The sequence below is a fragment of the Vigna umbellata genome, chromosome 2 (assembly GCF_029865625.1).
Source record: "Vigna umbellata cultivar VRB3 chromosome 2, Vumbellata_1.0, whole genome shotgun sequence".
NCBI classification, from domain to species: Eukaryota; Viridiplantae; Streptophyta; class Magnoliopsida; order Fabales; family Fabaceae; genus Vigna; species Vigna umbellata.
Genome location: NC_142166.1, coordinates 37,431,992 through 37,503,735, shown reverse-complemented (window position 1 = coordinate 37,503,735; position 71,744 = coordinate 37,431,992). Strand labels below are relative to the sequence as shown.

General features: G+C 34.1%; 6 protein-coding genes across 8 annotated transcripts; 2 read left to right on the top strand and 4 right to left on the bottom strand.

Annotated features, from left to right (window-relative positions):
• Positions 1-9,534: 9,534 nt before the first annotated feature.
• Positions 9,535-15,114, bottom strand: LOC148203928 (RNA-binding KH domain-containing protein RCF3-like). Its single transcript, XM_088106694.1, has 8 exons — positions 14,225-15,114; positions 12,946-13,419; positions 12,523-12,771; positions 11,832-12,047; positions 10,781-10,860; positions 10,586-10,694; positions 10,084-10,210; positions 9,535-9,948 (listed from the first exon to the last, which is right to left on the bottom strand). The coding sequence occupies exons 1-8, from the start codon at positions 14,879-14,881 to the stop codon at positions 9,929-9,931; spliced, it is 1,932 nt and encodes a 643-aa protein (XP_087962820.1). The 5' UTR covers positions 14,882-15,114; the 3' UTR covers positions 9,535-9,928.
• A 1,876-nt stretch (positions 15,115-16,990) lies between these two features.
• On the top strand, positions 16,991-19,308 carry LOC124822921 (protein PLASTID TRANSCRIPTIONALLY ACTIVE 7). Its single transcript, XM_047295025.2, has 4 exons — positions 16,991-17,103; positions 17,190-17,237; positions 17,314-17,373; positions 18,560-19,308. Exons 1-4 carry the CDS (start codon positions 17,059-17,061, stop codon positions 18,893-18,895), a joined length of 489 nt encoding a protein of 162 aa, XP_047150981.1. The 5' UTR covers positions 16,991-17,058; the 3' UTR covers positions 18,896-19,308.
• Positions 19,309-20,122: 814 nt separating this feature from the next.
• LOC148203927 (protein phosphatase 2C 57-like) lies at positions 20,123-24,335 on the top strand. Of its 2 annotated transcripts, none has more exons than XM_088106693.1 (11): positions 20,123-20,512; positions 21,156-21,284; positions 21,373-21,475; positions 21,692-21,802; positions 22,286-22,365; positions 22,460-22,513; positions 23,073-23,189; positions 23,571-23,625; positions 23,724-23,756; positions 23,850-23,896; positions 24,049-24,335. In XM_088106693.1, exons 1-11 carry the CDS (start codon positions 20,205-20,207, stop codon positions 24,170-24,172), a joined length of 1,161 nt encoding a protein of 386 aa, XP_087962819.1. In that variant the 5' UTR covers positions 20,123-20,204; the 3' UTR covers positions 24,173-24,335. The 2 variants fall into 2 exon arrangements, with proteins under 2 accessions (XP_087962819.1, XP_087962818.1); XM_088106692.1 differs by having other exon boundaries at positions 21,144-21,284.
• A 15,432-nt stretch (positions 24,336-39,767) lies between these two features.
• Positions 39,768-40,541, bottom strand: LOC148203926 (uncharacterized). The gene is made up of 3 exons (XM_088108088.1): positions 40,408-40,541; positions 40,264-40,319; positions 39,768-40,110 (listed from the first exon to the last, which is right to left on the bottom strand). The coding sequence occupies exons 1-3, from the start codon at positions 40,469-40,471 to the stop codon at positions 40,012-40,014; spliced, it is 219 nt and encodes a 72-aa protein (XP_087964214.1). The 5' UTR covers positions 40,472-40,541; the 3' UTR covers positions 39,768-40,011.
• Positions 40,542-50,469: 9,928 nt separating this feature from the next.
• On the bottom strand, positions 50,470-55,228 carry LOC148203925 (importin subunit beta-1-like). 2 transcript variants are annotated; one of them, XM_088106690.1, is made up of 3 exons: positions 55,071-55,228; positions 51,935-54,358; positions 50,470-51,850 (listed from the first exon to the last, which is right to left on the bottom strand). In XM_088106690.1, the coding sequence occupies exons 2-3, from the start codon at positions 54,349-54,351 to the stop codon at positions 51,652-51,654; spliced, it is 2,616 nt and encodes an 871-aa protein (XP_087962816.1). In that variant the 5' UTR covers positions 54,352-54,358; positions 55,071-55,228; the 3' UTR covers positions 50,470-51,651. The 2 variants fall into 2 exon arrangements, with proteins under 2 accessions (XP_087962816.1, XP_087962817.1); XM_088106691.1 differs by having other exon boundaries at positions 51,935-54,354; positions 55,071-55,203.
• Positions 55,229-65,909: 10,681 nt separating this feature from the next.
• On the bottom strand, positions 65,910-71,559 carry ACBP1 (acyl-CoA binding protein 1). The gene is made up of 6 exons (XM_047292753.2): positions 70,626-71,559; positions 70,125-70,230; positions 69,858-69,961; positions 68,949-69,040; positions 66,749-66,846; positions 65,910-66,496 (listed from the first exon to the last, which is right to left on the bottom strand). The coding sequence occupies exons 1-6, from the start codon at positions 71,111-71,113 to the stop codon at positions 66,320-66,322; spliced, it is 1,065 nt and encodes a 354-aa protein (XP_047148709.1). The 5' UTR covers positions 71,114-71,559; the 3' UTR covers positions 65,910-66,319.
• Positions 71,560-71,744: the final 185 nt, after the last annotated feature.

The following is a 71,744-nucleotide window of genomic DNA, read 5'->3' as shown; positions in this document are numbered from 1 at the left end:
GAGTTAATCCATCCATCATCCCAGGTCTCTTTTACTCTTTTTAAACGCATGTCAAGTGAACACAAACAAACGGAGATGAATACCCGTTTAAGTAAAATCCTTATTTAAAAGAAGTAAAAACTAATTTTTTTAACATTTATTTTTTGATGAAGGTTATACCTGGATGATTCCTGCTAACTCTTTCTTTGCTTTTTTTTCCAACCCTATCTTACACACCAAAAATTTCACTTTTGTAATACTTACTGTATCCAAGAAAATAGGGAATAGTGTATGTTCTTAAAATTGATAAAAAATTGTTGAGTGTCAGATAACTACTTGAGAAAGATTAAAAAAGTTTTCTTTGAAAATAAAAGTTGTTTGATTAAAGATTTAGATGACAAATATATTATCAAAGTAAAATTGGAAGGGAAAAAACTTATTTTAAAACGCATTGCGAAGCAAGGAGCAAAAATTTGAAGATCAAACTAATTTCAGAATAAGTCCCAAAGTTGGCAGTGGCGTTACTAAACAAAAAACTAAAACTATTGAGCAAAAACGCACAAACAAGCTGATATAGTTGAGTGAAAATGCTCTAAAAGAAAACGCAGCCACCAGTAGACCAAACTAAACAATAGGCACACCCAGGAATGAAGCACTACCAAAACACCACCAACGAACCACCAATGCACCACCACCGCACAACCAAGAGACCAAAATATAGAAAAAAAATTAAAGAAATAGTAATGGATATGAAGAATGAGTTAAGAAGAAACGAATCTGGAGTTGAGAGAAAGAGAGAAAGTGAGAGTTAGGGGTGTGTAGTGCTCTGCAGATGTGAGAGTGAAAATGAGAGGTATAAATTTAGGTTTTCATAAAAAAAAAAAAGTAAAAAAGAAAAATTTTAAGTAAAAAGAATAGTTTTTGAAATAAAAGAAATAGTAGAGAGGGGTAGGATTTGAGGGTAATGGAGAGAGCAACACCAGAAATATCATATAAGGTAAATTCATTGAACACATTGGTATAAGAGGTGGGAGATTTCTTCCTACACCCTCAAAGTGGAATGACTTAGTTACCCTTTATTAAATTTTCATTCTACAAATTGTATAATATGTAATGTAAATTTTAAGTATGGATTCTGTAATCTAAAATTTTAAATTTGTATTATTAATTGTTTAATCTGAAATTTATTTTTATATTTTGGATTGTTTTTCAAAATTTTATTTCAGATTACACAATTCTAAATATATTTTATATTTTGAATGGTCTTCCAAATTTGTATTATAGATTAAAATTCAGAAGAAAAAAAATTGTATTATAGTTACAATCCATGATGTAATTTAAATTACAGGTTCTCTTCCATCTTTGCATCGAAAATCTAGAATATAAATTTACGTTATCGATTACACAACCCAAAATGTAAATTGCATTACAAATTGTATAATTTAGAAAGTAATTTATATTCCAGATTGTCATTCAAATTTGCATTATAAATTGTATTATCTAGAACTAGTTTTAAACTCGTAACTATGCACGAGTTGATATTTGATTATGTGTGTTTTATGTTATAAAATATACATTATATAAAAAGACATTTAGAGGTTGAGGGAAAAAATAATAATATTAAGTTTATAACTAAAATTTGAATAGGGATAACATGAAAAATTATTTATAATTTTAGAAAATTAATATGTATTTCAAAATGTAAAGAGTAGACTTTGTAAAATTACAAACATGTAAAAAAACTGCAGAATAAACTCTCTAAACATATAAATAATAGATTATGCAAAAGTACATAAAGTATGTTATGATAAATACAAATCAATTTATGGACTTATTGGTCTAATGTGCATTGTTAAACTTGTTTAATCAGTACATCGACAAATTTGTCTAATATCTAATGTTAAACTCGTCTAATTAGTGTATGGATACATGTATCTAATGTGTATTGCTACACTCTTCTAATGTGTATGGACAAACTCATCAATTGTGTATTACAAGACACGTCTAATCAAATAATGGATAGAGTTGTCTAATGTATACATAGACTCGTATAATATCACTACAGTAATGAAGGGCATTACCGATGGCCAAAATCCTTCGGAAAACGCCAAAAGCCTTCGGTAACGGCCCATTATCGACGGCCTGCCGACGGTCAAAAAGCCCTCGGTAAACCCCCTGTCGGTAACCATTGTCAAAACAACAACACTCCATGCGACATAAGTAATAAACCTATTACTATTCAAGTCGAACATGGAAGGCAATTTGAACACTTCGGTTACTTTAGGTGAATTCCCAATTTCTCACCTATTAGTACACTTTTTTAGGTTTTACTTTAGAATAGTTTAAGACTAATTCTACTTAGTGTAGTTTAGTGTAGTTAGTGGAGTTTAGCCTAACTCATTATTCAAAGTTTGTTTATGCTATTTTAGTTTAAATCAATTGGTGTGAAGTGATTTTCTTTAGTTCACTTTGGTGGAAGTTGATTGGTTAAAGTGATTTTCCTTTCAGCTATAAAATGGTCCCTATGTGGGCACATTCCTACACCTCTTACAAAGAGTGTGATGGGTGTGAGGGTTTTGGGTTTCTCTTCTTCGAAGTGGAAGAGAAGGTGGAATGAGTGAGGGTTGTGGGTTTTGTCTTATTTGGTTTGATCACATTTAGGGTAAAAAAAGTCAACCTGAGCAATCAAGCATGATCAATTTGAAAAATATTCTAACTCTAAAACAATGATATCATTAGCTTGGGAACTTAGAATGTCAATAATTGATACAAGTAAGAAATAACAGTTATGAAACACATAGGGAGTCAAAAGGAACGTAAGATATGTGCTAGAATAGATTTCAAAATGCAAGAACTGGTTATCACTGAATTTTCACATTAAAATTGGCGTAGTGCAATGCCTTTGATGCAGCAATCAAAATAAGCTTTCTATATCACAAATCTGCAACTATACCACAAAAAATGCTGAAATATTGGTGGTTTGAATGCTCATTTTGCACAAAAGTGTTTATAATCATAATTTTATGGTTTTAGCAACTTTTCTTTATGAAATATGACTTGTACAAGCTGCCAGCACATGCTAAATATGATTAAATCAAAATATCACTGTTTCAATTGCTCTTTAACACCAACTTTAACCATTTTCACCAACCAAATTCAAGCATAAGAATCAAATTGGATTGTAATCATGTAATCTGACTCTAGGACAACAATTGAGATGTGAATAACACTCTAGGAGTGAATTCAAAGATGTCCAGAGGTGAGTTCTAAGCTGGATACATGAGAAAGAGACAAGATTGGCAAAATTACTTTTAAGCACGAGAATTGGTGTCAAATTTGCTTCAAATATGGTCACACTGCCACAGTAAGAGCTTAATCTTTATAAAGAAAGCTGAAGTATAAGCACAAAACAGTTCTGCTTAGTCTCTATCTTGACACTTTGATTTTGATAACAAATAAATACTCATTATGGAGGAAAGTTCCGACAGGTTGAAGAGATGGGGTAGTCTCTATCTTGGAGGAAGCCAGAAATAACATTCCTGCTCCATTTGACAACATCACCACCCTGCAAACATTGTTTGCCAACCAAGGACTTGATTTGAAGGACTTGATTCTGCATCTGCAGTCACTGTACTCTATTATTATTTTAATAGACATCCATGTACTTAGAAACTTGAATTAGTTTGACTTATAAATAGATTGTTGTTGGGTACTGTGGAAGACAAGAGGATGAAGTGTTTCTATGGTGTTGAACAACTATAAGCTACTGCTAATAGGGCAACTTGGTTTAGAAAATTTAAACAAGGAAACTGATGAAATCTACTTGAGATTCCAGGTCAGTGTTTGACTATACCAACCCTCCAAGTGGTGAAATCTACTTGAGATTCCAGGTCAGTGGCAGTGCAGGGATTTATTGGGTTCAGTCCAGGAATGCTATCTCTAGTGATTGGACAGCCAGAGCAACATATGACACTATGGTGCAGCTTAATTAGGAACAAAAAACCACTTCAAGATTCCAGGAACATATTCAAATTCATCTGGCATTCTAGTACGAGGAACATATTCAAAGGAAAGTGGATTTGAGTAGAAAATTTTATGCTTTGAAACAACTCATCCCAAACCCCTCCAAGGTAATACTAATATATTGTAAAGATCGAATATTAGATTTAGAAAAAGAAGGTTCAAAAACAGATTTAAAAATTTAAGATGCTTGAAGATTTTCTTTTTATCGTGCAAATATCATCTCCACAGCAGTTTTACTGTTTCATGAATATGATATGCAAAACATTTTAGCATTTAATGTATCATATTACATTTGAAGATAAAGAGTACTGTTTATGGGGCTTAAAATGTCAAATATTTTTATCGTATTTAAGGCATATTATTACTGCTTTTGTTAATTCTTCAAATATTATAATATAGTTATCTCCTTCTGTAGTGGTTGCTTTATGTCCAAACAATAATGAAGTGCACATCTATAGGTTGGTTGAAGAAAAATGGGAAAAGGTGCATGTTCTTCAAAAGGTATTGTGTTAATATTCCTTGCAGATCTCAATATGTCAGAGTTGTTCACACAGGACATCCTACCCCTCATTCCACTATACTCACTAAGCTTAGCTTTTCTAGACATTTCTTCCTCCAACTCTAATTGTAGTATTAGATCCTCTAGGGTTGGTGAGTTTTGCTTTGTGAAGGGGGAGCTTGAGCTTACCTTGCTTGTGAAGTCACCTTGGCTGCTTTGCTGGTTGAGAGTGGAGGTTGAGCCATTGTTGTTACAGAAGGTTTTGATGCCTTTCTTCATCATGGCTCCCAAGGAGTTCTTGAGGAGAAAGAAGGGCATGTCCTTCATGAATGTGTGGCTGGTGCCGATGAGAAGAAAAAGAGAAGAGGTGCTTGTGCTTGTGCATGTGCATGTGCATGTGCATGAATATGAGAATGGGGTTTCGAGTTTTCTTTAGTATAGAAGACAAACGCATGGAAACGTGAATGGAGTGAATGGGAGCGGTGTGGTATGGCAGTGAATGAAGCATTTTAGTCAAGTGAAATTAGATGAGACTTAATAGCTGTCACGTGATGGATGAGGAAGGGTTTCACAAGGATTTCATTTCCTTCTGCAAAGTTGTTTGAATGTTTATGGAAGAGTCAGTAAAAGCACACCTAATGACCTTCAACTCAGCATTTTCACTTTAAATTAGTTGGGAGAAATCAAGATCATTTATTGAACTCGCGGTGGTAGTGGTGGAATGCATCAACATGTTTTAGCATCTTTAAGTCTTTGGTATGCTAAAGTTGGTATATTAGGTATATTAGGAATGCATCAACCCTTGCTTCAGGATTTGATCACAGTAGAAGATATGTAAAACTGGTCTTTTTAATTTTTGATACTTAATGATTAAAATGGTTAAGTTCGATTGTCAGAAAGGATTGGAAGTGTTGTAAGAATGTTATACAAACTGGATCAGAAACTCAAAAAAAGAAAGAAAGAAAGGAAACTCAAACAAAGGAATTGAGAACTGCGTGAAGAAGTTTCAGAAATTCCTTTACAGACACACACTTTGAGGGTCCAGGAACGTCCCACTAATCAACTAATTTTCTCCCTCCCTCCCAATCTTGAAAACACACCTATGTTTATACAAGTTTCCCAACACAACAACTTAAATAACAAATTTCAGAGCTATTTGAATTAAAACAAATAGCTGCATTTTTCATTTCCCTTGTTTCTTCTTTTATGGACCTTCATAATAGGAGGTTGTGTCCTAACAGTACCCAGCCCAGAAAGATTCACCTTGTTCTCAAGGTGGAATTGAGAAAAGTTTAGCCATTATAGAAACTTCCTTCATTTTCGTGCAATCCTTTGTCTTGCCCTTCAGTTAACAACATGTCATTGGCTTTTTAGGTGTACCAGTACCTTTTTACTCTCAGTGAGTAACTCTTTTCAGTTTTCATAATCTACTCATATTAGCTTGCTTTAGTTTTAAAATGCCTAATTCTAAAAAATGCATTACCAATCAAAATGCCAACTATGAACAATTTTTCTATACCAAATCATATTGCACAAAATAATTCAGACCATACATTTAACAAAGTCAGAAGAAATGCTTCTTAGCTTTCATAGTTCATCAATGCAAATAACAACTTACCTCGACGGTAGCCCCTTCGATAGCCTCTGAAGCAGTAGTGGAAGACCTTGTCACCCAGCGACACTGCCCTGGTTACGCCGCCTCGTCCATGCCGCGTCGTCCGATATCCTCCGTCGACAATGGTAGCCTTCAACTCAGCCACCCACCACCTTCCTCAGCTCATAACACTGCAAAACGCTACAAGGAAAAAGGTTACACCATTGACGCGTAATCCAAAACAGTAACAGGAACACAAAATGAGATGGGAGAATGGGACACTTCACCTATAAGTTCGGAGTGGAGAAGAACCGTACCAAGATTGTGCTTAGGGTGGGAAGCAGTCTGCACAAGCCACCCACTGAGTTCGTCGATGAAGTTAGGGCAGAGAATGTGAAGATTGGAGGGAAAACGGAGTTTTCGCGAAATGCTTCCCAAATATCTGACTTACTAATTTGATGAACGTTACCCACTTACCGACGGTCGTTTGCACTCGATAATCACTCATGCCCATTACAGACGGCCAAAAGCCCTCGGTAAAGTGATGTAACACAAGCCCTCGGAAAAGCCTTCGGTAAATTACATTTACCGAAGGCCATAAGGTCTTCGGTAATTAACCGTCGGTATTAATTGATTTTCCTGTAGTGTATGTGTATAAACAAACTCGTCTAATGTGTGTTGTAAGACTCGTTTAATCAATGTATGAACAAACTCACCTAATGTGTATTCTTAGACTCTAATAATTAATGTATGGAATGAGGTGTTTAATGTTTTTGTTGTAGTTGTTTAATCAGTGCATGGATAAAATCGTCTAATGTGTATTGCTAAACTTGTTTTATTAGTGTAATAAACTCATCTTATGTATATTGCAAGATTCATTTAAATAGTAAATGAATAGACTTGTTTAATGTGTATTAATAGACTCGTTTAATCTGTGTGTGAAAAAACATGTTTATTGTCAAACATGTCTAATCTGTATTGCTAGACTGGTATGATCAATTCATTGACAACTCATCTAATCAAAGTATTCCTAAACTTGTCTAATCAACGTATGAAATGACTTGTCAAATATCTTTTTTTTATACTTGTCTAATTAGTGTATCTACAATCTCATATAATGTGTATTATTAAACTTGTGTAATATTTTTTGCTACATTCGTCTAATAAGTGTATGAAAAGACTTGTCTGATGTGTATTCCTAACTCGTTTAATCAGTGCATCGAAAGACTCTTCTAATATATATTGTTAGACTTATTTCATCAATATATGGACACACTCGTATAATGTGTACCACTAGACTCATCTAATCAGTGAGTGGATAAACTCATTTAATGTGTATTAATAAATTTGTGTAATTTATGTATGGAAAGACTTGTCTAATGTATTTTATTAAATTCAACTTATTGTTTGTTGATAATCAGGACATACTTATCTAATAAGTATTCTTAGACTTACTGAATTAATGTATGAAATGAATTGTCTAATAATTTTTTATAAACTGGTTTAATTAGGATATATGGAAAGTTGTTTAATCTTTGTCTAAAGTGTATTATAAGAATTGTCTTATTAGTCAATGAACGTACTACTATAATGTGTATTAATAGACTCTTAAAGTTTTGTATATATAAACTTGTCTAATGTATATTAATAAGGTCATCTTCTTATTGTATGTTGTTGGTAGACTCGTCTAATCAATGTTTAGACACTCTTCTAATGAGTATTCCTGAACTCATGTAATCAATGTATGGAATATCCCATTTAATATTTTTTGTTATACTTGTCTAATGATTGTATAGACAAACTCCTTTAATGTGTATTCTTAGACTTGTTTAATAGTGTATTGATAGACTTATTTAATGTTTTTTTGTTATATTTGTTTAATCAATGAATGAAATGACTATCTAATGTTTTTTATTTTATTTTCATAATTAGTATATGAACAGACTCGTCTATAAATATTGTTATACTTCTTTAATAATTTTTTATTCTAATATAATCAGTGTGTAGGTAGATTTGTCCAATTTGTACACTAGACCTGGTTAATTTTTTTGTTATATTCATTAAATTACTGAATAGAATGACTCGTCTAATGCTTTTTGCTATACTTGTCTAATTATTATATGGATAGACTCGTCTAATGAATATTTTAGATTCATTTAATTTTTTTTATACTCATTTAATTAGTTTATGGACATAGTATTGTTAAATTCGTCTAATTTTTTCTATACTCATCTAAAATATATTTGTAAACTCATATAATTAATATATATTTAATGTATATTTTTAGACTCAATATAAATAAATTAGTGATATATTTTAAGACAATTAGTTTGTTAACTTTTACCTTTTTATTGCAGTCTTACTAAAATGATAAGTCCTTATATTTTGATGTTGAAAATAATAAAAAATAAATTAAAAGAATGTAAAGTAAAACTTATAATATCAATAAGTATGTTTTTTTTACCATGAATATATTTTTTAAACCTTTGAAGTAAATTATTAAAAAAGAATAATAATAATAATATTAAGTTGTGTAACTTTTTTATTACAATATATATTTTAAACTTTTGAAATAAATTATTAAATAAAATATTTTAATTTATTATGTTATAAATATAATTTAATACGGAATTATATCTACGTGTCATTAATTCTAATTTTTATTATATAATATCAATTTAACTTTTGCATTTGATTCTGTGAACAAAACTCAAATTAGACAATTTATTATAAATAATCGAATCTACTACCATTCAAACTAGTGTTTTTTTTAGTATTTTTGTACATCTTATAATATAATAATTTTTTAATATTCATAAAAAAAATTGTAAAGTTTGTTGTTTAATTTTTTTTTTCTTTACATTACTGTACTACAAACATCTCCAATTTCCTTGACTCTAATTTCCTCACCCTATCTCTTACTTACCCTTTTTCTTTCAATCTTTGTTGAAGGTCAAAAATAAGTTTTCATTCCCAATTTGCACACTCTCTTAGCTCGTCACAATCTTTGTTTAAGGCGAAAAATATGTATTCATTCTTATCCTGAAGATGAAAAACAGGTATTCATTTTTTCATTCTCAACATTACCATTCTCTCTTGTCGTACCTTCATTCTTTATTGAAAACCTGAAGTCCAACAGCACCCAAACTCAAAGTAGCTTTTACCATCCCACTGTCACTTGCATCTGCAACTAGCTGCAAGGCACATCGTTAATGTTCATCCTCAACCAAAATTGAAATACCCATAATTCCTACTTACATTACTCGTAACGACATTATTGTTCACTGAATTATTTTCTCATCATTCAAATTATTTCACCCTTCTAAGTTGTTTTAAAACAGTAGATCTTAATTTGTGTTTCAACAAAAAATACATAATCCATGTGCTGATTATAGAAGGCATATTCAGAAATATTTAACATCAACTCAGCAATACACCATTGTTCAAACTTGTGATTTTGATTTGTTAAATGAGGTAGCATCGTGTAATAGAAACCCGTATTCAGAGGTAGAAGCCCCCTCCCAAATTTCGGGCTTGATTAATAAAAACCTTGTGATTTACTAACTCAAATTAATAGATGAGATCAACTAGGAAAACAGCATCTAGGGGTAGCCAACAATTGCTCCCATGCACTAGCTAAAAAGACTAACAAAACTAAAGAAGCTCTCTTAGTACAACATTTACACGGAGATGCTTCTCTCGTTGAAAATTTCAATCCTTGGCCACAACAATCTTGTAAACACATGGAAATCCAATCAGTGCATGGAACAAAATGCTTCAGGCACTAAATCATTCTTCCCTTTAGTCTAACCAGCTTTCGGAATTTCAGTAGTTTAAGGGCCGTCTTCTTGTGCTGTTAAAACAAAAAGAAAATATCGATTTAATTTTTTTTTCATTTACAAATCATGGGTGTTTTCTCTTAAAAAATCATGACAAAAGCAATTGCATTCACGAGAATAAAAATCACGTCTGACACATAAGGACTTACTGCTCAAAATGAACCCTTGCAGCAAGCTCTGGGCTCTCTCTGCCTGCTCTGGAGTTCCAGATATCTGAATAATCTTCTGCGTCACGTCTGGTCTATCCTCTACTAGGGTTACATTGGCTCCTGATAACTGTTACCACAAAAACATTAGTGAATATAAATTATTTATTTCTAGAATAAAATTATAACAATTTCTATAATCTAAATCAAAGAAATATCGGGTCATTTGTTTTTCATTCTTGAAGCTAAATAATAAAATAAATCTAGCATGATCAAGATACAATCTACAAGTCAAGCGAAAAAAATCCTTTCATTGTTGTTCTATGAGTAATTAATTAAATTGCTAGTTCTTTTGTTTTTAATTTGGTTTGGGAGAGTGGAGAGCTACTCAATTATAAAAAGTAAACATGGACACAAAAGTAAACAACTTGGAATAGGTATGCTTTCTCTAGCACTTCACAATCCAAATATCAAAGTAAGGTACTAAAAGATCAAATCAACACACCTCACTTATTTGGGAAAGCTTGCTTTTGGATTTTGCTATAAGCTTTGGTACTGCGTACTCTGGTATAACAACTTCAAGTGTACTCCTTGTGACGAGAGGCACAGCAATCCTAACCAGAAGGTGGGAACATAAAACATTAGAGAGGCACAAGACACAGTACCACGTCCTATTGTAAAATTAGGAAAAACCAGTTACCTATTTAAACCACTAAGCACATCATCGCGGCGATCACTTTCTTTCTGCTTTCCTATCTCAGTGCTAGATCCTCCAGTTTCCTTTCGTCAAAAAATAGAAAAAACATTAAAACTTCCTTTTTTTTCTTCAAATAGAAAACAACATTCTTTATACAGTAGCTATTGAAGCCATAACTTTAATTATATGGTTTGGCCACCGAAAATTGAGAACACCTGAGATACAAGACTATACTTAAATAGCCATTCAAAAATAAAAATAAAAATAAAAAATTGCTTGATCGATGGATAACATATGTTCCAAAAATAACTTGCTCTATATCAACAGTATCAGACAAATTCCATTTTTATGATACAACATAACTCCTTATGATAGGAACGTAGGTATTATGGAGTGGTTAAGTCCAACATTTAGTAAGGAATACTCAGTGGAATATTAAGTTTTTGGTTCACACCCCTTAATAGCTAGCTTTTGAAGGTAGAGTCTCCAAGTCCTTGAGTGCTTATCAATTGGTATCATAACTGATTTCAGTTTCTAACTACCTTAGGAAGATTATGATCAATGGGAGAGTATAGTGAAGTGTCATTGAATAAAGTGTCCTCAAGTAAAAGTAGCTGAGAAGTCAACTCTTAGAAAGAGTTCATTAATAGGGAATTTAGTATTATACGAAGCCTAACTCTCACATCAAGTAGTATTGTTGCTTAGAAAAGTGTTTAAGTATACGGTTCTTCCCCTTAATATTTAGCTTTTGAGGGTGGGTTTTCAAGGTCGTAACAGTAAAAAAATATACAGTATGAGAACAGAACCTCATCCCCATTCCAAACAAAGAAAAAGGGTATACCACCCATGAAAAAAATTCCCATTACTGATTAAAATAAGAAATTTTCATGGGACAAAGAAAAAATAACTTTTTTAATTCCTGTGCTCAAAAGTTATTATCAGAGAAGACAAGAAACATAAAATAAAAATGCTAATCATTTAAATAACAGTTAAATAAAGATGATGGGCAATATATTGAAGATAATATGGCAATTTTCATTGCATCAAAGAATACCTTTAATGGAAGGGCTGCGGCAACAGTTTGCATATTTTGATAGGTCGTGAGAGTTTCAGTAACTGGAACTAAATTATTGGAAGAAGATGCTTCCTCACCAGGCAATGAAACTTGTGGTACTATGTCCCTTTGAAAGAAATCCCTGTACAAGTAACTTCTTAATCTTGATGTCACCTCCACAACAGCATCTCGGGCTGCTTTAATCTCTCCTACAATCTGTAATGCCAATAAAGAAGCAATTGAGAAACAGAGAAAGCAGATTTTGAGTGTCCAGGTCTTTGTTTTAACATTACAGAACAGGAATGTAAGGCTTTGGATCCTCGCTATACTGGGTGCATGAGGCTTCTGCCTAATCGGGGGTCATGGGAGGGAGGGTAAACATGTCCACAGTGTTACCCCACAAGTGAAGAGGCTTAAGTCACGGGACGATAAGCCTACCATTGTGTCCAAGCTCACTCTCATCTGGATCCTCTCTATATCATGTATAGGAGAATTATTTTAATAATGAAACAGGACCTTCTTTAGTTTGTAATTTTTTTGTAAAGTAGTACACATACACCCAGTATGATGCTTTGAGGAATAACATCTATCATCGTTATTAAGTTATACATTTATCATTAACACTTATAGACTACATTTATCAAAGGAATCTGATAGAATATATCAGCCAGCTGTGGGATAAATGACAAACCTGTACAAGTTCATCGGTTTTTGCAACACAGGGAGGTAGCTCGTCTCTGGGCAAAATTTGAATATTAGCACCAGTCAACCTCCTTATTTCTGAAAGGGAAGCATCCTTTCCGTCTAAGCATTCAATTTCACTGGATGGGACAACAAGCCTGGTGGTTATAGTATTGTCTTTATCTAGAATAAGATCGACAATGCGGGTTTGTATATGTAACAAAGCTTCTTGAGCTGGGAACAGCTCATCATCAGGACCCTTGAGTACATAATTAGAAACAATTAGAATTTTAAACATGTGAAATATCATATCTAAGCGGTAATATGTCAACTTGCACCAAAAAAAGTATTGAAGTTAAGCAGGGAAAGCATTGTGCCTAGAAAACTTGCAACCTGAAATAGTCATCTAAAAAAAATAAGGGAAGAAAAGTACCTCCTCTGAAGTAATGATAACTATCTGTTCATCCGAACCACCAACAGGATCAGTGACCTTAACATCTACACCAACCTCATTCTGAAGGAACTCTACAATTCCTCCTGATTCCCCAATTATACGATCAACTCTCTCAACTGGACAGAGTACACGGAAAACCAGTTCCTCCCCATAGTAGCCCTGCACGTCATCGGCAACAGGAGCAGCCCCAGGCTCCATTAAATAATTCATTGCAGAGTGACTATTGTTTCTGCTAGTTGTATTAGAACCTCGTGATCCAAAAGTGGCCCCATCCACAGATGATCTACGAGATCCACTAGTCACATGAGGAATATAATCATTGTCGGGAGAGAAAAATCGCTCTGGTGAATGTACACGTCCATGGAAATGACTACGGTCCCGGTGCTGACTCTCCCTCAACCGTGATGATATATTAGCTATAGCCTCCTTTACAGCATTTACATCACCTACTACCTACAGAAAACATCACATAATTGGCAAACCTTCAGTCCATATACTTTTAAAATGTGTAAATTTCCAGATGAATCACACATTTCTATAGAATGGCCAAGCAAAATCATACATCTCCCTATTTCTCATATCAGCATCATGAATGAAAGCAGTATAAAAGATGTTATCTTTAAATAGGCATTGTAATGCCTGCTTTCTATTTCAATAAACAAACTAAATTCACGCAAGTATCAACCAATAAATGCATACTCGATCTACCAAGTTCAACAAGATCATCACAGAAGCACAGGATCCACTACTAAATCAAAACAGATTACTAAAAAACTTGGGTGAATGCAGCAAAAATCCAATGATCCAACATAGAATAAACTCAAAACCCACAATGCAAAGAAAATTTGCTTTGAACCCCAACATCATTTCCTTTCCAGCATTTTGGGTGAAACTTGAAAGTAACCTTAAAAAAGGACAACTTCCAAAGCACTTGAAGCCTCAGCCAAAAGTCAGTTACAATCGATGATTTATTACGTTAGTTAATTAGTTTAAGCGAAGCTGATAATGAAGGGGTAAATATGCAAAGAGTGAAACTGAAAAAAAAAAGTCATTAATATCTTCGGTTCTTGAATTTTAATTAGTATCCTCCAAATTCAGCAAGGGTGGATGAGAGTAACTTGCTCCCTCACAGTCCAAACCGATGTTCAACAAAATTAATGAAGGAGGTTTCGTTTGTCTTTAGAACTCAGCATATCATGCATGCAATTTAAGTATGAGATGAAAAACAGTCCAAGCTTATTTTTTTCTGGTTGGGCACCTGAACAATCTCTTCAGACATGGAAACACAACGGGGAAGGTTGTGATCTCTAGGGAGTATCCTAATCTGGGTCTTGGTTTCCATCCTCATTTGTTCAATAATCTTCCCTCCCTTTCCCAATAAACACCCCACATGCATTCTCGACACCACCAGCCTCGTCGCCACGCGGTCTCTCCCGCCGCCGCCCCTCCCGCCGTACTCTTCCTCCTCTTCCGCCACCCCGAACGCCGCGTCGCTTTCCAGAATCCGCTCGTGGATCAGCAGCAGCGCCTCCTGCGCCGGCGAGAACGTTGGCATTCTCCCCTCGGGGTCTCGCCGGCGCGTGTCTGAAATCTCAATGATCCGCTCCTCATCCCCCGGCATGAGCTCGTGCACGTTGATCCACGCGCCGGTGTGCTGTCTTATGGACTTTATAATGCTGCCGGACTTTCCTATCACACCGCCGGCCTTCATATCGTGGCACAGAATGCGGTAGCTGGTTGTGACGCTGAGCTGCGAGTCCTGTGCCTTTGCATGACGGGCGCCTCCGCCGCGGTGGCGGTGGTTCCCGGCACCGGCGCTGTAGTGGTGGTTATAGCGCGGCCTGGTCCTGGCCACGGTCTCAGAATCATAGTCTTGGTCATAGTAGTAGTTCCTCTTAGATCTAGAACGTTCCATGGTGTTTGATTGGGTTTTCTCGGAGTTCGAAAGTAGAAATTCAAAGTTGTTTATGGCTGCGCACGCTTATCCGCGGCGGCAGCGCGGTGAATCTAAATCAACACAATCCAGTTGGCATTGTTGTCAAGAAAAATATGGGATTACAGAAATTTTGTTGACTTATTTGATTTTCTAAACTCCATGGCAAACCCTAGAAACAACCTCCAGTATCTTTCCTTTGCACACTCCAGCAGCAACGTGAGCCAAGTGAGTTACTGCTTTTTTATATATATGTGCTATTATTAATATTATAATTATTAAATAATAATAATACTAATATTGGTTTATTGTTATTATATAAATATATATATATACCTAAAAAACTAGTATGCCATCGCTGCCACTCAACTCGACAGTCAAGCTTCAACTCCCAACTGTTCAAGATAAATGTATAAACAAACTTACTTTTAAATATTTGTATATGAAATGTTTTATCAACTAATCAGATACTGCTTAATACGTGATTTTAATATAATTAACTTCTATATATAATATTTAAATAAACTTTTTTTATGATTTAATTTCTATATACAATGTACTCCAGCTAGTTATATATGTATGACTTTAAAGGTAACTATTACAAAAAATAATAAATTTATTGTAAACGATTAAGTGATTTAAAATGAAATACTATATATAATGTATTTTCAACTAATTAATAACATGTTTAATATACTATTATCGATAATTATGGCAAAAATTAAATAACTTTTTTAATGAAAGGTAAATAGACTTTTTATTACCTAATACTGTTATAAAAAAATCGCATTCCTCTCGATTTTATCTATTATAAATCGATATAGAATTAAAGTTTGAACATTAGTTTGTTTAGCTAGTGTTATTAGGAGTGATTCTCATTTCTTGCAAGTAATCCTGTTGTTTATTGGTATTTAGGGTTCTTTTAAATGGATACATGATGGAAGGATACTATTTATTATTATATTATATTTTAATTAATTGTTTGGTAAGTTAATAGGAGTGAGAGCATGCTTTTATTATATTTTATTTAACACTAATTCTTTATCTTGTTATGAAGACTGAGTTAGATTTTGAAAAAATATTTTTCACTTATTTCTGGATACACGTGTCGTCCAATTCTACCTTCTTTTCCTTTTCTCTACTGGAAATGGAAGACAAAAAGGAAAATGAAAAAAATTGAACTGAGATGATTTTATAACTTCTGTAACAATATATTAATTATAGGAAAAGGTTTATATATATTCTAGTAAATTAAGTAAAGTCCAGAAAATAAGGATATTTTAGATTTGAATGAATTAACTACTTATCCCTTTGTAAGTGAAAGTCAAGTCGAAAGATGCTTAACAACAAAAGATGTTTGATTTGTAATTAGTTCATGAATATGCTGTTTGTACATATATAAAAATAAACGACTTCTTGATGGGTAAGAAGTTTTATTTATTTTTTCCTGTTCTAATATAAAAGGCTAAAACAAGACTTGTGATATATTAATTTGGTATGTACTAAATTGTTGACTGAATCGGATAAATCATATAAACTATTTCATAATATATCAAATATTTCCTGACAGATACTATGGTCACTAAGAAAATATTGATTAGATGTAATTCGTCTTATAGACTGCTTAGATTGCTTTCACCATTAAATTAATGAGTTGTATAGTGTGGAACCTAACACCAACTTATTAAAATGTTTAATCCGTTACAATTGATAATAAAATATTTAGTTATTATAAGGAATACTAGTATTTTAAAAACTAAATTTCAAAATGTATTTTATTGAAAGATCTGTAGTAAAATATGTAGTAAAATAATATTTTTACATTATTTATCTTAAATCTCTTATCAATTATAACCTCTGAATAATTCAAATTATAAAGATTAAAAGTACATACAAATCAAACTCAGAGATAATTAACTACATTGTTTATTTAAAGTCTAAGCTTAAACTAAAGACCAAAGAGATTATTATTTTGAGATTGTAGAGAACTATTCATTAAAAATTATTTTTAAAATAATTAAAAAATGATGTATATTTAAGTCTCTAATAGTTTTTTTTTTTTTTTAAATTTGTAATGGAGTTTAAAAAAAGTACAGTTTTCTTATAAAGTTTTTTCTTTTAGTTCAGATAAGCAGAACACTCTGGGTTTACTCTCATCCATGGCTATCTCCATCAACTCGTTTACTCTCTCTTCCGCTTTACCTGTAATTTCTTATTTCTCTTCCCGCTGATAGTATAATTCAGTTTATCTTCTGAAATTCGATTTTAAGATACATTTTGTTGTTTGCAGAAGATGGAGTTAAGAGGTGGAAATTCGGGACTCTGGATTAGCTCGCAGGTAAAAGAAATTCTCAAAGTTTCAATTTTTGTTTGTGCTCAACTGAACTTGTTTATGGATTCGTTCGTTTTGCAAGATGATGCCTCAAATGAAAAAGGAGGGTCGTGGACGACGAGTGTGGAGACGAAGAAAATTGGTATCTTTGCTCCCGATTTCTCTTTCTTACAATTATTGTTTTCCACTATTGCCTCTTACCTGTTTGTCTAAATTCCTAAACTGAAAGAGGTGAAAATGAAGGGGTTTGCTCGTGTCGTTGTACTTGTTTCCCAGTTTAGAAAATTTTTTCTATATGTAAAGTCCCAGTTGTGGGAGTATTGTTGTGCAAAGTGTTAGTTAGATGCTTGAATTTATTTAGCCTAAAGGGTTTGTTAGGAGTGAGATAAATTTGTATTTTTGGTTCTCTTGGCCACCAACCTCAATTCGAAGAGTATTGCTTTTAAGTGCAACATGATGAGTCGGATCATGGTAAACATTTACTCATGGTTGCTCATTTGCTATAAAATAAGGATTTAAGTTGAACCATTCTGAACTTTTTCTTAGTTAGATGGATGAGAGAGTTGAGGTTATCATAGACTGATTTATTGCATTGTAGGATCTGAAAGTAGACTGCTTGGAAAAGTGAAGTAGAATTAGCAGTCTAGATTTTTATGCATTGCATATGATTGCTTGATGTCAACGCTATGACATTTACACATATTTTACTATTTAGGAACGTAATTGTTTGCAAAGGATAACTTCTTTTGTTCATTTCCTGAGGTAAATATAAGCCAATTTAATTTAATTTAATGTAATTTAATCCATGTCTGTTTCTTTCTTATTTTGCTTTCACTGCACATCTCCCTATATCTGTTATATTAGTCTCAACTCTCAATGCATACTCATCTTCTGATCGATCTTGGTGCACATGAAGCTTCTTCAATGCTTTTTAAGTCTGTCAGAATGGTGAACATTAACACTTGTAATTGATGCGTTTGGAAAAGGTTATTTTGACTTATGATATAAAGTAATTATGCCACTGTTCGGAAAAGCTTATTTGGACTCATCTTTTGATTGAAGTAATTATGTAAGTGTTTGGGATAACTTATGGAAATAGTTAATGATCTGCTCATACTGTTTTGATCTTATTTGAATAGACCCTCCAAAATATCTGATAAATAAAAATAATTTAACTTTATTTTCTCCAATCACATAATATTCTTTATAAGTTTTACTTACCCGGTAAGTGCTTATTCAGTAAGGGCTTAATGTTATTGACACACAGTCTTCTCTAATATCATATGTCACTGTTCTGAATGTTTAAGCAAAAGTTCATTTTGATGCAGATAAAGAAGGATGAGTATATGGAACCCAAAATGGAGCGCGTTCCTTTCCTGGAGGAGCAGGTGAGAAAGATTAGGGAACAGGGAAAGCTGTTGACGTTGGACATAGAGAGGTTAATGTTATCAGAAGACAATCGTTTCGAATTTGTGAACGAGATAGCAGCTGAGGCCAATGAATACGTTGAGAACAACAGGGATGAGTATGGAGGTGAGAAGAAAGCCATTCTTCATGTTTTGAGCAACCGAATGAACGATGCTGGAATTTACAGGCCAGAGGCATATTATGAGCCTGATCATTTTCAGCCTGGACCCCATTATTTGAGGGAAGAATTTACTTGAGCACCAAAGAAGTGTTGTGCTGCTATCTTAAACTAGGGACAATAATTTACATATTTTCTTCACTTAGCTTAAGCTATTTCCTTCTACACTAGCTACTGTGTCTATGCAAATCAGAGCGACATTCAAACCGAAATAAAATAGCATCACAGGGTATTTTTCTACTCATATCTAAGAGGTTCAAAATGGATTCGAACTAGCATGGGCTGCATCAGGCGAACTGGTATTCTTGAACGAAGAAAAATATTAACTTTATTTTTTACCGGAATTGTTTTACTTTGTGTATTGAACTTCAAATTCTTGTTAAGTAAGTAAAAAGCTCTTTGCGTATACCTTTATATTGTAATATATACATGATGAAACGTGAGTTGTAAATTGAATACATTTACATGAATATTTATTATTATTGAGTTCCATCACTTAGACATTCTTTATCGCAAAAATTTATAATTTATATTAATTTTTTATGATATTTTCACTTTACATAAATCCTTTGTTATTAAGCCGTATCACCACAATTTAAATTTTTTCAATATTAATCATAAATCAACTAGGTGAGAGAAAATATTATTCGACAACCATTATGATTCCTCAATATTATCCTTCTATTAATAAAAATACGCATTTTGGGGGAAAAACTTCTATCCATTAATATATTTTCGCAGAATGAAAAAAGAGAGTAACATAATTAATATTGCAGAAAAAGATAAAAAAAATTTCTTAACACATTATTAAAAAATATTTAAAAGATCACACCAAAAACACAGTTAAATTTTATATGAAACAAATAAAAATTCATCAAAAGAAAAAAACAAATCTCTAGCAGAAAAAAAAAAGAACAAATAATCTTTATAGACCTAACATCACATTAGGAGTTTAATATTTTGTGCCTCATTTATTGATCTCTGTAGTTTGGTGTCGTTCTGAGTGAAATGGTAGCTAGCTTGTTGACTCCAACGCCAGCCACACTCTATCTGATCTTAACCACAACCGCACATCATGTTGAAATAAACAAGAAGGTATTATAGTTTGACTAATAAAAACTCCAGACATTAGTGTTTGTGTTACATGAGTAGGACCAGACCATCACGTTCCACGTTCATGTTTTGCCACGTCAGCTGTGGGTGGGCCAAATTTTAAGGTTTCACGCGTTGAATAAGCTGGTGAAGAATCTAATCCCATCTTAGAATCCAATCCGTTAAAGCAGTTAGAGGCTTCTATTAACTCTCGCTTATCTATATCGCTCTATCCAAAACTCAACACAAAAACACTTTCTTTCTTCTGCTTCCCTTCGCTGTCCGAATCCTCCATCATGGCCCTCTCAACTCCACACATGCAAAGATTCCTCTCGTGCAAGATCCACAGTCGCTCCACCTCTAAGACCACGCAGAGAAACACTTTCAGCACCACCAGCAGGGGCCGCTGCTGCTCTGCCATAGCCATTGATGCTCCATCTTCTTTAACTGAGGTGCCCGGTGTACGATGGGGGTCCATAGCCTTGCAAGGTCTCCGCGAAGAGATGGAGGATGACATCATTGTTCGACCCGATGGCCTTCAGGGCTTCTCTTTCGCCGCTGTCTTCGATGGCCATGGAGGGTTTTCTTCTGTCGAGTTCCTCAGGTCTTTCAGCACATTGATTTTTACTGTGAGGTCTTGTATGTATCATCTATGCATGTTTTGTTGCTTCTTTTGCTTGCTCATTTTTATATCCATTAATGGGGTGTCAAGTGATGATTATCTTGGTTGTATTAGGATGCGGTTACTTGAAAACAATTGAAATGCTTCACAACATAGTTTACTATGATTACTTGCTCAGGATTCTAGTTGATGTTCACAACGAGTGAATTTGGAGTGAGAGTGGCAGTGTGTCTACTGGGGTGGAATGAAATCGAGTGAATTGAAATTAAGTTGAATGAGTTACTATTATATTGTTTGGACTTCTTTTTATGATGATATGTAAAAAAAAGTAAGAGAATGGTTCCAGTTCAGGGGGAAGAAAAGGAGGGGAATTGGATTGAATGGGATAAAATGCATTCACGTTTCAATCAAACTCCGTTCCATTTAAGTTTCACTCTGTTCCATTCGGTCCCTTTCATCAATCCTAACATAGGGAAGTTTATCTGCCCTTGCACTCATCGTTGTTTGCGCTGTACTGATATATGCGTTTCCTATTATTCTGGATGGAGTCTGGTAAATGAATTGTTGTTCTTTAATCTTTGCACAATCTGAATTGTTGATTTGGTGTGCCAAGTGCTAACTACAGGGATGAGCTGTACAAGGAGTGTGTTGAAGCTTTACAAGGTGGATTACTATTAGTGGAGAAAGATTTCAAAGCCATTAAAGGAGCATTGCAGGAGGCATTTCTCAAGGCAGACACGAGATTATTAAAACGGTAAGGCAATGCACTAATCTCCAATATGATTATATATTTGTGATAACTATATTAGAGGTTTTTAGACAGTAGTATTTGATTTTTAAAGGCTTGAAATGAATGGAGAGGAGGATGAATCAGGTGCCACAGCAACTGCCATTTTCATCGGAGATGATGATCTTCTAATTTCACATATCGGTGACTCTTCTGCGGTATGTATTATTTATCCTTATGTGTCCCAAGATGATATATAGAAATGGACTTCTTTATGCACGTTTCTCTGCACATGAAAGAAATGTAATAGAATTATGAAGAAAAAAACTATGACTTGGACTATTCTTTTATACATCTTTCATTTAGGGTATATAGGGGATTTGAATGTCTTCAAAATTACTTGACTTGTACTTAAGCTTGTTATATTCTTGTAGGTTCTATGCAGATCTGGAAAAGCAGAAGTTCTGACTAGTCCTCACCGTCCATATGGGAGCAACAAAACTTCTCTTGATGAAATTAGAAGAATAAGAGAAGCAGGTGGATGGGTGTGTTTTCCTTGTTCCTTCATCTTTTACATACCTTGACCATCATCCCAAGTCAATATGACAATATTCTATACAATATAAACCAAAGTTCTGATTTGAAAATTTTGACAACTTAGGATGTGAACTAAGTAGTGTTTTGTGGGGCATATTACCATTTTTTTTTCCTAGTTTAATTATTTATGCTGGGTGGTTTTATAGTTGGAAACCAGATGTAGTAGTCTCTTCCAACTATAGCATGCCATGTGATAAGAAATTGTCACTTTCGAATATCGTTGATGTTTTTAAGTGTTCATTTTCAGGCTCAATTGTAGTTCAGATTTTCAAACTATGCTTTTATTGAACAAACTGTTTTCAATTTCTTTTTCTTAAGTTTTTGAAGTTTTTTCAGCAGAATGGGGGCAGCCTCGTGCACTTGATCACCATTCTTTATGAATGAACGCCCATTACATGGCTAATGATAACACAGATATATGTTGTCTATAGATTAGCAACGGTAGAATTTGTGGAGACATTGCTGTATCTCGTGCATTTGGGGACATGCGATTCAAAACGAAGAAGAATGAGTACGGTCCTTAATCTCTTCACTATTATGCATTTTGAGCTACCATAGCTAAAGTGTGACCTAAAGGATTTTTCTACCTTTTTGCGTGTGAAAAGGATGCTGCAAAAAGGAGTTCAGGAAGGAAAATGGTCAGCAAAGTTCATCTCTCGGTAGGTAAACTTATGTGGCTTAAAGTTCCTTACTTTTTCTCCAATGTGGTTTGTGTTACATTAGCATTCAATAAAAAGAATGGAGATAAGTTGTTTGCCTTGATTCATATGCTTTGGTAGGCTACCTTAGGCCTAATTTCACATTTTAAGATAATCTCAAAGTCTAGTAAGATTTGTTGAATCTGTTATGCTATCACAAGTATTTACCGTCATCAAAGTAAAAGGTGTATTGAATATTCCATTTTATCTAGAAATATAACTAAATTAGAGTTTATAAAAAGGAGCAAATTTTACTTCAAGTTGATTTTGTGGAATTAAAATAAGTCTAAACCTGCATTCCAAGAACTACAAAGAAAATTGGTGGTCCAGATTGTTACTGAAATACATAATCAACATCTGAATAAAGCTCCTATTTTTGTTGGCTCTACCCTGATTCTGCAAAAATACAATGAGGACATGATATTTTTAGACTGTGTTGCACTGTCTCGTTCAAATTTACCTTTATCTAATTTTATAACAAAACTATAAATTTTAACGTAAGAATGCCTTCACGACACAGTGTACAGCTCAACAATGACTTGGTTGTAGCGTACCCTGATATTTATCAGGTAGCTCTTGGCTCAGATGCAGAATTTGTAGTATTAGCAACCGATGGCTTATGGGATTACATGAGCAGGTCTATTACATGATTCCTTGAATCAGTTGTGCCACCTTTAGTTTTTTGTTTGGAGTTAAATAGGTTTTTAGTCCTTAAACTTAGACATAAAATTGGAATTCATGGTTATCCCAAACTTTGATACATTTTGGTTTTCAAACATATTTCAAGTTGATACATTCCACCTTAAATGAGAGTCTGGAATGATATTTAAGAGATTCAAAAAATTAATATTAAAGAATTAAAAGGATTATATTTATCTATTTTTAAAATAAAGAATTAAAATGTATCAAAGTTTGAGACATGAATAAATTTTAATTTCAGGTTCAAGTTTAAGGACTAAAAACATATTTAATCCTTTGGTTTGAAAGAAATTACTTCACAATCTTCTTACAATTGCAGCTCAGAAGCAGTTTCTTTAGTTAGGGATCAACTACGAAATCATGGAAACATTCAGGTATGCACACTGCTGTATATTTGAAACCACAACGCTAGTATCAGTAAGCCATTGTAGTTGCAGCTATGATATTTTGTTTTCTCCTGTTTCAAATTCAGCTAGCATGTGAATCGCTTGCAGAAGCCGCTTTGGTAAGTTTTTACAAATCTCATGGCAGTTATCATCTTTTAACTTATTATATTGCCACTTCAAAGTTTATAGTAACGTAATAATATTCTCTGCAGGACCGACGTACACAGGATAATGTGAGCATTATAATTGCAGATTTAGGGTATGTATTTAGAAAATTATATTTAAGCTGAAATTGTTGCATAGGTGTTTGTTTATAAATATCATTGACATAAAATAAATTAACTTTTGTTAACCAAATTTGACTTTGTACCCGTAATTGATTGTGTTGTGTCTTATTTTGAGTGGTTTCAGGAGGACAGACTGGCAGAATGTGCCACTGGAGCAAAAAAATACTATAGTTGAGCTGGTTCAAGCTCTTGCTACCATTGGAATTGTGTCTTTTGGAATCTGGTTTTCATCACAGCTTTCTTTATAGATGAAAAAAATACAACCAGTCATGTACATATAACAGACATATATATACTTCTGAACTTATTGCCTGCATAATATTTATCTTAATTGTACATGCCTCACAGCTTAGAATCTACTTGGTTTAGGACACCAAGGAATTGTTAAAATAAACATGTTTTTTAAGGATTCATCTTATTCTAATTCCAAAATTCAGTTATAACTTTGCATGGTTTGTCCCTTGTGCAAGTGGATCAACTGCTTCTTCCATTCCACCTAAATTTGATACCACACTCTCTTATTTTCTGAAGACCTTTGAAACTGAACCACAATGACCAGGATTATATTCTTAATTACACCATCTAAATGAGGTTTGACTTCTTTAAGTTGAAAATGAACAGTTTAAGCACTTTGGTTGTTTATTAACTAATTACCCAGATAATTACTTTTTACTCAAAAATATTCTCTTAAACACAAAGCAATATAAGTATCTGTTTTGACTCTTAAAATTTTCTACAAGGATCCTACAGTATTTACACTGTATGGCCAAAAATCTTATTTTGCAAAGCTAGGCTGCTGTAAGACAGCAAAATTATCTAAATTTAGATTTTCTTTTGTGTCGTTTAACTTGATCCAATTTGATAGGCAAAAGGGTTTTTCTAATTTCACAACTTTGGATTTTCATACTTACACAAAGCTTGGCTGTAATTCAGTTAAGAACACACGCAAAAATTTAGTTTTTTTTTTTGCTGTAATGCATATAAAAATTATAGCCTAGATTTTTGTTCTAATTTCAGAACTTTGGATTCTGATATTTTTAGTAAATTGTTGAAGGAATTAGCATGATTGCAAAGTCGAAATGGAGTTTGTGTGGGTTATGAGACAAATGGTAGGTTTCAACGTGTTGGGTAAGTAGGGCACACTAAGTTTAAAATTGACTATTATTTGACCAAAATTAAGGAAGATAAATATGTGATGTCATTGTGAATGTTTACCACCAAAAATGCGTGTATGGAGGTGCACAATTAGAAACATCATGAACCTAACTTTTTTTCCTTCTTTTATCTATTAATCAACTTCTTTTTCAAACGCTGTCAGCCACAGGAATTGCAAATTCTTTGACGTTGATGTTTGTCAAATGAGTAAACAAAATGAATCGCAACTTAACCAGATATTTTACTATTTTATTTAATGTTACTCTCTGTAACATCCCAAAATACAGTAATCACTGTAATTCAGAATTAATTACAATTAACAGTAATCACAAACAGTCTTTACATTAAAACTGGATTGAAAAGCCTAACGGCATCAGTACAGAGGACGCGTGTAAACGCATACAATGAAACCAAGAGTGAACGCTCTTAAATATATAAACTAACGTTTACCAAAATACAAGCAGAGATGATTAAGACGAACGGCCTTACAAAATAGGTGGCCGAACGTTATAACTATGCTAACATATACAGCCTAAAATCAAACGAGCACTCTAAGGCTCGACCTTTACTTCAACTTCAACCAGATTGGAGTCGTCCAAATTTTCTTCTTCCAGCATTGCTTCAAGGGATGCACCACCATCTGCTCACATCCACAACGGATGATCATTGCATTTGACAAGACGGACGTACATATACAAGAGACAACACAATGGAAATGCAAGGGTAAGCTTATAATATTTAATTTATCCAATTAACACATACAGTCATAATTCAATTCAAGCATACAACATGTAACTTATCATAAAATTAGCATATCAATATACATATAAGACAGACCGTCCGGACCGTATGAACCATGTAGTTACAAGCGTCCTTGCACCCGAGTGGTGTAGTAACTGATCATTCCCCAGCTGCCACTCGAGGTTAACCCTATCTGCCCGAAGTACTCAATGGACTAGGGTCTCCTGCCATTCCCACGCATGAATACCCCCTTCTACTTGAAGAGGCGTATCACGGAATATCAGGATGGACTGCGAGGCTTAACTTATCCAGGTTCATACTTTACCATTCAATATTTCACACATCTGAGACGTTCCTCCTTGGAACGCTCGTTAAAATCCATTTCCAATAATTCTTTCAAAGTATCATTCTCCCATAATAACAAGTTCCCTTTATTCACATTCTCATTCTCTGTTCCATTCTCATATATTAACAACAGGCATCCTTTAATCAAATAAGAACGAACTTATTACAGTGCATTTGACTTCACGCTTTTGAACAAAAGAAACGAACTATAGTCCACTTACGGACGTTAAGAATACTAAAATAGTTTAAATGGGATTGAGTTTAGAAAATCAGAGTAATACTTAGAAAATATTGAGTACAAAGACTTTAGGTTGAATTAAGAGAATAAATATCTTACAGAATAACTTAGATAAAGAATAGCTTAGATAAATAACCAGAGAAGTTAAAGTACAGAAAACAACTCTTACTGTAAATGAACGAACGTTCAGAAATTTACTTTGGACGAACGTCAATTACGTTCGCTCAGAATTCAATAATAAGGACGAGCGTTCAGTTTGAAACCGAACCCTGCTTTGGACGAACGCTAGGTCAATGACCGAGCACAAATCAGAACGAACGCTGGATACAAACCGAGCGCTATTTAGGACGAACGCTTCGGTATAAGACCGAACGCCAATTCAGACGAACGTTCAGTATAAGGGCGAACGCTCTATAGAACGATCGTTCGACATAAGGCCGAACGACATTAAGGACGAACGCTCGACATGAGGCCGAACGTCACGTATTTATAAAGTTTCAAATATTTATCTAAACTGAGCTGAAACGAACGCTCATTCACTAAATTGGGGACGCTCGTTCTCGAGCAGAATTCATTCCAAATGAACGAATTCCAACTAAGTTATTTTAATGAAAAACCGAACGGTCTATGACCGTACAGTGACGAGCGTCATTCATAAAAGGGAAGATTAAAATTCCAGATTTCTCAAACTTAACAGAATTTTCCAGATTTCATTTTTCCAACTTTATAACATTCATTCCAGATTTAATTCACCTTCAACATCATTATCATACAGTTTCAATATCCAAATCCTTCCAAATATATCATAAACATACTCCATTCATACATAATCAATTCCACATGCTTTTTAATCAAGATCAACAACATATATCATACATAAAAGTCAGTGTTCATCCATAACAGATCAATCAAAACCAGAATTCATATCAGATCTCAGTAACCATTCATAACAGCTCAACTTCATGAAATTCATACATGCACAATAACAGTGATCATCCATACAACTCAAATCTTATATTCTTCATTCATGCAACTCAGATCATTCAACATACAGTATAAATTAAACATATAAGCTTCCCTTACCCGAATTGAAATTCAAGCTTGTTCTAGATGTATAAAAATGGCTTCGTCCAACTACGTTTTGCTTAGGATTCTTGACTCTTCCAGAACCAAATCTAACCACAGATTACAGAACACTTAGAATACCAGTTTGCATGCAACTAAAACTCTATTTTTCCAGAACCTAAGGACGAACTACGAAAGGGACTTACCAGTGTCAGTCTTTGAAGCTGTTCGGTCCAATGGATAGCTCTTAGTGCAGTGGGTGTTCCTACGGTGCTGAAAACGTGATTGGAGAAGAAACGTAAGGATTACAGTAGAGAGAAGTTTAGGGTTTTTAGAGAGAAGTTGGAGAAGATGAAAGGGTGAGTTCAGAGGTTGAAGATGAGTTCGTGCAAGTGAGAGAGAGTTTTCGAAAAGTCTGGTTTTGTTAAACCAACGTTCAATTGGAAGAACGTGTCACAGGTTGCCACATGCACACCAAACTCTGATTTAGAAGATTCCAACGTGACAAGTGGCGTGTGTGCATGCAGAGTTTAGTGCGTTTTAATGTTTCAGAGAATGATGAGCGTGGTGCTTCGTGCACGTCAGACAGAATTGTGATCAGATTAGGAAGTGGGTTTTAAATGGCTGGGAATGAGGTGGCAAGCATTAAGGGTGAGATGTCAGGATTAACTTAAGCTAATTATTAAGGGTCTCACATTCTCCCTAACTACAAAAATTTTCGTCCTCGAAAATTTATAACTTACCCGTGAATAAGTGCGGATACAAGTCCTTCATTGCACTCTCCACTTCCCACGTTGAATCTCCAGTCTTAGCATCCCACACTATCTTCACCAAACGAATGTCTTTTCCTTTATGCAGCTTGGTGCGTTCATCTTCAATGCGGACTGGCTGTAGCTCCAATGTTCTGTCTTGGCGCAGTTGGATGTTTTCCAGCTCCAAGACATGAGAAGGATTAGATATGTATCTCCTAAGCTGAGACACATGGAAGACCGGATGTAAATTTGATAATTGAGGAGGTAACGCGAGTTCATAGGCTACTGGTCCAATCTTCTTTAAAATCTGATACGGTCCTATGAACTTGGGAGACAGCTTCTTTGGACGAACAACTCTTCCCACTCCAGTGATTGGATTCAGTCTCAAGAATACGTGATCTCCTGCAGCAAACTCCAAAGGCCTCCTTCTTCTATCCGCATAAGATTTCTGCCTGCTCAGGGACGTCTTCAATCTGTCTTGGATCAATTTAACCTTCTCGGTTGTTTGCTGGATGAGTTCAGGTCCAGTTATTACGTTCTCCCCTTCCTGGAACCAGCAAAGTGGCGTTCTGCACTTCCTCCCATAGAGAGCTTCAAACGGCGCCATTCCAATGCTAGATTGGAAACTATTGTTGTACGTGAACTCCACCAGTGGCAAGACCTCATCCCATGCGCCTAAGTGGTCTAGGACGCACGTCCTCAATAAATCTTCTAGTGTCTGGATGGTTCGCTCAGATTGGCCATCCGTCTGAGGGTGATATGCAGAACTCATCTGCAATTTGCTTCCCAATTCTCCTTGCAATGACTGCCAAAAACGAGATGTGAATCTCGCGTCTCGATCTGATATAATGCTTGAAGGAATTCCATGCAATCTAACAATCTCCTTAATGTACAGCTTGGCCAAATTTGTCATGGACATCCTCAAATTAACGGCCAAGAAGTGGGCACTCTTAGTTAATCTATCTACAATCACCCAAATTGAATCATGGTTTCGGACTGTTCGTGGCAGGTGGGTCACGAAATCCATAGAGATGTTGTCCCACTTCCACTCTGGAATTTCCAAGGGCTGCAGTAATCCTCCTGGTCTTTGATGTTCAGCTTTGGCTCTTTGACAAGTTAGGCAAGAGGACACAAAACGTGCAATGTCACTCTTCATACCAGGCCACCAAAATGATTTCCTAAGGTCTTGATACATCTTGGTCATGCCAGGGTGCATTCGAAGACGGCTGTGATGTCCCTCCTCTAATATGATCCTTCTCAGCTCACTGTCATTTGGAACGCACGTTCTGCCCCGGTAACGTAACATGCCATCAGTTCCTGTATTGAAATCCCTATCTTTGTTTGAATCGAGTGCTGTTAATATCTTCACCAGCTCTTCATCCTCTCTTTGCTTCATCCAAATTCTGTCAAACACATCACTGGAAATTCTAAGATTACAGCACCTTATCACATCCGCTCCTAGATCAAATTGTAATCTCAAATCCCTAAAACTCTCCACCAAATTAAACTCTTTCACCATCATAAACGAGACTTGCACTGCCTTCCTGCTCAGAGCGTCTGCCACTACATTGGCTTTCCCAGGGTGATACAGCAGTTCGAAATCATAGTCTTTTAAAAACTCCAACCAACGTCTTTGCCTCATATTCAGCTCCCTCTGATCAAACAAATATTTGAGGCTCTTGTGATCACTAAAGACTTGAAATGTTGATCCGTATAGATAGTGCCTCCAAATCTTTAATGCGAACACAACTGCTGCTAACTCCAAATCGTGAGTGGGATAATTCTTTTCATGAATCTTCAACTGGCGAGACGCGTAAGCTACTGCACGTCTCTCTTGCATGAGCACACAGCCTAAACCATGGTGAGAAGCGTCACAGTATACTTCAAATGGCTTGGACGTGTCTGGGATAATTAAAACTGGGGCGCTCGTCAGTTTCGCCTTCAGCTCCTGGAACCGTTCCTCACACACATCAGTCCAAGCGAATGGATGATCCTTTCTAGTCAACTGAGTAAGTGGAGCCACTATCTTGGCGAACCCCTCTATGAAACGTCTGTAATAGCCTGCTAGTCCCACAAAACTCCTCACTTCTGTGACTGAACGAGGGCTCTTCCAATCCAACACTGCTCTCACCTTAGAGGGATCCACTGAAATGCCTTCAGCCGAGATCACATGTCCCAAAAACTGCACCTCCTTTAACCAGAATTCACACTTTGACAGCTTTGCGTACAACTCTTTCTCCCTCAATACGGTTAGTACTGTTCTCAAATGCTCCTCATGTTCGGCATTGGTTTTGGAGTAGATGAGAATATCATCTATAAACACAACTACAAACTTATCCAAATAGGGTCTGAATATCCGGTTCATGTAATCCATGAAGATGGCTGGAGCGTTCGTTACTCCAAATGGCATGACCACGTACTCATAATGTCCATAACGTGATCTAAATGTTGTCTTCTGGATGTCGTCCTCCTTAACCCTTATTTGGTGATATCCTGAACGCAAATCAATTTTTGAAAATACCGTTGCTCCATGCAGCTGATCCAGCAAATCATCTATCCTTGGCAACGGGTATTTGTTCTTGATGGTCAGCTTATTTAATTGCCTGTAGTCTATACATAACCGAGAGCTACCATCTTTCTTTTTCACCAAGAGTACAGGAGCTCCCCATGGTGATACACTTGGTCTGATGAATTGCTTCTCCATAAGTTCTTCAATCTGTTTCTTAAGCTCGGTCAATTCTGCAGGCGCCATCCGGTAAGGTTGAACAGATATAGGTGCAGCTGTTGTCACCAAATCAATGGTGAATTCAATCTCTCTAACAGGAGGCAATCCTGGTATCTCTTCTGGAAATACGTCCAGAAATTCATTCACAACCGTGCTCTCAATACTGCTCCCCTTGTACATCCGTGCTTCTGCCAACCCCCTTAACTCCTTATCTTCATGCGTCATGATGAGAAAACAGCTTGCACCTTCCATTATATCCTCTTTCAATTGACCGAAAGTTACACCCAAGTATTCTTCATCCTCTTCAGGAAACACTAATTCCTTCTTGCCACAATCAATAATAATATGGTTGGCAGCTAGCCAATCCATTCCTAGAATTATCTCCAAGTCCTTCAAAGGTAAACAGATTAAATTCACCTTATAACTATGCCCCTCTACCACAATAGGACATCTAATGCATACGGTAGATGTCCTAAGCTCTCCAGCCGCTGGTGTTGATACCACCAATTCAAACTGCATATCTCTCTCCACTATTCCCAGCTTTTCAACACACGCCTTCGAGATGAAGGAGTGCGTCGCCCCCGAATCAAACAGCACACAACATTGCATTCCATATAACAAGCAAGTACTGGTGATAAGTGTACCTGAACTTGCTGCTTCCGCACCAGTAATTGCGTACACACGCCCAGTAGCTTGGGCTCGACCACCCCTTCCTTGCTGATTTCTTCCTGCGTTTGGCGGCCTCATCACTGCTCTCCCACCAGAGTTGCACTCATTCGTTCCATGTCCACTTCTTCCGCAACGAGTACAATGTTTTCCTCTCACCAACTGAGGGCATGATGAACGGTAGTGTGGCCCTCCACACTGAAAACAAGTGATACTACCTTGCTGTCCAGACTGTCCAGCAGGAATCAAGGCTTGAGATCCACTTGTGTTGGCTGCTGGACGAGCGTAAGGGGATCCTCTCTGATTCACACTCCCCCTTGAGACAATTGGCCCCCTTACTGTTTGCTGTTTCTTATACCGTTCCACCTCTGCCAAATTCTTTTCCATTACCTTAGCCCTCTCCACCATGGCAGGGAACGTTCGGATGCATAAACTGGAAATCACAACCTTCAGATCACTGCGTAGACCATTCTCAAATTTTCTGCACTGCCACTCCTCACTAGTGGCCATTGTATTGAATCGGACAAGGTGTTTAAACTTATTGGTGTATTCTGATACAGACATTCCACCTTGAACCAGTTGTAAAAACTCCACCTCCTTTGCAAACTTTACGCTGTCAGGGAAATATTCCTCATAAAACTTATTACGGAATACTTCCCAAGTAACAGGGCGGTGAGCGTCTACCAGTATGGCCCTTGTGCTCGTCCACCAATGGCTTGCTTCTCCAGTTAATAAGTATTCTGTATACGCCAACCTGTTCTCATCCGGACACCTTTTGGCGTTAAAAATCCTCTCCATATCCCTTAGCCACTGATCAGCCTCATCAGGGAGGCACTTCCCACTGAACTTAGCTGGGTGATGCTGCAGGAAGCTCTCCAAACTCCACTCGGCAGCAGGTTGAGCAGCGTTTGAAGAAGATGCTCCAGGCGCACCTCTAGTTGCAGCCAAGATTTCCATCAACTGCCTTTGCGTGTTTTCAGAATTAACACGCGAGGCCTCCAAACCTTGCATAGCAGCTTGGTTTTGCTGCATCAGGGTGGCGTTTTGCTCCAGCAACGTGGTATTCTGTTGATGCAATCTTTCCACCACGGTTTCCAACAATCTAGTGTTGTTGGACGTTTCGGACTCATTCGGTTGAGGAGGAGGAGGAAGTCTAGGTGCCATTTGTTCTCTGGATGCAGAGAAAAACAAACGAGCATTAGTTATGTCCAAGAGTTAAAACAATAATAACTCATTAAACATGCAATAAGCACACAGCAAAACACAGTGCACTCATAACCCTACAGTGTCCTTAGAAGAACAAAACTGCTCTGATACCATCTGTAACGTCCCGGCAACTCGCAGGGACCGTTGACTGCCCCCACAGATCACCACCAGGCTTTCCAGTGTGCTTTGTCCTCACTCGCACACTTTCTGGGAAAACTTCCCGGAAGGTCACCCATCCCAGAATTGCTCCAGGCTAAGCACGCTTAACCATGGAGTTCTTATGAGTCAGGCTACCGAAAAGCAAATGCATTTTGGTGATATAAGTAGTCAAATCAATTCCTTTAAGCTATCCTTCAACTGTATAGTCCCATACCTATACAGTCTCCAAATCCCTCTCATTCCGGTGTATGTTCGATTCATCCATGTACCCCTTCCACCCGAAGCTGCCAGGAGCCGCTCCTTGTTTGTGCCCCCTGCACCATGCTTCTTGCACCGGCGTCACTCCCCGCCCTCGTCTCCGTGCCCGGGTGTCACATGCCCACCAGCTTCCGCTTGGTTCGTCCTCGAACCACACCGTACTGGGAGAGGCTAGGCTCTGATACCACTATTGTAACATCCCAAAATACAGTAATCACTGTAATTCAGAATTAATTACAATTAACAGTAATCACAAACAGTCTTTACATTAAAACTGGATTGAAAAGCCTAACGGCATCAGTATAGAGGACGCGTGTAAACGCATACAATGAAACCAAGAGTGAACGCTCTTAAATATATAAACTAACGTTTACCAAAATACAAGCAGAGATGATTAAGACGAACGGCCTTACAAAATAGGTGGCCGAACGTTATAACTATGCTAACATATACAGCCTAAAATCAAACGAGCACTCTAAGGCTCGACCTTTACTTCAACTTCAACCAGATTGGAGTCGTCCAAATTTTCTTCTTCCAGCATTGCTTCAAGGGATGCACCACCATCTGCTCACATCCACAACGGATGATCATTGCATTTGACAAGACGGACGTACATATACAAGAGACAACACAATGGAAATGCAAGGGTAAGCTTATAATATTTAATTTATCCAATTAACACATACAGTCATAATTCAATTCAAGCATACAACATGTAACTTATCATAAAATTAGCATATCAATATACATATAAGACAGACCGTCCGGACCGTATGAACCATGTAGTTACAAGCGTCCTTGCACCCGAGTGGTGTAGTAACTGATCATTCCCCAGCTGCCACTCGAGGTTAACCCTATCTGCCCGAAGTACTCAATGGACTAGGGTCTCCTGCCATTCCCACGCATGAATACCCCCTTCTACTTGAAGAGGCGTATCACGGAATATCAGGATGGACTGCGAGGCTTAACTTATCCAGGTTCATACTTTACCATTCAATATTTCACACATCTGAGACGTTCCTCCTTGGAACGCTCGTTAAAATCCATTTCCAATAATTCTTTCAAAGTATCATTCTCCCATAATAACAAGTTCCCTTTATTCACATTCTCATTCTCTGTTCCATTCTCATATATTAACAACAGGCATCCTTTAATCAAATAAGAACGAACTTATTACAGTGCATTTGACTTCACGCTTCTGAACAAAAGAAACGAACTATAGTCCACTTACGGACGTTAAGAATACTAAAATAGTTTAAATGGGATTGAGTTTAGAAAATCAGAGTAATACTTAGAAAATATTGAGTACAAAGACTTTAGGTTGAATTAAGAGAATAAATATCTTACAGAATAACTTAGATAAAGAATAGCTTAGATAAATAACCAGAGAAGTTAAAGTACAGAAAACAACTCTTACTGTAAATGAACGAACGTTCAGAAATTTACTTTGGACGAACGTCAATTACGTTCGCTCAGAATTCAATAATAAGGACGAGCGTTCAGTTTGAAACCGAACCCTGCTTTGGACGAACGCTAGGTCAATGACCGAGCACAAATCAGAACGAACGCTGGATACAAACCGAGCGCTATTTAGGACGAACGCTTCGGTATAAGACCGAACGCCAATTCAGACGAACGTTCAGTATAAGGGCGAACGCTCTATAGAACGATCGTTCGACATAAGGCCGAACGACATTAAGGACGAACGCTCGACATGAGGCCGAACGTCACGTATTTATAAAGTTTCAAATATTTATCTAAACTGAGCTGAAACGAACGCTCATTCACTAAATTGGGGACGCTCGTTCTCGAGCAGAATTCATTCCAAATGAACGAATTCCAACTAAGTTATTTTAATGAAAAACCGAACGGTCTATGACCGTACAGTGACGAGCGTCATTCATAAAAGGGAAGATTAAAATTCCAGATTTCTCAAACTTAACAGAATTTTCCAGATTTCATTTTTCCAACTTTATAACATTCATTCCAGATTTAATTCACCTTCAACATCATTATCATACAGTTTCAATATCCAAATCCTTCCAAATATATCATAAACATACTCCATTCATACATAATCAATTCCACATGCTTTTTAATCAAGATCAACAACATATATCATACATAAAAGTCAGTGTTCATCCATAACAGATCAATCAAAACCAGAATTCATATCAGATCTCAGTAACCATTCATAACAGCTCAACTTCATGAAATTCATACATGCACAATAACAGTGATCATCCATACAACTCAAATCTTATATTCTTCATTCATGCAACTCAGATCATTCAACATACAGTATAAATTAAACATATAAGCTTCCCTTACCCGAATTGAAATTCAAGCTTGTTCTAGATGTATAAAAATGGCTTCGTCCAACTACGTTTTGCTTAGGATTCTTGACTCTTCCAGAACCAAATCTAACCACAGATTACAGAACACTTAGAATACCAGTTTGCATGCAACTAAAACTCTATTTTTCCAGAACCTAAGGACGAACTACGAAAGGGACTTACCAGTGTCAGTCTTTGAAGCTGTTCGGTCCAATGGATAGCTCTTAGTGCAGTGGGTGTTCCTACGGTGCTGAAAACGTGATTGGAGAAGAAACGTAAGGATTACAGTAGAGAGAAGTTTAGGGTTTTTAGAGAGAAGTTGGAGAAGATGAAAGGGTGAGTTCAGAGGTTGAAGATGAGTTCGTGCAAGTGAGAGAGAGTTTTCGAAAAGTCTGGTTTTGTTAAACCAACGTTCAATTGGAAGAACGTGTCACAGGTTGCCACATGCACACCAAACTCTGATTTAGAAGATTCCAACGTGACAAGTGGCGTGTGTGCATGCAGAGTTTAGTGCGTTTTAATGTTTCAGAGAATGATGAGCGTGGTGCTTCGTGCACGTCAGACAGAATTGTGATCAGATTAGGAAGTGGGTTTTAAATGGCTGGGAATGAGGTGGCAAGCATTAAGGGTGAGATGTCAGGATTAACTTAAGCTAATTATTAAGGGTCTCACACTCTCTCCCTCTGTTTTTTTTCCTACAACTCATTTAAAAGTTGGTTAATTTAGTTAATAGTATTGAATAGATTTTAATTTATGATTTCTTACAAACTATCTCTAACATTGTCAAAATATTTACAAATACATAACATTTCACTGATCACTTATTGAATTCAAAAATAATTTCAACTGAAGATGTTTCTTTTGTAAGAAAATAATTAGTGCAAGAGATATTCTAAATTGTTTCTTATGAAAGAAGACTAACTATAATTTTTAGTTTGAGTTTTTTTTTTAAAAAAAACCCGAAAGGAAGAGTATATATAGTTTATCAGACAATCTCTTACATGATTTGTCGAAAATCAAACTGATAGTCAAAAGTTGAAAAATAAATTAAAAGATAAGAAGTTATTAGAGATTAGCTAAAAGCCGGAATATCAAAAGTTAATCAATTAATTAGAACTATGGTATATTAATATGTACTTGTAAAATATGATAGAAATAACATGCTTGTGTGTTTGTATATAATAACAAAATTAAGGATATGAATTGGAAGGAAAGAAGTAGTTTTCTTTTTTTAATTAACTGGGTAAAAAATTCTGTATTAACTAGTTGTGACTTAAAGAATTTTTAATGACTGAAATTTATCAAAATTAAATAATTTAATATAAGAAACAGATGCATAATCACATAGAACTTTTAATAATTGGACTCATATTCCACACGGATGAGTTTGAATATGTTGTTAATATGAATTTTTTCTTACAGTTGTTAATGTGAGACTCTTAAAATTTAGGGTTAAATATGTTTTTAGTCCCTAAACTATTGATCGTTTCTGGTTTTCGTTCCTATTTCAAAGTAAGATATAATTTGGTTCTCATTCTTTTCAAAACGTTCGTTTTAGTCCTCGGAATTTTGGTTTTAGTCCTCATTTGTTGCTAAATGAGGACCAAATTTTTAAACAGTGTTTAGTTTTCGAGGACTAAAACGAACGTTTCGAAAAGAATGAGGACCAAATTGTACCTTACTTTGAAAGAGAGACGAAAACCAGAAACGGTCAATAGTTTAGGGACTAAAAACATATTTAACTCTAAAATTTATTAGTAAATGATCTGCAGATATTTTTAATTGTTGTTAATCTTGTTGTATAATCTTAGTTATTCAATTCATTTTTTAAAATGATATTGTTTTTAAAGTTCTTCTTTTAAAATATAACTCTGCTACACATATCACAACAAACCTTAATGGTTGTCTCCCATATCACAACCCAACTAGACTAGACATATACTTTTTTATATAACACCTTACTCATGCAAACACTTAACGCTCATCATCACCAGGTTGCCAAAAAATTATAAAAATAACTTTTAGCTTGTAAATTAATACAAGACGTTTTTTTGTCCAACGTTAAGAAAGTTATATATTGAAAAATATATAATACATTAATTATGACCTATCATTGGCAAGAGTTTAATTTGCATAATTTTTCTTCAACTTGTTTGCATAATAGCTAACAAAACAATGACATCACCTAAAATTTTCACTTCCACAAATTGATTTATCATTCATAAATGTGAATCAGACATTTCCACCTAGTAACACACCTTTGGATAAAACAATTTTAAAGTTCAAGATAAATTTCAAAGGATTACGGTGGATACATAAAGCACAAAGAAGCAAAAGTGACAAATGCTACGGGAGTTGAATTTTTAACCTTTAGAACGTTTAAACCAATTAAAATTTAATGATAAGTTTTACTTTGTAAAATTTACCGATAATATTTACTTATAAATCATAATGTTTCAGTAAATGTTCGTTAAAAGAAAAACAAAAGTATTATTGATGGTTAAAATTTGTAAAAAAGTGTTTAAAAATTCGTTGGTAATGATTTTTTGACAGATTATTGATGGACCCAAATCCATTGGTAGTAATATTTATCGAAAAAAATTTATATTTGTCAATAATTATTTATCGATAAACACATAAAAAAATCCATCGATAATTACTAACGAATAAAACCGTCGATAAATTCATCAGTAAATATCTTAATGTAGTTCATCTTCTTCTTTTCCTGTCTTCTATTTTCTCAGTTTTTTCAGTTTTTTATCAATCTTCTTTCATTCCTAAACCAAAACAAAAACCCAATTCATTTCAAAAACAAAATCAAAGACTAAACCTAATTACCCTAATTGTTTTAGAAACCCTCAAATTGGGAAAAAATCTCAATTTATTCTTCGAAGAACCATCTTTATTTCAATGGAGGTGAGATAGGAGAAGTGTGGTGATATGACAACGTGAAAAACTGCTCCGAGTGGTTCTCCTTTATCAAAGAGCCTTATAGTTGTGGTGGTTTGAGCTAAGATAGGAGAAGTGTGGGAATAAGATGGGTGCTAAAGAAAGATACATGATTGAAGAGAATGATAAAAATGGCTCTTGAGATGAGAGGAAAGAAAATGAAGAATGTGGTTTGAGAGAGAAAAATATATTGTCGTCCGTGGAAAGAGAAAAAGAAATGGGCGAAATTTTGTCGTTCTTTTTATCGACATATTTTTCCCGTCGGTAATTATCGAAGGTTTACCGATAGATTTTGTTTGACGGTAATTACCAAAGGATTTATTGACGAATTTTTTCATTGATAAGTGAAATGTGCATTATCGACAGATTTATCGATGAATTTTTCCATTGATAATGTATTTGTTGATAATATTCGTCAGTAATTAAAATTTCTAAATCTGTCATATCTTTGCTTTTCCACTAGTCTTGAGGAGGTCATTGTCCAACTCACATAGTGACTAGAAAGACATGATGAAGAATAGAACAATTTGAGAGAAGAGTTTGTCAGTTTTTAAGAACTGGTCATAAGATTGTTGTCTTCGTCTTAACAACCTCAATCCAGCATCCCTCTAGTCAAATTACGACCTTCTCCAGCAAAGCCCACCCCAAATCACCTAACATCAGTCCAATCTACACTAGTCTAACCACCTTCTGAGCAGTAGCAGCAACAAAACGATGAACAAGACTATGAAGATGACTATATAGATTATTAACGTATTATTTATGTTTATGAACATATACTTGTTTTTGTACCTATGATGTTTGTGTAGATATTATGTATGTTTTATAAACATATATTTGTTTGTGCATACCAACATGTTTAGTTGGATATTACTCATTGAATTTATTAAAAGATATGTCCTTCCATAATCAAATGAATCCAATATTAATCAACATTTGATTTACATTTAAAGAGAAAAAAAATACAAGTTTATAAAATATATGATGTAATAACATATAGATAAAGAAAAAATGTTTTAACATGGTTATATAAAATGAAGCTTTGTAGATTGTCCAAAAATATGTATGGAAAGAGGTGTGGCATATAAGAAGAAGCACGTATTTTAACTATTTTTGGCATCAACTTCTTCCTTTTTCTTCCCGAGGTTGATTCTGTGAGACGATAACAAAATCCGTCTTTTAAGTTCAAGAACGAGACTTAAATTTTGTAGTTATGAATAATAGAACTTGCAGAAATCACAAACGTGATTACAAAATGGAAAGCAAAAGCTTTATTATAATATTCTTCGTCATAGCCCATTGATACGCATCTGGTGTACATATATAAAATAAAATATGATGCTAATTTATTGGCTCATAACACACACAAGGAGTGGCTCCGATGAAGAAACTCGATTACATATCTCCTCATACACGACCAAAACATTGAGTAGGAAGAGAGATGACAGTGTATATAAAGGTTAATTTATTTCATTATTAGGTTTCAAGGTCTTCAAGGGCCCTTCCCAGGTTTCTTAGTGTGCCTTGGGTTGGCTCCTGCCTCGTCGTAATCCAACACAAAATCATGACCAAATAGCTTCCTCGACTTCACCTTCATCCAAAACGCAGAAAAGTAACATGTCAGTTTAAAAAACATTGTGGAAACTATGTACCACATTATAAACCAAAACAAACAAACATCTATGTTTCCCACATTAAATGTCTTGACCATTTAACAGAAGCAAGAGGACAACAGGGTGTGTACCTTTAAAGGTAAGCCATGAGTAGGATGCATGTTTTCCCTGAAGCCTTCAGCCAAACCTGTAAGCAAACAAAAACTCCTGTGTTATGTGTGTGGAAAGAGGTAAATGTTTGTAATCGTATTAAAATAGGTAGAGAAGATGGTGACCTGAAGATAAGGGAAGGAGGAGCAAGAGAAGAAGTAGAAGGAAAGTGGTGATCTTAAGGGCCATGACAGGTATGAAGGTGTGTTTGGTTCTTCCTGTTATTAGATAGGAAGAGAGAACATGAAAAATTACGTGTCTTGGCAGGGAAATGGAAGCAGGAACACCCCTTTTTAAATTTGGAGAGGAGAGAGGTATTGTGATGGTGTACCCCACCCAATAGCAACAGGGTGATGATGAAATGCAATAACTTGTACTCTTTAACGCACAACACTTAAGTCAACTGTACTATTCTATGGGACTATGCATAATTGCGTCAAAGAAAAGATAGTGATTGTTTGCATGTGCACATTGCCAACATTTCCCTGCATGGCTCAAAATCAGCTTCTCCACCTTTTCCCAAGTCAACATTCTTATATCTTCCACCAAATGCTATTTTATTACATGCCTAAACTAATTACAGTTTTTGCCAACATGCTACATAATATCTTATCTCTTAATCACGTTGTTATAGAGTTTACTTGACTAATTTTTCTGCCAAATCCATTATATAATTGGCATCTGCTAAATCTGTGAACATCGTCAAGCCGTCACACTCCTCCAAAACTAGATCTTCATGTGATGTTTCCACCCAACATGTCCCTTAAATAGATTTTTCAATCTTTCGAGAGATTAACTCTTAGGGATACATGGGTTGATCCAAAAATTATACTTTCGTTACAAGTAAAGTTTTTTTCTTTCCCTATCACGATGAGTATAAGAGGCACCGTTGATACATAATCGTGTGGGGTTGTCTATTTATTGATGAATATGCTGTTCATATTGTAAGGATGAATTAATTTCACCTAGCTGGATGTGCCGAACACCACATTCAGATGAATTGGGTGGTGAAAGCTGCTAAAAGCTTGTTGCGTGTTTCAAAATTTCCGTGGTACCTATCACCACTTTGGTGGAATGTTGCTTTGAGTCCTCACATTTCGGGTTCGTCACTTTTGATATAGTCAATGGATGGAGACAGAGACAGGGAGAGTGGGCAACAGAAAAATTCAAATAGGGAGCAAGAAGAGAGTTGAATTAATGTGGAATGCCCCTTAGTGGGTGCACTAGCAAAAAGGAGACGGAAACAACTACCATTACTGGTTTAATCCTACATTAAAGCAAGGAAATTGTTAGCTTAATCATCCTTTAGGAGACCATAATCTATGTTGGTAATGATTGTTTCAAATGGTTTTTTCTGCTTTTAGCAAATATGGTATGAAACTTGTAATGTGGGCAACAGAAGACTATAATATTAGGCCTTATAAGTAACAAAACACTAGAGATATTCCCACGTGGATACGTAGCATCTCATTCCTACAAGTACGTACTATACAACCAAAAAGGTTCCATTGGAGTTAGAACTTGACAGTGGCCTAAGTACCATCAATAATATTCTTTGCACATATGATGATGAAGATTTTTCCATGCACATGGATATCTTTATTTGCTTCTATCTTTGCCTGCATATCTAATATAATCGTTGCCCATAGACGCAATTCTGCATTCTTGATCTGCTGAATTCCTTATACTAATCACTGGGAAAGGGGAGCATTCTGATTTGTGTGGTTTAGCATTGCTCATACCAACAATTGGAATATAGAATAAACTATGCAGTGTTTGTTTCAACTGGCAAAAACCAAAAGCAATTATATAAATAATGCAGCTCACACAATCAGGATTCTCTCTCTAAATTGATTTTGTTTTTTGTTTTCTTGACTTCCATCACAGAATTACAAAAATCTAGTGTTGGCAAATATGCACTGCTCTTAATTGGAGTAAACAGAGAAGGGTGCATATTTTTCTGTCTACTATTGCATATGTTGAACATTTTTATCCACACAAAGACATCGCATATGTGAATGACACTGTTTCTTAAATCTGGAACTCGAGAGTCAAGTAAGAGATTAATGCATTCAGTCACTACAGAGATGCTCAAAGTGGAGATGCTGTTCATTTTGGAAGCATAGTGTGATTTTCTGTGGGACAAAATTTATACAGTTCTTTCTATTATTTTTATCCCATTAGAATTGGCATTTTATTCTTCTTTGATGCAGTTCTTTTTATTATGCGAAGCATTTATATAAACTAAGACGTATAGTAGTATTGAAAGACTCAAAATTATGATTATTAGTTAGTAATTAGAGATGGAAGATGGATTAAGAAGAAATTAAAATAGAAGGGAGAAACAAAAGTGAGAATAGAGAATCTCATTCACATCCAAAGCACTGCTTTAGAGATACATTTGGTGGCAGTCAGATCAGAAAAGGTTAGAAGCACTTTGTCTGAACTAATTTAAAAGTAAGAAAGGTACCCATATTTGATCCCTTCTCCATTAAAACTCAAAAATGTGTAGAGAATGGAAAAAACCTAACTTTAACCATTTTTTTCCTTTGACAATACATATTCCTATGATGGCTTTTCAAGGTCTCATGAGACAGAAATACACTTGTTTTTAGATTAGGTTGGGTATCAAATCCATATCTTGGGAAACCAAGAATTGAGTTTTGAATGCAGTGTAACTGTTTGGGCTCTGAACGTGCGTTAACTCTCGCAGTTACTTCATTCTCATGTACAATTAAGAAAACTACACACCTATTACATGGGAGAGGTGATAAGTTATTTATTTTTTAGTGGAGAAATTTAAATAATGGGATGAACAAATAAATTTTTTTTATAACAAAATGTTATTTTACTTTTTTTATTATAAAACATTTATGTAAATATTCTCATAAATAATTTTTGTAAAAACATAGAAAACCATACTTTAGAAGTGATATTAATTTAAAACTAGCAAGACTCAATTGTGTTATATTTAGGTATAGTTAGGAACATGTGATCTTGAAGGGATTTTCAAGGGAAACTAATTTTCTTGTTTTAAAGTTGTAGATGTTTTGAAATTTCAATTTGCATGTTTGGTTAGTTTGGTTGATATGAGAATGTTTGAATTTTTTTATGGTGTTTAAGTTGTTGAAATCTACATATTTATATGTAATTTGCATTGTTTGAGTTAGTGTTGAATTGATAAACTTAAAATCTAATCAATTGAGCGAGTTGATATGTGCCTTGATATTAAAAATTGTTTTTGACTAAAGTATTAAGTAGGGAATATCAATTTGACCACTTGAATAAGTTCCTCCTTTCCCAAATAATAGTTTTAAGTATGTTGGTTTTTGTCATGGCATTGAGCAGTGGCAATTTGATGCTGAGCACCTGTTCATTATGCAGGTCTGAGAGCATTTTAGTTCTAGATCGCTAAGCACACCGCTGAACAACAAAAAATGTGAATCTTTTGGTGTTGAGCGGTGGTAGGACACCATTGAGCGTCACTTTTTACTACAAGTCTGAAACAATTTTGTTCCAAAGCACTAAGCGGTAAAAGGGTGCCACTCGACCTTTTTATGAGAAGAATGACGTTGAACGTTAGGACTACCACTAAGCATCACCTTTTGTAAAAGTTTGGCATTGAGCATCAAGATTGTCACTGAACATATGAGAAGTACTAGCATTGACACCATTTTTTAGTGCTAGTATACATGTTTGAGTTTTTATTATTCCATGTCTGTTTGAGATAGAATTTGCAATGTACTTTATGTATGTTTATGAATACTATGGTGTTTTAGTAAATGATGATATTGTTGTGAATATAATTTGTTAAATCATGGTATGAAAGTGATGATGAAGCAGTGATTTACAAGAAGGGAATCTCGTGGAATGTTTGTTTCGCTAGGGTGTGCCTTGATATAAGGACTATTCCATTTTATGTAGTTATCTTGTACTCTATTATTCATTTATACTCATATAGAAGAGGAGGATTAGGCCGTGTGAAAGTGGCAAGAGGTCTTGTCATAAAGGCAACCATAGAGTTCTTATGGCCATGATAGGGACTAACCTTATGTGTGTCAACTCGCTAGAGTAGTACTTTTTTCTCCATCTAAGTGCATGACTTCACTAGTTTGAATCAAGAACACACATCTAGATAATTGAGTATAGTACAAGTCTTCAAATGTGATATGGTTATTTTTATGAATGAGTGATGTATAATAAAATATTTATGTTTGCTTCATGAAAACTCTTTTGCGCATTAGCTTACCCAGTTGTTTTCTTTGGTGTTATATTGTTGTTTTTGCAATGATCATCTTATTAGTGTGAACAGAAGACATATAAGTGTTAAAGCATCTCTAATGAAAATAGTGATACAAAATCTTTTTCTTGATTGTCTAGTAATTTTTATAGTTGTTAGTGGGTGTTGCTCCCTCTACCACCCCAAGTGCTCCTACACCTCCCCACTATTTTTTTTTATTCCAAAAATACTCTACACCTCCCCACTATTCTCAACAATCTCTCTCTTTTTCTCTCCCCATTGATGGAGCATTCACATGGCAATTCCACATAACCACAATCAAACTTGTTCTCAACGGTTTTCACCTATGATTGACTCCAATGCAGATTCTGCACACTACAAAATTAAAAAAAGTTAACAGGGAAAAGTTATAGAAAAAGAAAAGGAAAGCCATATACCAACGTTCACCTTGCACATGGTGTCCTCATATTCATAAACTTTCTCATGAAAATGCAACATAGGCTTTCCACTAGGAGCCCCATGTGCATTACCGTCGACGAGAAGGTAGAGTCTTCTATCAAGTGCTCTTTGTAATGACCTAAGTAGACATATAGTAACAAGTAAAAGAATGAGCAATCATGCAAAAACTATGTCTGAAGGCAAATTCATTTCTTTAAAATAAGGAAAAATAAAAGGGATATAAAGGATTCATCTTCAGTTGTGGTTCTGTAGAGTTGCCATGTGAATGCTCCATCAATGCGGAGAGAGAAAGAGAAAGATTGTTGAGGATACTGGGGAAGTGTAGAGTATTTTTGAAATAAAAGTGAGAAGGTGCAGAACACTTGGAGTGGTGGAGGGAGCAACACCCTAAAGTTTAAAATCAATTTTATTTGGACCTTAAGTATATCTTCATTAAGGTTCTCTTAAATACAAATTAATATTTAAGTAAAAAATAAATATATTCTTTGAAATTCAGGATTTATATGATAAATGATAACCTATAAATATAAAATGTTTTCGTTCAATAATAAGTTTTTCCATAACTCTCTATCAATATATTTATTCTAATTTACTTGTAAAGAAATAATATATATATATATATATATATATATATATATATATAGTTTTTTAAAATAGGAGTTTGTTAAATTATATAACTTCTACCAAATTTTAATTAAAAAAAAATCTCTATTCATAAAAAAAGACATATTTTAAATATAAGTATTTTAACAATTTTTATTTTTAATTTAAAATAATAATAAAAAATAAGAAATTATTCAAATATTCTTAATCTTAAAACTTATAATCTATAACATATGAGAGAGTATTTTTATCAACTAAAATTTGATACACATTAAATAAGTTAGTAAACCTTTTAAAATAATAATAATTTATTATTATTATTATTATTATTATTATTAAATAGGAGATAGATGGACATATATTGTGGTTTGTGTTGGCATGCGTTACAAATTAAGAAAAACAATCAAATCATTCATTCCCTCCATGAAGAAGATAGACGTGATGTAATAATGACTTTCAACTATTTTTTTCTCTTTCATTGCTACTATACAAATTAAGACTATTTTTAGAATGAGCCAGTTCTTTTTTTTTTAAAAGTCTATTAGAAGTATTATTAGTTTTGAAATTTAATGTTTTGTCACTTTTGTCTCTATAATATATTTTAATAATTTAAAAGAAAAGAACTTATAAACTTTATTTAATCTCAACTATTAAGTAATATGAGATCTTTAAATGTATCAAATAGAAAATAAAAGATCTTTGTATAAACTAAAATTAAACTATACATTAATTAAAAAATTATATTTAACAAATTTATATATAATTTTTATAAATTAATTAATTTATGAAATTTTTACCTAATAAAAAAGATATGAAATCTGAATTACGCCACGTATAGTTGGATTTATAATGGTAAAAAAATTTGTCCAATGCCAGCTTGCCGTTAGATATATTCAAATTACTAAACGATATGTGAGAAATAGAAAATAAAAATAAAATAGAGGATAAATAAATTGAAAAAAATTAAATTAAATTAAATTAAAGAGTTGATTGTTTAAAAATAAAAATAGAAAATAACATTAAAACTATATAATTCGATTAATTTAATAATAAAAAACTAAAATGAAAAATAAGTACAAGGGACAAAAAATAATGCAGTATGCTCACTTATTATCAAACATTTTATTTTTATTATTTTTAATTCTTATCATCATCTTATTTTATTTTTAGGATAATGATATTTTTACGCTTAAAAGATTTTTATACCCATTTAACACTATTATTAACTACATTTTTTTTTTTTTACATATATATATATATATATATATATATATATTAAAGTTTACTTTTTTTTTATAAATATTAAAGTTTACTTTTTTTTAAACTACTTTATCTCTATAATGGAATGTTAAATAGTTGTTTTTAGTGTCAAACGATTGTTTTTTTAGTTTTAATATATTGTGTATTATGAAATACTTCGGTTATATCAATATAAGGCTTGTTCTTAATATATAGGCTTGTTCTTAATATATGTATGACTATTAAGTTAATATGTACTTGGTCCATCTCTAGTTTGTCAACAAAACATCACACAAAACACTTAATCATAATGGTCCATGATTGACTATGATAATTCAAAAGCTAACAGGTATTTGGTACAGTGGATTCAGGCTCATCTAGGTAAAAGTTCAAAAATAGTAGTATAAATAGTACATCTTACCAGGTATGTTAATTAATTACTATATTTATTGCTTGTTGATGTATTAAGCTAACTTAAATATCAGAGTGTCTTCTGCATATAACTCCTACCTACCTTATAAAAAAAATCGAGTAACTAAGAAGAGGACTAGTACTCAAGAGGAGGATGAGTAGTCCGAATGTTAAAAGTCTTTGGAGCATCCTTGAAAGTTTTTACAAGATATACACTCGAAGAACATTTATTTTATTTCGTTCTCTCTTCAATACAATAAGTAAACAATTTTTGAAGAAGTAAAAGTAATTTTTATTATTCTAAACTATAATAAATAAACTAATTTTAATTGATGTCAAATGTAGACTCATTCACATATAGTTTGTTACTATGGGCTTATAGCCGACCAAACGGTAAAGGTGCAAGAGAGCCTCTAAGTTATTTTGAGCTCATGGTCGACCAATGGTACCTCCTAGGCAAATGAACTGAGCGGACAAACAGTTAACCGTTCGGTAAAATGGGCTCGCAACCAACCGAACAATAAAGGGGCAGAAGAGTTGGCAGACCGATGATACCTCTCAGGTCAATAAACCGATCGGTAAAAAGAGCCGTTAAGGTAATCAATAGTAATAACTGTCGTGGAGTTAATGAAAATAAATTGTCATTTATTGACAATTAATATTGTCATTCATTCGTGGAATTAATGAAAATAAATTGTCATTTATTGACAATTAATATTGTCATTCATTGGTGGTTAATGAGTCAGACCTAACGGTAAGCTCATTATAATTTATAAATATATTTTTGGCAAAGGAGACAAGGAACTTTTTAACTTGAACTGAACTTAGAGCTCTGATAACTAATCTTGATTACAAGATTACTACGCAAAGTCACTGACTTGAGCGTCGGAGTGTCTTTTGCAGGCACCCTCCCCCGCGGCTTGGACAAGAAGAAGAGAGAAGACAACACAACTGGACATCGGAACAGACAACTTTGAATGTTTTGGATTAGGGTTCTAAATCCTGCTGAAAGTTAATCACTGAAATTAGGTAAGCTCATTATAATTTATAAATATATTTTTGGCAAAGGATACAGGGAACTTTTTAACTTGAACTGAACTTAGAGCTCTGATAACTAATCTTGATTACAAGATTACTACGAAAAGTCACTGACTTGAGCGTCGGAGTGTCTTTTGCAGGCACCCTCCCCCGCGGCTTGGACAAGAAGAAGAGAGAAGACAACACAACTGGACATCGGAACAGACAACTTTGAATGTTTTGGATTAGGGTTCTAAATCCTGCTGAAACATAGTTAATCACTGAAATTAGGTAAAGGAAGGGAGATGATCTCAAGGTGATTGAGTTTGTGAGTTTGAAAGAGAATAAGAAATAAAGTGGTGGAGTTTCTTTCAAGGAATTTGAAAGTGGAAATAGAGATTTGAAGGTTAAATTTTATGAAAACTTGTGATTATTTGATAGATGTAATTAGTGAAAAATAATATATTATAATAGTGGACAGATAATATATTTGTATGATTAATATAAATAAAAAATGAAATATAATTAGAGAAAATTAATCTAAAATAAAACTTCGATGATTATTTTATAAAAAAAATAGGTATAATTAATTTAGAATAAAACGTGATTGGTTAAAAATAATTTAAATTAAATATTAAATTATAAAAGATAAAAACTTTTATTAATGAATTACTTTTGTAATTATATCTTTTATTAGTATTTCATTTAGATGCTTTATTATTTTCTCTATTAATATTATATTTAATTACTTTTTGTTTCGTTATTAAGATTATTATTGTTATTATTATTTTATTTTGTTATTATGATTATTAGTTATTACTGATAAATAAAAAGTATAAATTTTAGAAAAAATTAAGAACCATTTGGTGATTACACTCTTCATCTCATCAAATAACTTATATGAGATAGAATTTCATCTTTCACCTTCAAATACTCACTCTCACAACTAATAAATATTCTGAAAGAAAAAGAACCTAAATTATAAAATTTTTTATTGGCGGAGGGGGAATAGGATTGTTTTAATTTTTAAACTTTGTTTAAATACATGAAAAATCATATATGACAACTGTATATGGATAATCATTTTTATAATTTTTTACCTTACAAGACATATGATTCTTTTACTAGTTTATATTAAAGTAAAAGAAAAATTACATTTATCTCTTTTTAGATTTTGTTAAATAATATTCACCTTCTTAAAAGAATAACTCACTTTTTATGTTTTAATAATGTAACGCACGCATTGCTTTTATTTTAAAATATTAAAATAGAAATATTTTTTTATAAAAAAAGCTTAATGATTTAATTTATTATTGTATATTAATAATATATAAAAAATATTGTCACCCAATTATACGTTGTTTTTATAAACATATAAAAGAATCATATACTTGAAAGAGTTATTTTAATTTAAAATGTACGGTTAGATTTATTAATTTATTTTTATTTTTTACACAGCAATTAAATTAAGAGTGAAAAATAAGTAAAATAAGGAAATCAAATATTTTTTTATTAACAAGATAAAGAAGACAAGTGTTTATTTTAAAATTAAGAATGAATATAATGAAAAAACCCTGAATACAATGTAAAAACTATCATCAGTCTAATAATTGACAAGCACAACTCAGTTGATAAACTTTAAATTAATATTCGTATATTGAATACAATACCTAGCCGTAAATCGTACTAATTTCCATTTAAGAACTTTAGTTCACTCCGTTCTTCTATCTCATCAAGCAAGACAAAAGATTTCTTTAAAACCAAAAAGGCACAAGTTTACTCGATAGATAATACTTATTATAAAAGAAAATTGACACCTTAAGATGTATATAGTTGGAAGTAAAAAAATGACAACATATAACATTAATATAAATAAAAATAAAAGATGAAAAATGAACATAAAGTTTTAGCGAAAGGGAAAAATAACTAGCAGTAACAATAACGACATGAAGTTGTATTTTTGTATTCTTAATTATTGTCCTTATCCGAACTCACCAATTTGCGGTGCGTTCTGGTTCTTCCAGACACGACCAATCAACGACAACATTAAAATTGCAGAGATTATTAGTTACACTGCAATTACTAATAGTCTACTCTAACAATTATTGATGATTTAAATTACTCGAAAGTTTCTCTTTTGCGAACTATATTTAAGGTTTATAGTTATTTCATTGTCAAATTTCACATCCCAGTTACTAAGGCATTATACAAACAAATAGATAAGAACGAAAATACATTGGTTTAAGAGTGATCATTCAGGATATGATGTCGTCCACCCAAAAATGGGTGATCTCCAAATATGGAGTTTGAAAACTGCCTACGATTTGGCGAGACATTTTACAATTTAATCTTGGTAACAAAGATTCACATAACCAAAAACCATAATGAGATATGCAGGAACATGGCAAAATTATCAAAGTCGCCAAAATTCACAAACTTTTTACTTAGACAAGAGAAAGAAAACACGAATACAGGCTACACCCAGACGACTCCTTCCAACAAGTGCAACAACAATCCACCACACTAGTTCTTTTGGTATCATCACAATATACGGCGAGTTTCTTTTTTGTATCCACAGGAATAGCCAATATATGATGTACATATGCATTTTAAAACAAAGGAATTAAAGGTTGATGATTTCATGAATGCATGATGATTTTTGCCCTAAGAAACCAACTGACAAGTAAAAAAATGAAAAATGCAAAATGCTAGAAAGATGTAATCTCTCCCATCCTGGGTCATCAACAAACAATCGATCCCCAGCCTGGAAAAGCAATGTGTGGAGAAAAAAAAATTATATGGATGGCCAACAGCCTAGGGACAATTATACACAATAGGATGATGAAAAACAAATGGTCTAAGATGCAGGTTAAAAGTAAAAAAAAAAAAAAAGGAAGAGATTCACTTGAAATAAAGTACTTTGGGTGGTGTTGATGAAAACCAGTTCAACCCAGCGAATTCAACTATTCCAATAAAGCATGATCAGTTGAGGAAAAAACCGTTTTCAAGCTCGAATGGGTTTATCTTCTCATAACATCAAACTCCAAACTCATCATCCAATTCCAACTAAGAGTAACTTAGTTTCTGAATCAGGAATCAGTTGCCTCCCCGTAGCCATTCAATCAATTACTTGTTTCATGAAGACCTACACCCACATTTGCAAACTCATCGCTACCTTCTTCCTCTTGACAGACCTGGACTTAATGGTGCTCATGCAAAAGTCAGTGATGCATTGGTGATGATGCAAGAGTTAGTGACAACAAGAAGACCTTCAGACTGATAACCTTCACGTTGTCTGACCATGGAGACAAATTGACACATGCAATCCCAAGACCCACCTCGACACACCCAAATGCATGCAGATAGTTTATGACAATGGATATGCTAATCCCGATGAACCTCAAACAGATATAGCTCGAGTGATAGCCAACTTGGCCCACTCAGCAGATTCCTTAATCAAATGATCTTCTGAGGTCAAACATTCATTCAAAAAGTCTCTGCTTGACAAAGACTGCTGTATTAAAGAACCAGCATTGCTTCCCAGGGTATCAGCTAGATCTCCAAGGACCCCAATTGCTGTTTTCATAACTACTTCGTCCCTGCATTCAAAGAGGCAATGAAGTCACTAAAAGTAATGAACAAACAACAAAGAAGAAGAAAAAAGAATTTTTTTGCTTTCTTACATGTCTTTTTCCATGTATATGCTATCCAAAAACTGGAGGATGTGAGGCGCATAAGGAATCAAAAGCTGGGATTTTGATGAATTTTTAAACCCTTGAAAAATCCCAGAATATGCCTCTAATATCCCATTTCTCAAAGAATTAATGTACTCTGTCATTTCATCATCAAAACCTGATGTGTGGGCATACATCTCTGCAGCAAGTTGTAATGTGTTCATGGCATACATTAAGTATTTATTAAAGTTATCTCCTATTGCAAGTGCTATATCACCAATGCATGAAAACAGGGGGGGCTTCACAGAACGGTGTAAATTATCACTCGACAAATTTTTAAGAAGTTGTGTCATAATCCCATCACAATAAGGCAGTATTTTGTCCTCCAATGCTCTGCATATGTCCCCTACCACACCAACAGTGACAGCACAAACTTGGTACTCCTCAAAGTTCTGAAGGTCCATGTCAAGAAACTTGTAAAATTCTGGCATGTATTTCGCAAAATCAGGGCCTATCGCATAGGCAAGGGCTCCAATGGCTAGCATTGCCTCCTCATGTGCAGTGGCATTTCTAAAAGCAAAGACCCTGAAAAATAGTCCCATTATCTGATCAGAACACTGCAAGAAGACATATTTGGTACCTTCTGAAGACCCTAGCTTCTGAATAATTACTTGCATGCACCCACAGAGGAGGCCTATCAATTCACTACGCTTTTCCCGTTCATCAGAAGAAAGATTTTGCGCTTCAAGACATTTGTGCAGCTCCATCATGATGACAGAAACTAGTTGTAACACCAAAGGAGCTGTTTCATCTGTGGAACACCTAACCACTTCATTCAGGGTTTCATACGCTGAAGTTCTCAACCGCGATTCTGTAGCATCCTCTCTACGAGTAACAGTCAGAAGGGATTGAACAATATCCTGAAAAAAGGGAGTTATAGGAGATGTTGGTCCCACATCCTCATAACCCTGGGCAAGAAAATACAAAGCACCACAGGCCTTCTCAGCAACATTGGGAACATCCTTCATGCTCTGGAGGAGAACAGTAATAATCTGTTGGCAATTTCCCTCATTAATAATTGGCGTACCAACAATTGAACTGTGAAGAAATTCAAACATTCGTCCCAATGTCCAAGCAGTGGTGTCTTTCACATGGTTGTTTGGGTCCTTCACTAAAGCACTGAGCATAAATGGTAACGCATGGTTAACAAGAGGTGCTAATTTGTCAGGGGAAGGCCCCTCCAAGATAGATCCAAAAGCGTAAGAGGCTGCCTCCCTTTGCCTCCAATCTGGTTTGGTTATATTCTCCTCAATGAAGGGCATTACCAGTGGCACAATATCATCTCCAACAGTACGAGCAACTAAACCAAGGCATGTACCACCTGCCATTGCAATATTCCATGCACCTTCGTCCAGATCCTGATCTTCTTCTTGTTTGAGTAATGTTTCCAGCAGCAGAGGGATAAGTGCAGGAAGGGCTTGCTTTATAAAATAAAAACAAGGTATTTCAGAGTCTCCATTGGAATCACCTATATATTCTTCCAAGATATCAGTCTCCTCATCACAAATTGTACTCCAAAACTCTATGGCTTGAAGAGCAACAGGCTCCTCATCACCCCTAACAGCCTTTGCCGTGATGTTATATATATCCTGGATGTAAGGAGCTAGTTTCTCATAATACATGGCAGCAATAGAGACCAAACATTCAAAGGCTGCTTGACGTATTTTCACTTCTGGGGATATAGTTGTTTCACAAACAACTCTCATTATATAATCACGCTCCATATCATTGGTAAAATTAGCCTGAGCAAATCCAAGAGCATTGTATAACGCAATTGTAGCAGCAAGCCTAACATCATTATTCCCTTCAGATGCATTCATACCTTGAACTACAGCGGTAAGTATTTTATTTACTTGTTCCTGATCAACAACCTGAGGAGATACTTCCTCACACAAATACCCTAGAGTCTCCAAAGTTGCCTGCTTTACATGAGTAGGTACTTGATGAATATTTGATAGAAGTGACCCGATCAGCTCAGGCCACTGTTTCTGAGGAAGCTCAATTCCAGCAACTTTAGCAATTACTTGAGTTGCTGTAGATCGAGCTTCAAGGGCAAGAGAAGAGAGTGTTTGCAGCAAGCATGACTTAACTTGAGCTTTCGCCACAGGGTCCAGAGACAACCATCTTTGAACCAATTCCTGCTTTCTGCTTTCATCCTTGGCATCCAAAGCATTTTTCAGTATTAGACCTGCCAACTTTCGGCTATCAACCGGTTTATCTTCACTTGCTAATTCTCCAGACAGAGAGACCAAGAATCCAGGAAGGTTTTGCTCCTGAAATTGTCGCAGAGTGTCCTCGGCATGCTTCCGGACATTCCCATCAATTGATTGAGCATTCAAAAGTACCTGAGTAACTTCCATTGCCATACTCTACCTAATGGCACAAAACAATCAGCTCCCGATTGTTCAATCACGAGTGAAAATTCAAAGAAGAAAAATATGGGAGGGGGGATTTAATTGAAGAAGCAAATCTCTATTAATAATTAAACTATCCCAACCCCAGATCCATAATCACCTAAATGACCAGCACATTAAGAATTCAAAAATAGAAATACTATGATATCAAGCAAGAAAATAACTTTTATAAATTCACGTGACTCTAGAACAAAGCACACAAAAAGAACTGGACAAACCTATATTTAAATTCGATACCTCAAAAGTACATGTCCTATATATTATCCGACTAATCGAAATGATACACCTAATTTAGATGCGTTTTCCGGTCTCTATAATGATAACTAGAAAACAAAAACCAATTAAATCCGCAAACAAGTGCATATGGAATACAGTTTTTGTGGCCACAAGAACAGTTGACTTTGGCAACCGCTCGCGCCTCATCTCATCCAATTATCCGAGTGAGAAGCCACAGAATCAATCAACCACAGATCGAAACCAAGTCAACACAAACAATAATTCATATCAATCGCAATTCAAAAAAGTAACAGAACCATCAAATCAAAGCACTCAAACAAGATTGAAACAAGAGAAAACGAAAACCTAAAACGCAAAAAAAAAAAGGCGAATCGGATAGGTAAATAGAAAGAAAAAATGACAGAAGAAAAACGAGATCGGATAAATAAAATCACCTGGAATCGGCAAAGAGATCTGAAGAATCGAAGCGAAGAAGAGAGAGTGAGTGATAGAGTCGGAGAATAGAGTGAATAACAAGAGGAAGATGAAGAAGCAACTGCAACAGCCAAGGGCAATAGGATTCGAAATATTAGAAATAAAAATATAAAAAATTATATAATTGTAAAAGCACGCGCTAACAATAATCGCGCTAATTATATTTCTTTAGCAATAAATATAAGGATTATTATTTTGGGACTTTGAAGTAATTCATATTTGTTGAGTACGAGTTATTAGTGTTAATCTGATTTAGAGAATAATTAATGGATTAGTGATAGCGTGTGCTGTGTACAGCGTAAAGGCGGTGTCTTTTGCCCGGGCGACGGGCCCGCGTTTGAATTGAATAAAATTATTGTTTTTTGTTTTTGGTGTCATCCATAATTGAAGGAAACTGATTTGCATTTGCATAACATTTCAATTATTTAAGAGAGAATAAGTCAATCATATCAACGTCTATTGTTCTACTTCCATGAATTTGTTGACCTTCTTAGACTCTTATCAACGGCCTCCATTTCATTCTTCTGTTGTTACTTTTCCTATTTTAATATATATATATTAGTAACTCTAAGATTAAGGATAAAAAATAAATTATTTATATTTAAGCCATTTATTTATAAGTACAGTCGTTTTAAGAAACTGTTTTTTTTTAAGTCATACGAGTTGAGAAAACTAAACCTCATTAAGGCCAATAATAATCCATCTATAACTATATAATGAGGAATATATTATTATTATTATTATTTAGTGCGTAATTTTTCGTATAAAATTTGATTAAGTCGTTATTTATATGTTTTAATTAGTTCATTCCTTTACAACTCTTTTTTTCATAATAATGAATATATTAATGTGTCTAGTTAACAACACGAAACAATTATTAACTAATTTCCAAATTCTTTTTACTTAGTGATCTGACGTTCCAACGTGATTAAGTATTATGGGTGAGGATGAGTATTTGTTAGAAGTTTTGATACTTAAATAACGAATTAAGTGACTTTTATATGATAAAAACTCAGTAACTTTAGTCAACTTTATTTGATTTTTAATTGGTTTATTTTTTTTTTCAAAAATTAAAATTGATTATTCAACACATAAAAATTAACTAAGTTACCACAACTTTTTCTGAAAAAAAAATCACTAAATTCTTTGCCGACCATTAAGATTAACAACACGTAATAAATGCTTACATACTATATGCCATTTAGGATGTTCAAATTCAATCAAATATATAAAAACATCCAAAGTTATTCAAAAGAATGGATTAGAACCATTTTTTTTTAAATAATAATCATTTTTAGAGGAAAAATAAAAATGTTTGTGAATTGGTTTCATTTCAAATAAGTACAAAGTAAAACAAATATTAAATGGAGAATTATTTTTTAGTGTTCACATGTTTTTCCAAATTTACCCTTCAAATGATGGGTTTTTTTTTTTAAATTTAATCATTTTTTTTAAATTTACCATTTTTAAGTTAAATAAATAAAAATTCATTTACAAAATAAATAAAATCTATTTAATAATTGTAAAACTTATTTATGTTTATTTTTATAATTATAATTTCAATATTATTTTTGTTACCTTAAAAAAAATGAGCACATGAGTTTTCATTAGTAAATAATAATATTTGTTAAATAATTTATGTGTTTGTTTTATTCAATGGTAAAAGAAATTTTACACATGAAACATTGATATATTTAGAGATATATTTGTAATTGAGTATATTTAAAAAATTATGTATTTGTTATCTAAATAACTATATATATATATAATGAGATATAGTAATTAGAGATGAATGGTGATATTTAAAATTTTAAAAGACTGTTTCATAGAGAATTACTCGATTCTCTCATTAATTATTAGAGTGTTAGAGATTTCTCAACAAGTAAATCTTTCTTTGATCTTAATTAATAATTCGATGATTAGTTTTTAAAGTTCCAACTCAACTTTCTAAAATTCATTCTTTTCATATTAAAGGAAATACACTCTACACTAAAAATAGGAGGAAAGCAAAAGAGAATAAAAAAATAGGAGAAAATACTTTTTTTCTTATTTAGTTCACAATAAGAGAAAAAAAAATTAAAAAATAACTTCTTTTTATGTTTTTATTGTCTTTCATTTCAAATAATGAATAAAAGCATTTTTTTCATAAATTTAAAATATTTTAAATCTTGTCCTCTGACTAAATATTTTAATATTGTAAAACTCCAGAAAATGGTGTTTTAGAAGTAGTGGTAATCTAAAAATAATGAGACTCGATTATTTTAATATTAAACGATTTTATTATAAATAGTTTTGTTGTAAATGAGTTTCATTATTTTAAAACGTACCATCTCTAGAAACTACTTTTCTAGAGTTCTCTACCTTCTCTCTAAGAGTTCTTGATCTCAAGTCATCTATTTGATGATCAGGAGGTGCTAGATGATCACGGCGTCAAGGTCTACCATTCTATCCGATCAATTTGGTGTTTAGAGTAAGTAAGTTTTCATCCCTTTTCTTGTTCCTTTTCTTGATCCTTGATCATGCAAAGAGGAACTATTTTGCATGTATCAAGTGATCTTCTTCCTTGATTATTGGTTCAATTTGGGATCTAAGATTTGTCTCCAATCGCCAATTGATGATTCGTAGGTGTTTCTAGAAATTCCTTGTGCGAGAAGTAATCGAGGCATTATTTGAGCTTTGTATCATCGATGTAAGGTAAGGGAAGCTAGAGTTTTCTTTAAATCATGCTAATTGTGCATGTTAAAGAGTGTATGAATATTGAATGGTTGAAGTAAAATTATGTTCTGTGAGTGTAGGTATAGAAATCAATTTTATGTTTAATGCTTTGGGTGATGATGAATGTTGTATAATTATGTTGAATCTATTTGTATGAGTTTTTATGTTGGATTTGGTGTTGATGAAGTGAATTATGATGATTGAATTATTGGGAGCAATGATTATTATTGAGTGTATATTATTGTGGTCTAAAAATGAGGTTTTGGGCAAGGAAATTGTGTGAGAAGTGTTTTGAACTGGCTAGGGGTATTGGGAGTTGGTTATAAGTTTATTTGTGAGCTGTTTCTAACAATTAAAATAGAAGAGATATGAAGTGTGAGTGTGTGGTGGTGATTAGGTAGAGTTCAACTTGGTTGAGAACTCAATTTTTAGGAAGTGGACTAGTGAAAATCTGAGTTGTAGGTTTTGTGCTTGTATGATCAATTTAGGGGGTCTTGGTGAGTCATATGGGACTTATTAGAGTCCCTAAGTTACTTGAAATTGTGTCACAAAGGGTATAATTCAATTTGGGTCTATAAGTTGAGCTTTTGTAAGTTTTTGGGTGAAATCTTGAGGCTACTTATTTAGATTGATGTTAGAAGGGTTTAGACACACTTAGTTAAGTTTAATTGAGTATATAAAACAATCTAGGAGAGTTGGAAGTTGATAAAAATAGTTAGAATAGGTAAAAATTTGTATAGGTTGCGTAATTCTACATAATTGGTGCTGTAGACTCGCTGAGCGAGTGGTTGTAGAAATGAGTTTTCTGTCTAAGGACTTTCGCTCAGCGAGAGGGTGCGCTCAGCAAATGGTTGAGGTCTAACAGTACTGTCAGTTTTATTTGGATAACGAGTGGATTGTGCTGAGCAAGTAGGCTTTAGCTGAGCGAACAGACTTGGTGCACTGAGCGAAAATATCATATTTTCAACTAAGTTTTTATATGTTTTCTTAAAGTGTGTACAATGTATATGAATATTTGAATGATTGGTTTCTATTACTTGTGGAGTATGAATTAAATTGTAATATGAATTGAAATACATAATGTTTGATCATTGATGTTATGTATGTATTATTGGAAGTTTTTTTAATGGACGTAATTCCATGACTCAGGGTAAGATTTCATGGTAGTGCCTTGGTTGATGTTGATGTTGTTGTATGAATGTATGGAGCTTTGAAATGGCAAGTCTATTCCGACACTCTAATGATCATTCCTTCTCAAGTCGAGAGGAATGATGCATGTGGTGAGAGTAGCGGGAGGTTCTTGTTTATAGGCTTTAAATTTAACCCTAGGCATTGAATATGGACAAACATTGTATGGTGTTGGGGAGTGTCAGTTGTACCATACAAGTGCACAGACTATTAATAGTTCGACATTCATACCTAATCCAGATGAGTCTTGATGAGGTCTTTTCATGTTAAGATGTTTGGGCTGATATATGTGATTTAAATGATTTATGTATGCTACGTTATAATTGTGATATGATTTCTTTGGTATCTAGCTTACCCTTGATTTTCTGTGTCTGACTTTGTATGTTGTTTCTCGTTTGCGATGATCACCTAATTGTGTGAGCTTAGGGATTCACCTTTTCAGTTGTTCAAGCAAGAGGTGAGGGAGAAGCAGATGAGTTGCTGGGTAGATCTACAGAAGTAGAGCTCTTCTTTTAAGGATGTTTGTTTTACCTAGTTGTTCTTGTAGCATCTATGTAACGTTTCATTTTGGTAGTTTTATACTATTAAAATGAGATGTTACATTAATGGTATCATAGCAGTTCGTCCTTAGGAGGACATATGGATTGTGAGTTTGTCGTGTCTTCCCTATGAAGAATTGATTCTAAATGGTATGGTTTACCATTTCCTCCAAGTGTAGATAGTATAGTTGTGTATTTAACTGGAAGTTTTGAGAACAGAAAACGTCTTGATAGGAGTAATGAGGGTGCACACTCATGACTATATTAGAGATGATTTTCCTTTTTTAATTCTAAAGGTTTGGGGAAAAGAAAGGGTTGTGATTCTAGTGTTGTTGTCGATAGTAATTTTTGTCTTGTTCTTGCCTTTATAATAGTATATTGTGCTCTATAGTGATAGAGGAATGCATATTCAAGGACAACTTGACCTATATACCTTTATTAGAATTGATTTAAGCCTTTGAGACAAATTCTTGCCTCGAAGATAAGGAATTAGAAGACCAAAATGTAGGTTTAAAAGGAGGGGTGAAGATATTGGAGTTTAAAAGTAATGTTTTTGGGCGAAGAAGTTTTCAAGAATAGAGTCAAAAGATCAGATATCGTACGTTTCACAAAAAAAGTTGAGTTCAAAGGCTAGAATAAGAGGAGCTTTGGGTAAGCATTGGTGTAGCAAGGTTTGAGAAATCAGTTTGGTTCTATGTATCAGTAACGTTAGAGGTAAGAAGAAAGGAAAGTGTTGGTGAGCAACGGAGTAACATTGGGTGAGATTGGCAACATGGTTTGGTATATCAAGGATGTTTGAGATTTGAAGAAGAAAGGTGGTGGAAGGTTTAAAGCTTGAGTTAAGAAAGGATTAAGAATTTGAAAGTGGACCCAGGGTTGAGGAACAATTGTGTAGGGTTAAATTTCCAAGTTGAGAGAATATGAGGTCTTTGAAAAAGAATGAAGTATTGTAAGGGTCTTAAGTTAAGTAAATTAGAAGGAGATGGTTAGGTTTTATCAGCAACTGGATGCATCAGAGTCAAGTTTAGAATGATGTTTCAAGATTAGTAGCTCGCATAGAAGAAATGTTTGATCGTGAGTTAAGATGAAAGATTTCAAGTGTTGAAGGGAGGAGTACATGAGAACGTTAGTTTTTTAAGGAAAATGTAAGGTAAGAGAATTAAGAGTACAAGGTGTGAGGAATTGAGAAGAAAGGTCTTCAAACAAATAAAATGGGAGTGGCTACAATATAAGTTGTTGAAGTGATTATCGAGATGATCAAATAGTTGGGTGTGTTGAGAGGTTTAGGGATATGAGGATGCATATTGAGTTGAAGTAAATTTTTATCAAGTATTGTTTGGTGGTGGTGTTGAGTGATCGACTAAGTTTGATCAAGAGGAAAACAATTGTTGGGTGTTAGGTTATAGAAGACATTGAGACTGTGGGATTTGGAGTAGGTCAGAAAGTTTGCTTGAGGTTTCGAGTTGAAGAGGTAATTTTTGAAGAAAGTTTGAGAGTAAGTTGACAATGTTTGTTATAGTAGGGGTTCCATGAAGATTTCTATGTTAGGTGGCATTTGACGAGGTGATCAAAGTACTTAAGTTGGAGGTTTATGTGAAGTAATTTCTTTGTAAATTTGAAGCTTGACCTTATGAGAGAATGAATTGATTATAAGTCTTGTTCTAAGGGAGTTTTAGTCTTCGAGAGGGGTTGCTCGTTTTGAGAAAAGGAAAACAATTGTGATGCATCAAGGGTGGATTAAGATATAGTTAAGGATCAATGTTATGTGAATCAAGGTAGTTTAGCAAACGCAAGTGAAGGAAAGATGAAGTTGTTTCTTTAATAAGATAGGAGTGTGATTGCAATGATGGTTTAGTTGTGTTTCAATCTCCTTTTTTGTGGTTTTTGATCTTCAAAAGAATTGCTAACACTTATGTACTACACAATATCTATGGTATTATGAATAATTTTATTCAATATTAAACTATTGATCACTCTACTGAGTATTATTGAATTTTTGTATTTAGCTTTTTGAAACAAAAAATTTATTGTTTGTGAAGTAGCTTAATGGGAAAAAAATGCTTAGGTGTTTAAAAATGGTATAAAAGATACTTCTAGGTCAGGAGTGATAGGACAAAATCTTAGTGAAAAAGAATTAGAAATAACTTAAAAATAGTAAACCATGTCAACCTAAGTCTTCTCCTTCATTTGATTTACAATTATACTTACTTTTATCCCTTTTAATGGAATCAATTCTGTTGTACCAAATGCGGATGTAAGTTGGCCAACGCAATAGTTAAAACACCTAATCCCATCTAAAGTGGAAATTAAATAAAATGATAGCATTGTTAAAAAAGGTAGCATTGTTTTATAAACAGTAATATATTTATGCAGTTGAAAACAAATTTCGTGCAATGAAATGAAAAACGAGTTAACGTTTCAAATCACACATTTAAAAACTAAATTAATTCTTAAAATCAAGATAAAGAATTAATCTTAATCATCAATTTACTTAACAATCATTACTGTTCACAATTTACCTAATGAGGATTTCTAAATTTGAACTTGAGAAGACTTTTGACAATCTTCACATGTAGGAGCAAAAAGTGTATGATACATATAGAAAAAAAAATTATTTGTATCTTTTATATTCTTCTAAATCAAGATATTTCTCATCATCATTGAATTAAAAAATAATCAATGAATTAAAAAATAATTATTTTAAAATAATTTGATAAAATTATTATAGTTAATAAAAAATGTTTTTATTTTTTAAAAAATTCACCTACAAATTTTAGAAGATTGTGAATACATAATATATAAATTTTCAATTTTATATTAATATTTATTATTTATGTAATAACCTAAATTAGTAGTTTTATAGGTTTCTTCTGTCGTTACATTACCACCCAATACGATATCTTTAACATTGCAGGACCTGTCGACTCATTGGATGCATCATTTATCTCACTATAACACCCCAATTTTTCGAGATGTCACGGTGTAAATTTTGTTTTAAAATTTTTCTATAAAACATTCATTTAAGATAATGACATTGGTTCATGAATGATTTGACTGTGATGTTGATACCGTGATGAAATATGTTTATGATTAATTATTATGTGTTTAAAATGATTATTGTATATTATGTGTTATGATATTTCTGGTTGTTCACCCTTACATGTTGTGGTTGTAGTTTTCATCTACGATGATCGTACTTGTACAAAAGTAGATGTCGTTCCAAATAAGACTGGATTGAAGTAGTTAACGAGAGTTGGGATCTTTTACTTCGGAGTTGATTATTTATTCATTATTTAAAACGTTTTCAGACTTGGAAATTATTATGTAAAAGTGATATTTTGAGATTTTAATTTTTAACAGGTGAGGTTTATAGTTATGTGTTGCTTCCGCATTTTGATCAAATAAAGTTTTATTATCTTAAATGAATGTTTTATAGAAAAGTTTTAAAAAAATTTACACCGTGACATCTCAAAAAATCATGTTGTTACAACCACTCCATCAATACCTCTTGGGTTTGTTGCTCACAGGGAGTTTGGTAAGGTTTATAAGTTGTGCCACTCTCTTTATGGCCTTAAGCAATCTCCACGTGATTGGTTTGGTAAATTGAACTCAATTGTTCAAACTTTTGGACTAAAACTCAGTGAAGCAAATAATTTAGTTTTCTACTATAATACCCTTCTTGGGAAATACACTTACCTAATCATCTATGTTGATGACATAGTCATTACATGAAATGATATTGCTAGAATTTCTCAATTGAAGGAGTACTTGTGAAAAGATTTTCAAACCAAGGATTATGGAAGTTTCAAATATTATTTGGACATTGAGGTAACTCAGTCAAAAGATGGGGTTGTAATCTCTCAAAGGAAGTACAATTTTGACATTCTACAACAAACATGCATGCTAGGTACAGATAATTCAATGGACCAAAATAAAAAACTAATGATGGAAGAAGGTAAATCATTATTTGATTTAGAAAGATATAGGTGACTAGTTTTGAAGCTAATTTATCTTACTATTACGAAACTTGATCTATCTTTTGCAATTGGAGTGTTTAGTCAGTTTATGCAGACACCACGTATTGCCGTTAGAATGGTATCATCTATATTTTAAGGTCCCAAAAATAGCTTTAGGACAACATTTTCCATATGAAGATAAAGGAAATATTCAAGTCTCCAGATGTTGATTGGGCAAACTCCCTTACAGATAGATGCTCTACTACAGGATATTATGTCTTCCTTGGAAAAAATATTATCTTATGGAAAAGTAAGAAGCAAAATGTAGTAGCTGGTCAATTGTTGAAGCTGAAGATCGAATAATGATGTCTCTTACTTGTGAACTTACATGGATAAAACAATTTCTTTGAGAGCTTAATTTATGTGAAATTCAAACCATGAAGATCTACAATGTCAACCAAGTTGCCCTCCACATTGCATCAAATCCAATGTTTAATGAGATGACTAAACATAGAAATATTCGTGAAAAATTGTTGTCCAAAGAAATTTTTATTGAGTTTGTTGGATCAAATACAGATATGTTGACCAAGCCCTAAAGGGAATCTTGAAGTGAGTTCATTTATTTCAGGCTTGATGCATACAAATTGTATGCTCCAACATAAGGTGGAGTGTTAGAATAATTATATCTATGTATTATCATTAAGTCTAAGTATAGAAGATATAATATTGGAAACATCTATTCGTTGTATCTATAATCGTACCTAATTATATATTTAGGTATATAGTGTAGTCTCTTAATCTTACCTAGATTCTTATATCAATTTTTCATTATAAACAAAAGATTGAGAGATTAATCCTTTAAACCCTCTAAACATTTAGATCTTAAATAAGCTTTTTGTCTCATTAGGTTTTTCATCTATTTATTTAGAAAACTCGAATCTCTACCTTGAATATTTTCATGTGTTACATCATTTTTATCCTATTCATCCAATTTGCTTTCATCCATTAAGGTGATGAAAACATTGATATTTTACATTGATTTACATGAGCGTATGATTCTATTACCATATAAAGGATGCTAAGCAACTTATTTGGGTATCTGAGTTCTAAATGTTATACTTCTTCTCTTGTTTGAATTGTTAAGAGTAAGTAATAAAGTGCTTAAACTTTATCATCTAAATATGCGAGCTAAGAACCATCAAGAAATTGTATTCTAAAAGTGTAGAGAAAGTAAACTCTAATATAATAGAAAATAGCTCATCTACTTACAAATAAGGCGTTGTTGTTTAATTACAAGTGATCACGTAATATATTAAATTATTTTAAAAATAGTATCTATACTATTTAATTAATTGAGAGTATAATTTTCCTACACGATCTATCCATAAAAATTGAAATATAACTCGAGAATAAATAGTTTATCCACGTAGTATAAGACATTTATATAATATTATAAAATCACAAACTTCCACATATCATACGTTTAAGTTTAATAATACCCACTATAAAATCCATATTGTTTATAGTTTGTTTAGAAGTTAAAATCTTGACATAACACGGTTAAAAATGAGTATGAAAGTGTATGGTTTTTATATTGAAAGAAAATGTAGAAAGGAGAAAATAAATTAGTGACATATGGGTAATGAAACTCATACTATAAGCTAAAACAACAGAAAAGTATAAAAAGTCCTTAAGATTATCATTACATTGACTCTTTGCTTTGCTAGCTGGTTCGCACACTCGCTGCCTCTCCAAAGGAACGCTGAAATACTAAGTTGGAGTGGAATTCTGGAGAAATCTGATTTTGAGCAACACAGCATGATAGTTGGAGGTGTTCATAAACCTTGTTAATGAGGTCAAAGCTAGTTCGTGTCTCACAGGAGACTATGGATTAAAAATGACCCCGAGAGTTTAAATATAAATTATTATAAAAAATTATAAAATTCAGCTCGGTTTAAAAAATTATAAAATTAACATGATGATAAAAGAACCGCTTGCCCTGACAAAAGTGTAAAATCATTTTTAAATTTTTAAAAGGCGTACAACTTTTTTTAAATGATCATAAAATTTCTAATTTCTAATATTTTTCTAAGCATTAGGCATAAACTACGACAAATATCACTGTTTGTTAAATAATGGCGCAAGCAAATAAATAAATAAATAAAAGAACGTTTTATCATGTTTTTTTACCTTTAATTTTACTTATTTACTAAAAAAAACAAAACATTTGTAATCCCATGCCTTGCTCTGTTTTTTTCTGTGCATAACAAAAAGAATATTATGCCTTTTTTTGGATTTCTAATACATTGACTAACTTGATACGTTAATTAATGTTAATAATCAAACTCGTATTAACTTCATATTCCGTCGTTCTTGAAAAAGATGGAAAGGGAGAAAAGAGTGAGACCAAAAACATCAGATTCCACGTACTTGCGACAGCATGATCAATCAAAGATTTCACGCGAATCCAGATAATCTTAACACCAATTTAAGATCTAAAATAACCCTGTAAATCTGTATCACCTTCAATCGAAGGGGTGGTAGAAGGTTTTCCGAGGAACGTATATCGTTACAGATTTTCTCCCTTTCCCTGTTTACTCTCTCTAGTTTCCTTCTATATCTTTGAATTGAGCAGAGGAACAATATTAAAACAGAATATACCTGATGAACAATTACCTAAGCGGTGCATAGACAGAAAAGGGTGTATACACCATGCGTAAGGACAAAAAAAAGTTATATAGACACGTACATCCTGAAGGGATTAGGATAAATGGTTGCATTGGCCAGAACCAGCATGAAGCAAACAAGCAATCAGTTTACTTCCCCCACGTGCTGCAAACACGGCCAGCTTGGCTCACAGATGTCTCGCGGTGAATTCCCATCATTATCTTTTGAATTTATGTCTGCATTATGCTTCACTAAATACTCAGCTATGCCTTCTCTCTCACACGTAACAGCGTAATGCAAGGCAGTTTGTCCATCATTATCCTTTAAAAAAGAAAACATAATATCAACAGAAAGTGGAAGAGACATTAGTATCATTAACTGTAAAATGCCAAAAAGCATCTCCAAAAGCCTAAGCTAAACTACGATATTATTCAACTTCTGCAGTGAGGTTTGTCTGGTTCAGAATTGAGGTTCAGCTCCGTTTTCATTCTGGGGAGTTACGGCAATGTCATGAAATATGAGTAGTCCCTGACGTTAATGCATATATTATTGATTCTAAAGCATATGGAATACCTTGGCATTCACATCAGCATTCTTGCTCAGAAGCAACTCTGTGACATTAAGGTGGCCACGATCCACAGCCCAGTGTAATGGTGTCCGGCCCTCACTGTCTGCATTCATTTCAAAAACGCATGTTGATATAAAAAGGAAAAATAATAACAAGAGTCAAAAGCAAATATTAATTTGATAAGCCACTGTCACGACATGGCAAATATCAATAATGATGAGATTGCATAGGAACCTTTAGTGACTAGGTGGCAGTCAAGGGAGAAAAACTTTTATCCACATCCCTAATATCATCTGATGACCAATGTTATTGTATCCTCTACAGTTAAAATAATCAAGACTTTCCCCTACTGTATCAAACTTGTCATAGAGAAGAGCAACTAGAGTGAATATAGCTACTTCTTTATATCAAGCTTTCATATCTAAATGAAAAGAAAATAAAATACACACAAAATCACCGGTATATCTCTTCGCCCACAAATGTAGGAATCAGGAGAACAAATGGGAACGAAATTAAATTGAAGGTTGAACATGTAACAAGACAGATTTCTCCACTTCAGCTAATTTTCACAATAAAAAGGAAATTACTAAAGCCCATGTCCTAGAATATTTATTCCTTTTGTGCCACATCAGTCACCAGTCAATTTTCTATCTTCAAATGCACCTTCAAGCAATTACACAGGCTTGCTGATTAATATTGGAACTCTCAACTTTCATAATCAACAAATGGGAAAAAGAAAAAGAAATGTGTAATTTGGAGAAACAGATGAATGGGAACTCTTGGCACAAGAAACATGTTTTCAACGTTTCAACTTGTTCTCCATTCTCCTTCCTCACATTTTGTTACATTTTTTTCTTTCCAATCTCACTCCAACTCTTACCTTGAAAGATGAAAAGAAAAGATTCTCCACTTCATGCAACCAATCCGATGAGAATAAAAGACTCTCCATTTCATGCAGCTTCTAAGGGAAGAGTTGCCCTTAGGAGAAGGTTCTAAACAAGGTAAAGCTCCCCGTCATATTTTGGTTCTCTTGTGACCCCTACAATATAATTTTTTAAACCTTTTCTATTTACAGATTGTTATATTCCATGTTTACCTGCATGTAATTATTCTCACTTTAGAGGACACAAAGATTACTGTTTCTACCATGATTCGCTTAAAAGTTTCCTGATTTTTATTCTCTCCAACATTTTATTGAAGGATATTTAAGGAAGTTGTTTTGGTATCTCATAGTAAATAATATCTCTGAAGTTTTAGCCTTCAACAAAGATGAATGGTGTCAGGTGTTGGCTTCACCAAGTGGGATAAGGCTTTTGTTGTTGCAGTTTACATTTTAATGAAGTGGTCATGAACTATCTTCGTTATCTTAGCATATTCTGCTGGAGTTGTGATAGAAAAGAACCACCCTTGCATTGTTATGGCCTTTCTAACTCATGGTACATGTTATGCCCTCACTTAGTTTATACAAGTCACCATTCTTATTTTATACATGTTATCATGCAACTGGGCTGCAAGCTATTTGGAGTTATGGTCCCTCCAAGGACATTATTTCTTTTACAGGCCTCCACTAGATTTATAGTTCCCTCTTGGATTTTTTAGCAAGTATAACTCTACAGCTATAGGAGACTCGTCATGAATATATTGAATTGCATTAAATATTGTAATGTAATGGAACAATATATACCGTATTTGTTGATATTCCTAGACTGCATACGGACACACACATATCTTCCAACAGGCGATTATTATCTTTTTGATGTTGAAAATGTATACACTAAAGAATTTTTGGTCAAACTGAAAATACAATTTCTTTCAGCAAAAGGATCTCGGTAACCATGTTTTGAGCAACTTAGGCTTACCAGGGTAAGTAGTATTTCAATTAGTAACTTAGCGTGTGTACCAATTATGGGTTGGGTTTTGGGTTGTAATTCATAAGTCATAACAAAAACATAGCACCTGCCTTTGGTTTTAAAAACAGTGAAAACAAATTTACTCATGTTAGACTTATCAAGCAATGCTGCTAAAATTCAGGTAGATGACGTTTCACTAAATCACTGACTGTAATTTCTAGAGCTAGCCACAATTTTTTATTAGGAGCTTGATCCATTCAAAAACCAAAAAAAAAAAACATTACTGACAGCTCACAGCTCGGTAGAGAATAATGTTTACACAAAGAAAAGCAAATAGCTATTATAAATAACTCACCTTTCAAATTAACTGAAACACCATTTTCAATACACTTGAGAAGATTAGCCATATCTCCTTCCCTGGCAAATCCATGAATGGCTTCCATTTGCCTGTAAAGGAAGAAAATTAAAAATCAATATGCCTATCAATACTTTGTTCATTCCAGAAACAGTGCCCTTTTCACGATGAAGCACCTAACTACTGAGTTTTATAATTTTGTGGCTGATCAAAAGTTTTTATTCATCAACAAATATCCTTGATACTTGGTATATATTAAGTTTGACAATTTGTAACTTCTAAAAAATCTTGTGATCAGCTCATATAATCCCCCAAAATGTCAAAGGATCAAGGAGTTTAGTGATAGGTGAGGGTTGATGATTAATGTAAAGACAGGGTGGTGTACAAAAAAGAGGAAATGAGACCTGAACTGCATCCATATTAAAAATAAATACTTCAGAAGGATTTGTATTAGTAGTATTATCAAGTAAACTATAGAAACCATTCCAAAAATAGGTGAAAAAAATTCCCACTTAGAGAGAATTACACACAAAGTAATTCCGTTAAATAATTAGTTATAAGAAATAAATCATCAAAAGCATTAAATTAAAAATTTCACTGTTATATACGTGACTTTGCTGGGAGGTACGTATTGGTAAGTTGTGATCAGCAATGAACATGATTTATATGCATAATAGTTTTTGAAATTCATAATAAAAAGACATAAAAATTCACATATAGCAACAAGAAATCTTGTAGGACCAAAGCAGATTAGAGATTAGTAAAAAAACTAAACCCTCTGACTTATCCTTTCAAGACCCGCCATTCTAAATACATTAAAGTCATCAAGGAAATATCATTATAATTACATTTAGCTCCACACACACATAGGGTCCCAGAACAAATTATTATTGGCTTTAGGAATCTTACGAGTCGCTGCCATATTCTTCTTCATAAACAAAAGTACTGAAAACTGGCCCCATTGGTCCCTTAGCCTCTGAACCAGAGCCAGCACCATCACCACTTCTACTCCTCTGTTACAGAAGCTTTATGAGTTAGGCAAAGCAATGAAAAAATAAACACACCAAGAATGTATTTAAACATACTACTTTGATTCTAAATATAATATTTCCTCCTTTTGGAGAAAGTAGCGATTCATCCATCTAAAGCTAAAGAAGAAATAGCATTTTGGCTCACCAAAGATGAACCATCAAGCCAAGCAGGATACAGTTCAGTCACAATATCAATGTACTTCTGCATTGCATCTTCAGGAGGCATCGCGCCCAATTTCTGCCACGCTTGCCTACAAAAGAGGGTAATGCGACAGGTAAGGGAAAAAACATCAGTTGCCCATTTACATACAATATTCAGTAATAGTACGTCAGATATTCCGCAAACACTTAGGTTTTAAAAAAAATAAACATTACTTACATAAAAAGAAAAAACCATAAAGAAAAAGACGAAGAGGATTTGTATTTGTGGTATCAGTCTCAGCTTTAATAGTACAAACTACAAATACATCCAAAACAAGCTCAATGATCGCCAATCCTACATTTCACACACTGCTGTATAAACACTCAGAAGAGCACGAAAGATTACTAATTTATACTATTTCAATCTCTTCTCCTTTTTCTTTTCCTCTACAGTGTCACTTCTGCAGAAAGCGCATATAAGAACAGAGAATAGCGAAGAATATACCATTTAGCACGTGCGGTCATTTTGAGGGGCGAAGGTTGGGGCGTGCTGCAGGGACCTTCGGTGGCAATCTTGTACAACCCGTAGAGCTGGAGCTGCAAGTCGCTCGACACCTTCTGCGAGAGCCGATCAGCGGCGGCGGCGGCCACGAACGCCGTCGCTGCGCTGAATGCCTCGTCCAATTCGGTGCTCTCCACACCTTCCCAATCATCATCGTCGTAGTCGCCGTCACTATCATTCCTCACGCTACCGTGCTCGGCCACCACGGACTGCTCCTCTAACCTGAGCGAGGCCGCAGAATCTGGAACGACGTCTTCGCGTTTAACAGCCTCGGATTCCACGCGCTCGGCGGCGGCGGTGGCAATGGCAGCGCGCGTGACGGTGAGGTTGTCATCTTTGAATGAAACGACGATGGAGATGAGCTTGGCGAGAAGGTAAGAGAAAATGAGGCCGACAATAATCGATTGGAGGAGAGACTGCCACTCGGCCATGGCGGTTGACGAAACCCTAGAAGCTAAAAATAGGTTCACGAAGAAATCGCTTCAGTCGCGAGGGTGAGCTAAAACCCTAGCGAGAGTAGGAGATAAAGCATGTTGGGATTGATGACGGAGAAATTGAGAAGATTGCAGAGGAATTTCACAATGGAGCATGCGCTGGCACGGTGGGAACGGAGAGGATTCTCTCTCTCTCTCTCTCTCTCTCTCTGTGCTGTTGGCGCTGGGGGACACTTATCAGGTGCTTCCTGGAATTATCTGTGCTTTACCGTATAGTTGTTGAAAGAGCGACACGTGTTAACTTTTAATGAGTCTACGTGAGATCGCCACCGGCGATCCGTGATTCAAAGGGTTAAAGAGAATGGAGAAAAGGAAACGAATCTTTGGAATAATTATGCTTTACCAACGAGATGGACCAGGTTGTTGAATGCTCTTCCTTTTGATTTCGAATTTTCCTACTCCAAATAAGTGATGTTTTGGTTATGCGTGCTTTACCTAAATTCACTCTACAGCTAGAATACTTTGTTCTTTTAGTAAAATTTTAATTCACATCGAAGTTCTCGATTTTTTTTTAAAATATTACTAAAATGTTTTTTTACTCCTAAAGTTTGAACCAAATTTTATTTAA

Coding starts and splice junctions, on each gene's coding strand:
- LOC148203927 (XM_088106692.1), top strand. CDS start 20,205: ATGGCCCTCTCAACTCCACACATGCAAAGATTCCTCTCGTGCAAGATC. Junction 21,803..22,285: donor TAAGAGAAGCAGGTGGATGG/GTGTGTTTTCCT, acceptor TGTTGTCTATAG/ATTAGCAACGGTAGAATTTG. Junction 22,366..22,459: donor TTCAAAACGAAGAAGAATGA/GTACGGTCCTTA, acceptor GCGTGTGAAAAG/GATGCTGCAAAAAGGAGTTC.
- LOC148203926 (XM_088108088.1), bottom strand. CDS start 40,471: ATGGCCCTTAAGATCACCACTTTCCTTCTACTTCTTCTCTTGCTCCTC. Junction 40,320..40,407: donor CCTCCTTCCCTTATCTTCAG/GTCACCATCTTC, acceptor GTTTGCTTACAG/GTTTGGCTGAAGGCTTCAGG. Junction 40,111..40,263: donor CTCATGGCTTACCTTTAAAG/GTACACACCCTG, acceptor TTTTGGATGAAG/GTGAAGTCGAGGAAGCTATT.
- LOC148203928 (XM_088106694.1), bottom strand. CDS start 14,881: ATGGAACGTTCTAGATCTAAGAGGAACTACTACTATGACCAAGACTAT. Junction 12,772..12,945: donor TTATCATTACTTCAGAGGAG/GTACTTTTCTTC, acceptor TATGTACTCAAG/GGTCCTGATGATGAGCTGTT. Junction 10,695..10,780: donor GTGCTTAGTGGTTTAAATAG/GTAACTGGTTTT, acceptor CCTTCTGGTTAG/GATTGCTGTGCCTCTCGTCA.
- LOC124822921 (XM_047295025.2), top strand. CDS start 17,059: ATGGCTATCTCCATCAACTCGTTTACTCTCTCTTCCGCTTTACCT. Junction 17,104..17,189: donor CTCTCTCTTCCGCTTTACCT/GTAATTTCTTAT, acceptor TGTTGTTTGCAG/AAGATGGAGTTAAGAGGTGG. Junction 17,238..17,313: donor GACTCTGGATTAGCTCGCAG/GTAAAAGAAATT, acceptor TCGTTTTGCAAG/ATGATGCCTCAAATGAAAAA.
- LOC148203925 (XM_088106690.1), bottom strand. CDS start 54,351: ATGGCAATGGAAGTTACTCAGGTACTTTTGAATGCTCAATCAATTGAT. Junction 51,851..51,934: donor ATATACATGGAAAAAGACAT/GTAAGAAAGCAA, acceptor CTTTGAATGCAG/GGACGAAGTAGTTATGAAAA.
- ACBP1 (XM_047292753.2), bottom strand. CDS start 71,113: ATGGCCGAGTGGCAGTCTCTCCTCCAATCGATTATTGTCGGCCTCATT. Junction 70,231..70,625: donor ATGACCGCACGTGCTAAATG/GTATATTCTTCG, acceptor CCTCTTTTGTAG/GCAAGCGTGGCAGAAATTGG. Junction 66,847..68,948: donor TGTTTCAGTTAATTTGAAAG/GTGAGTTATTTA, acceptor AAATGAATGCAG/ACAGTGAGGGCCGGACACCA.